The following is a 72,089-nucleotide window of genomic DNA, read 5'->3' as shown; positions in this document are numbered from 1 at the left end:
ATTGAATCTTGTGATTGTTGGGTGGGTTTAAATATTTTGAAATCAATCCTTGGCAGGAAGACACTTTTGGCCAACAAGAACCCTTGAGGAATGAAAATTGTATTTGTAATTGCTTATGTGTACTTGATGTGTATGTGTATATTACTTCCACATTGTTATCTTATGTTGTGTAAACTTTTTTTTAAAATATTTAGTAAAACATTGTAATATAGTAGGTTAATTTCTCTTGAGTTTTTGAGTGGGGCATTACAAATTAAACAACTGACTTAGCTCAAATTGATGCTTATGCACTAAGACCTACATCTTTACTCTCTAAAGGCTCTAAACTCACTAAAGGACAAAAAAACAAATGATTTGAAAATGATCCTTTTGGACCCTTTATATAATATTTTGACCTAATTTTCAAAAGTCTCAGATTTTCATGAAAATTGCACCCTAACCTAATTTTGATGTCCTAATTTCATTTTTGCGATTAGAATTGAAATCAAGATTCATCTTGACCATCAAAATTATAATTCAAATTTTCTTTCTTCTCTACATAGTTGAATGACCCTTTTGATGAAAAAATTTCACATCTTTCGAGATAGACATCATTTCCACCTCTTCATCCTCTCCTCTTTATCATTTCATCAAATTTATTATTTATTTGACCCAATTCTCTTATTTCATCACCTTAGTCAAACTAGGGCACATTCTCAATCACTTGGTGGTCAAACTTGGTTCTATGCTTTCTGAATTGCTTATCAATTATCTTGAATTGCATCTCCTCTTGATTTGTCCAAATCTAGCTTGTTTTTTCATCTCCTCTATAGCATTTCAATTTTGGTCATGAGGGGGTAGGAATAATATATCATAGATATTTCAATGATGCAAATTGATTTTTCTATGCTATCAGTTGCTAGGGGCATCTTAACTTCATCACTCTACATGAAGTTGAGACCCTTTAATCTTTCCTGCTTCGTAGACACTTGATTTGATCTAATCACTCTTGGACATATTAGTTCTCATCACATCATATTAGTTCTGGTATTGTCTTATCAACCTTGTCCAAATATTTGGTTTCATCAGTTTACAACAATTTGTGCATTCAGGACTATCTATCTTACTAAACTTCATTTGATCAAGTTCAGAGTTAGATCTCTTATTAGTGAGCATGATATCATCATTCTTTGACTCAATGTCCTTACTCATGTTTCTTGCACATTGACTCAAAGAGAAGCAAATGTAATCACCCAAAATTGGTATAGTAAACTATAAGCCCCTTTCAACATGTTAAATCTATATACTAGACCACATCTTATGCTTAATCATTTTGCATGATTATCCTTGATAAAATCATCAATTAATTATTTATTTGACTTTATCCTATAGTTTGACCACTTTATCCTAAGTTTTATTGAAAGAACATGCTCCCTTCTAATTAAATAAAAAATCCCCTTTATCTTATGTATGCATATGAAAAAGGAATTCACTAATTTAAAAATAAAAATAAAAGCAAGTTATATACAACTTTAATGCACACTTTTTAAGTTGAGTGAAGTCTTGACTTTTCAAAAGACTTTTGCCTCTTTATCTCCACCACTTATCTTTTGCCTCTTAATCATATCCATCCTTATTGCCTCTTGAGAATCTATTACACATGGATCAACTAAATAACAAGTCCCCACCATTGCTTTTACCTCTTAATCTCTAACCATCCAATTCTCTTTAACAAATGTAGTGGAAATGTTTTCTACTCTACATAGACATATGCATTTATTTGATCCTTCAATCTGTACATGTCTGTATAATCAAAACAAATGCAAGACAACACAAAATTCTCTGAATAGTCAAATCAATTTTATTCAAAATTTCATTAAATCTCAATGGCTCAACCTTTATAAGGCATTTAACAATATCTTAAGGTAGCTAGAACTATTTTCAACCACCTTTTGAACTTATGTAATTGTTATGAGCAAAGTTGCATTGCAACATTTTGACATTTTTTTACATTTCTATCTCTTACTTGCCAAATTACATCAATTGTTGGCCAAACATATCTCTTAGCATGATTAAAACTCAAATTTATCATTTTCCTACTCTATTTAGATCTTTGATCAAGTTTTCCCACTTTGACCATGATGCACTTATTTAGGATCTGGTGGCTTATAGCCTTACAATTTTCTCTCAAGACCTTACAAAATGAAATAAAATGGTCCAAGGGATCTTGTCACATCACAAGCAATCAAAAACCAAAATTCAGTCTTCATGGATCTCTTTGTGCTTCATGGGGCTTCTATACCAAACATTCCATAAAATTTGCCTTGAAGTTAAATCTCCAAGTCAAAAAGACTATCACCATTACTCTTATTCAAGTGATACTATAAGAAAATCAAAGTTATGTTAATGATAGGAAAAATGAAAAGCATTAGTTGTAACTATTGTCTCAAAGTTGATCCTCAAAGAAAACATTCAATACACATGTTTGTAATTGCACACAAGTTGTGCCAACTAAGCATTGTGTTATTGAAGTAATGCATTCATCTTGGTACTTAAATTAAGGTTTCCCTTTCCGTCATGTACTCATGTGCACATAATTATAGCCATGTACAAAAATTCTATTAATATGATATACATAACATGATTTCTTGTAAGCTACACTAATGACATCGCACATTTTTTTCCTTATTAGTCCTTAATGTTTTTATTTGCACCCCCCCCCCCCGTTCCTATTTCTTTTTTCAGTAATTTATTAGGCGATCATGGTCTTCCATCAGTGTTGCATAATTTATTTGGAGAATGGAAGGAGGAGCAGGTGAAGGACGTGCAAACATGGCTCTAGTGGAGCAAGCAGAGTGGAGTCTCAAGGAGGCTGTTGAATTCACCTACATTGCCACTCTCAAGCAATGGCATGGATGGATTTCCATGGCCGCCTCCAATGCGAGACTTTCTCTCTTTCATTTCTCATTACTTTTTTCTCACCCCTACCACAATAACTTTGCCAACCCACAAGTGGGTTTGAAATTGATCCCTGAAAAGAAAAATTTCATTAATGTTTTGGGTGATTCCTCAAACTTTAAAGAGGGCGTTGACAAGTTGTCTACATCTTTGTCTCCTATTCTTGAGGCAAATCATGTGTTTCTAGTAAGTCTCTACTCTTTATTGAGTGGAAATATTATTAGTGATGCTAATCCTTTAATTAGAGCCCCATTTTCGATCTCGATAGTAATTTAATTTACACAAATAAAGTAATTTATAAAAAAATTGTTTTGTTTGTAGAAAGGCCTCCGCTTGGATAGGATGGAATCATCTTAGGGTTTTTAGTTTCACCCCAATTCAGTTTTTCACACAACAAGTTGACTATAACTGAGAAATGTTCACAAGTTTTAATTGCATGTATATAGGTGTAATCTGTGATGAGGAAAATCAAAATGGACATTATTGTTTATATCTATAAATATTAATTATACACATCTTCATGCAAATTTCAATTTTGTAAGAAATCTGGTTGAATTGTGGAAGGCGTGTATTTGGATCATCTTTCATTAAAAGTTTTGTAGAAATGATACTCTATTTAGTGAAAGTCTTAGATATAATATTAACTAATATCAACAATTTAATATAATCAATCTATACATTGACTTGTATAATTATAGAGATCATTTATAAATTGACAAATAATTTATCAATATATTATTAGAATAGAACGAAATAGACTTAATAGTTCAAATTTAAACTTCAAATTAAGAGAAAGTAAAAAATAAATATAATTACATTGATAGTTCCATTTTAACTTTCGAAATTTATTGATTTCCTTTTTTAAATAAATAAATAAATAAACTCAATTAAACATTAATTAAATTAATTGCAATAATTCTGTCAAAATTAGACGAAGTTTTATAACTTAATTGCTTTTGTAATTTTATTTTTAATTCAATATATATATATATATATATATTTTAAGACTGCGGGAATTGGTGCAACACAGCCCCCCTATAAACTGCAGTGCGCTTGATAAACTTTTTAACGTGACCGGTAGCGCTGGCGCGACACGCCCACTGGTACCACGAGGACGGGGGAGACTAGAACCCGTGACCAACCCCCTGCAACAGGGAAGATTCAAAATTCAAAATAACATGTAAACATAAATATTAATTTATTTTCTCTACAAATCATTTATGTTTATTATTGATGTCTTCAATTTTTCATCATTATATTATCAAAATCAAATTAATCAATACACTTATTAATTAATTCACATTACATTTTTAACTTTGTTAATTCATTAGTGTTACCTTAATTTCCTCAAAATTACTTAATACCAAATAATTTATCTCTTCTTGCAATTATTTAATACTTTATACTATCAAAAAATTGTAATATATTCCACCTATAACATAAGGCAGGGACACAAGCTCTCCTAGAATTCTTGTTATAATATGTGTTGTGCTTATTTTAAAAATAATTTTGTTGACATTTTTGTAGCTAATGTTTTAATTCTTAGCACAAGATATTACAATATCTATATATAAATAGATTGTGATCACAAATGATAAATGCATATTTAAATTGTATTTGGAAAAATGAATACTATTAATAAAGTATTTATTAAAAAATGATAATTCTATTATTCTTTTATATTTTAAAAAATCAATACATTCTTTAGTGTGCGACTTTTAATATAACGTACTTATTATTTTGAACATCTCTAATACTAGTTAGATAAAATTTAAAAAAAAAAAAAAACAAATGCCACATAGTGGCAAGTATTTGCCTAATAGTTATAATATTTAATATAATTCAATTAAGAATAAATTTAATAAAATTAATAAATTAATATTGAAATAAATTATTTTTATATATAATAATTTTAGTAATACATAATATTAATTATAATATTATCAAATATTGTAATAATTAAACTATTAAATAAAATTGGTATAAGATTTTACAGTCAAATATTATATAAAATATTAAATAGTATAAATATTAGTTATTTACTTTATATAAGCAAGACTTTGTAAATTTTATTAACAAAATGAAATGTAAAAAAAATGAGTTTGGTAACTTTTATATTTTTGAGTTTTATTTTTAATTTTAACAAATTTTTTTTTTTAAATAACATATATAATATGGTTGAAAAAATAAATAATAAATAAAAACTTAAAAACATAAAACATACATGAGACATATTACAAATAAATCAAACACCACTTGTAAATAGGTAAAATAATTAAAAGGCTAAAACACAATTGAAGGATTTAGGATTTTTTTTGTGTAAGGTAATGTTCATAAATCTTTTTCAACTATCAATTTAATAAATTGTAAACTACAAAGGAGTGGTTGGTTAAAAATAGGTTGTGGACATGATAAAAATGAAAAATGAAAAATATTCGTATCAATGTAAAAGACAAAGCAATTTTTAGGTTCAAATTAATTAAGAATAATTTCTATAAATACATAATGCATCGAAAATAAATTTGTGTATAAATCTCAAATCTATTAGCCAATTATTGTTAGATAAATATTAAATTGTAATTGTGTAACGCCCCGCTAAGGGATCCAAAAGAATTAACCTAAAGTTTTACTAAGTTTGCTAAACATTTTTTTTTTAAAAACAAGAAAGATAATCATACACATCAAACACCTAGTAGCAGAAGCAATAACATGTAATCATTACCAAACATACACAATAGGTTACATTCCTTAAGGATCCCAAGATGTTGAGTCACATTTAAATTTAATTAATTCTAAGTCTATCAACTACCATATCCACATGAAAGAATAATTAGAAAGTCCAAAGTCCATTTAATATACATTTGTTCCAAATGCCTCTTGGCAAATTAATTCAGAATGCTCATTCATCCACTTTACATGTCACAGGGTATGAAAGGCTTAAAAGAATATACACATGTAAAAATAGAAATACATCATCCTCTTCGGATCCATGATGCAAATGCAATACAGTAAAATAAATGAAATTATTCACCATACATGATACATCCATACATCAAAAAGATATAACATCCATCATAAAATATAACCATCCATCATAATGATCCATGAATAGAATGAAGGTAAATGCCCACAAAGACTGCTCCGGCCACGGTGACTATGGACGAATCTTAATGGTAAGAGTGAAAAAGCACTACCACCCGACCACGTGGAACCTAAATGGTCCACTCCCACCATGCTAAGGAGATAGTCTCAAGTCCCAAATAGGATATCAAATCACATGATAGAAATACTCTCTAAGTCCAAGATTCTTAAAAAGTATACTAACTCAAAGGTTCCAACACATAGATCGACATCTAGACCTAGAGGCACACAAAGACATGTAGGAAACCTACTATGTAAGCGAGAAAGTGTTATCACACGAATCACGTTGGAAGTTACCCGAGCAATCCCTTAGGAATCTCGAGTCCCTAGTGATCCTGTGGCCACTAGTATCCTCTTGTACTAACAAGGCATACTATGGAATGCTAGGTCATAACCAAGCATTCTCTCAACTCCCATCCTAGTATGTACTAACACTCGAGGCATGGGTGAGAACATACAATTAATCTTATTAGGTTCATTTGAGTCAGTATTTAGTGTAATGCTATCACTTATTAAAAATAACTTACAATGAGTCATCCCAAGAGCCACTTAGGGTCTCCCGTCCCCCATTGCAAGCCACTTCCCAACACTACACATAGATAACCTACCCTAGGCTCATGAAATCACAAATCACAAAGTCACCTTGGTCTTATACAAGTGACTGGAAAGCATCAAAAGATAAGCCACAATAATCACATCAGTTCTCCACAGGAACTGGAAAGCATCAAATGATAGTCATAATGATCACAACTATTCTATATTAGCAACTGAAGACATCAATGATAAGTCACAATATCCAATGGTTCTCAACAAGCAAACAGAAAATATCCCAAAAATAAATCACAATACTGATCGAAGACTCCAAAATGGTCAAGTCAAAATATGTCACAACATGACATCATCAAAAAATATATCATGCAAAGCATCTCAGTCCTCTCAAAGCGACTAGAAAGCAAATCAAATTATATAACTAATCAATGACTCAAAAATAGTTAAGTTAGGTATCTCATAAACATACACCTTAGCTTAACACGAGGAAACTAGAAACAATAACAATCAATAATCCATACACATCATAGAGCATATCAACACATCACCATGGTTGGGTTTAGAAAGATAAAAAACAAATCATTATAACATCACACTCACACAACCCTCGAGCCTCTGGTAACAACTTAAATTGGTCAAACTAAAACAACCCCCAACACCCCAAAGCATGAACAACAAATAAATAAACAAAGTGTAGGTTTCATAGTTAGATTTGATTTGAAATACACAATATGGTTAAAAGTAAAGTTTTAGTTTGTATTTCAATGTACGTTTCAAGTATATAGGATTCTCAGTATTACCCTTATAATTTAACTCGATCATTTATACAACCCATAAATATAAAGTTACTCTCATGTTTAAAAATCAAATTTCCTAACAAAATAATCTAGGATAACCTTTTGTTTTATTCAGTTATAAAAAATAACCCTTAATGATTTTAAATAAAATAATTATGATTTTATTAAAATCATTAATTTTTAAACATCAATAATCAAATTTATAATCTCATTAATAACTTTCATTACAAAATCTAATTTAAATCTTATTCAATTAGATCAATTAATAATTTATTTATATATATTACATTCATTATTATTTTATCAAATTATAAAAATATTAATATAATTTAATAATAGAATCATTAATTTAAATGATAACATAAATTTAATATAATTAAAATTTTAATAAAGTTTGAATGCATATTATATGACATCAAACTTTAAAACCAAAATCGAATTTCAAATATTTTAAGGGGCACATGATAAAGTTTTAAAAAAATATATATATTACAAAACATATGCAATTTTATATAATTGCAACCCTTTTATGGCAAAGCGCTGCTGTCGCAGTCGTACTGCGACGACAGTCACAGGTACGACTACGTATAGCAGTCGCCTGCATACGTAGCAAGGAGGTAAGTGTTTATTATTATTATTATTATTTTAAATAAAACTTTATTAATATGTTTTGTTTAATTTACATTTTATTAATTATACTTTAAATTAAATTCTCCTCTCCAACAATTTTTTTGATATATATATTTTTTTATAATTTATTTTTAAAATCCTTTTAAAATCAATTCCATCTCTTTATTATTATTTTTTAAAATAAAATTTAAATTCAACAATATTTATATTTATATTTATTATATATTTATTTTTAACAATATTTACAATATTAGCCTGATAGAAAAATTACATTTAACCATTCAAATTTTCAATTTTAAAATTTTCTTTTTAATACTCAAAACCCTCCCCAGTTTAAATAATAAATTCTTTACTCTACAAAACGAGGATCTTGATTTCTTCTCTAATCTTCATGCATACATAAGGTATTGACATACATTTAATAATTCACAATATTAGAATGTTTAAGCTTTCATCACAGAGAATTTGAATTTACAATCCACAGACACGAAGAAGACAGTAAAGGATAATTGTGAAATTAATCAATGATCAAAACACAAGACCCTATTTGAGCTTGATGCTAATTCACAATCTCCAAAAACTGTGAGAGAATTCGCCCCTCTTCAAGAATTTTTCTCTGAAAATCTTTCCTACAATTCTCCTTTTGAAATCCGCTTCCAAAATTCGTCTCCAAAATTTGTCTCCCAAGATTCTTTTCCAAAGATTCATCTCTCAAAATTCACGGTCCCTCAAAAATGAACTCCAAAGTTGTGATAAGGAGTTTTCTCCTCAAATCGGAGCACTAATTGTGCGTTCACCTGAGAGGACTCCTTGCTCACAAGACTCAAACTCTAAATTAACTTTTATTAATCTTTGCTTTATCTTTTCATGCACATTAACTGAATTATTAAATAACTTTATTTAATTTTCCACTTGACTTCTATTTTTAATTAATTAATTAATTTTAATCCCATGTGCACTTTATGAAATTAAAATAATATTATTATTTTCACTTATTTTATCTTTTAATTAATTTCTCATATTTTAAACTCATGCTTAGATCATGCGATCTTAAACTTTTTTATAATTAAATATCTTTTTCACTTTTAATTTATTTTAGAAACTTAATTGATAAAATATCTATTAACTTAAATAACAATAATATTTAGCATTTATTTAAAAATGAACTCTAAATATACTATTATTAAATTAAATAAATATTATCATGTTCTAAAATTTAAACTTAGAACTTTATCTCCAAATTTAATTCTTTTTATTTAATTAATTTTTCAATTAAGTAAATATTAAAGATATCATATTAATTTTTCATTAAATTAAATAATTAATTTAATCTTTTAATTAGACTTAATTAATAGAAAATACACCAAAGACTCATAAAGACAACATACAAAAACCCATCATAGAAGAACACATACAAAATCAATCTAAAGGGTTATAATCATGAATTAACGTCATTTGACACATTCAGAGGGTACTCAACTTGGATACTTGTCCTAATTACCAATTAGGACAAATGGCTAAAGGGTTTAGGACTTGGACTTAAGATTTATCTCCCCTCTCTTACTATTGAGATAATGCGATAGGGTACGCTCATCCTGGCAATTCAAGGAAGTCAATACCTAGTACCTGCAACCTGCATAAAATCCATGCATGTACATACATAATATTCTAAGCTAAACAAGCAATGGCAAGAAGTGGTGCATCGTGTAGATCCCAACTAGTAGGTGACTACAACTCCCTTCCTTAACCACATCAGAAATGCCATACATAAAGAAAGTAAACACACACCATACACATGCAGTATGGGGTAAGTATCCATAAGAAAACACATGTGATAATAAACCATCTAACTAATCATCATCAATAACTAAAAACACTGAATAATCATCATACATACATGAAATATAGAGTACCAAGTAATCTCATCATATAATAAACTGAGTATAAAACAATATCTGATAATCTCCAAAATAATAGCACTAATCATCAAACATAAAACTGGCCTAAAAGAGTTTGGCAAAGATAGCAAAAAATGTAACTTTGGGGCAGACACTACAAATTGATAGAGTAGAAGTCTTTTAATAACAATTTAATGAAAACTATTAAATATGTACAAATACTAATAATTCTTAATATAATTTATGCTTCTACTCATATCACACATATTAAAACAAGTGCCACTTAGTGGCTAAGCACTTACCTCTTCAATTATGGTAGAAACTAAAGTAGAGCAGAAATTAGATTAAAAGTAATAAATTATTATATTATTTCTAATTATTATAAAATTAATAACTTTGTTATAATCTTATCTTTAATTAAATGTATTTTAAGTAATAAATAAATTAAATAATTATATATATTTTTAATAATAATCTCATTTTTATTTAAATGTATTCTAGGTAATAAATATATTACATACATAGATACATAGATACATAGATATAATAATGGTAACAATAAATCATTTTAATTTAATTATAAATATTTGGACAATTACAACTTATAATTAATTTAAATGCTTATTTTATTTTTATTTGTATTATCCTTAAATCTTCATTTTATTTTGTTAATCTATTTATATTATATATGATTAATAACTTATTATGTTTAACCATGAAAATGTAAAAAAATAAAATTACAATTTTAAATTTAGATGACGAAAAAGTAGAATGACACACTACAAAATTGCAGAGAATAATGTCAAATGTAAATAAAATTGTTATGTTCCGCAAATTTCATATATAAGAGGTAAGCCAATCTAAGCCAATCACATTAGTAATAAATAATTTGTATAACTTTAAAACTTAAAATATTTGCATTTATACTATAAAAGTATAGAATTTATTATAAAGTAAGAAAAATAAAAAAATTATATTTGGATGATACAAAAAAAATCACTAGTTAACATCAAAGAAACAAAATGTATTCTCCTAGATTTAATGAGTGCTAAGTGTTCCATTTATTCTCATGACAGATGGATTCATGTTGAATAACTACTCATGAAACATGGGTCAATGGGTTTGACTCAAAATCACACAATTAAATCCTAATGACAATATCACAATTTGACTTACTGTGGAAATAATCTCCTACTTATCAATTGATGGGCTTAAGGGGCTTTCGAATGAATGGGTAATCAGACACAACACTTGGTGAAGGTGCAAATGGGGTTGCAAGCTTTGGGTTGAACCCTGGAGGAAACTCCATAGTTAAGCGCGCTCAGACTGGAGTAATATTGGGATGGGTGACCTCCAGGGAAGTCTCAGTGCTTCACCCCTGTGAGCATCACCTAGATCCAATGAGTGCTAAGTGTTCCATTTATCCTAATGAGAGATGGCTTCATGTTGAATCACTACTCATGAAACATGGGTCAATGACTTTGACTCAAAATCATACAGGTTAAATCCTGATAACAATGTCACAAATATCACAATTTGACTTGCTGTGGAAATTATCTCCTACTTATCAACAAAATGTATTACAATAGTACTTATTAACAACTACTAATAATCATTAAAATCTATAATGCCCCGCCAAGGGACCCAAAAAAAAATGTCCTAAAGTTTTACTAAGTTTGCCAACATTTTTTTTTTGAAACAAGAAAGAGTAACATACACATCAAACACATAGTAGCTCCCAAGAAGCTCCAGCCACAGTGACCATGAACGGATCTCAATAGTAAGAGTGAAAAAGCACTACCACCTGATCGCGTGGAACCTAAATGGCCCACTCCCACCGCGTTGAGAAGATAGTCTCAAGTCCCAAATATGATATCAAATCACATAACACAAGTACTCTTTAAGTCCAAGAATTCCTAAAAGCAATCTAACTCAAAAGTTCTAAGATAGGTTGACATCTAATTCCCAGAGGCACACAAGACACATAGGAAACCTACTATGTAAGCGGACAAGTGTCATTGCATGAATCATGCTTGGAGTTACCTAAGCAGTCCCTTAAGACTCCCGAGTCCCTAGTGATCCCAATACAACCACTAGTATCCTCTCGTACTGACAAGGCATACTACGGAATGCAAGGTCACAACCAAGTGTTCTCTCTACTCCCATCCTAGTCTGTACTAGCACTCAAGACATGGGCGAGAACATACAATTAACTCTTGTTAGGTTCATTTTACTCTCATTTAGTGTAATGTTATCACTTAATTAAACAACTTACAATGAGTTACCTTGGTAGCCACTTAGGGCCCCAACCCCCATTGCAAGCCACTTCCCGACACTACAAGTAAATAACCTACCCTAGGCTCATAAAATCACAAATCAATAATCATATAGAAATCACCTCAGTCCTATACAAGCAACTAGAAAGCATCATAAATATAATCACAATAATCACATTAGTTCTCTGCAAGCAACTGGAAAGCATCAAAGATAAATCACAATATCCATCGGTTTTCAATGAGTAACCAGAAAGTAATACCCATCGGTTCTCAATCAGCAACCAGAAAGTATCATAGAATAATACTGATCAAAGACTTCAAAATGGTCAAGTCAAACATGTCACAACATGACATCATCAAGAACAAATCAATCATAACACCTCAGTCCTCTCAAAGCGACTAGGAAGCAAATCAAATATAATTGATTGATGACTCAAAAATGGTTAAGTCAAATATCTCATAGCATAAAATCTCGCCATCCCACATAAGCACTAAAACAATAATCAACAATATAATCACACTCAACATAGAGCCTACCATCACATACCATGGTTGGGTTTAAAAGGATCGAAATCAAAGCATCATAACATCGCAAACTCATAACCCCCGAGCCTCTGGTAACACCCTAAACTAGTCAAAATCTAATCATCCCCAAACCCCCAACTACAAACAACATATAGAAAATAAGATGCAAGTACACGTTTTGGTTCATTTTGGTTCACTTAGTTGGGCTAAATACAAGGTTTCCATTTTGGTTCGAGAGTAAGTTTCAAGTTATGAAGATTCCCTATTTGCCTTATAGTTAACCCATAAATTTGTTTAAATAAAAAAAAGATTAACCCCCCCAAATATTTGAAGTCAATTTTCTAAAATTTATTGAGGGTAAATATTATATTTGTTTGAGTTTACTTATCGTTTTCCAATAGAACAATAGTAATTTCTACTAAAGTTGAATTTACAAATTTAAAAAGTACTCTCATCTTACTAACTAACACTCATAGTAATTTGAATTACATTTTATTTTAAATAAACTAATATCTATTATTAATATTCAATTAATTTTTATAAATTTATTTTAATAATTTAATACTTATTAAATATCATTGATTAATTAAGTTTTATATTAATTAAAAACTTTAAGTAAACTTTATTAATAATATAATATTTAAAAATTATAATAAATATTATTTAAAACTTAATTAAATTAATTTTTAATAAAATTTAAAAAAATGTATTACATGCATTTTAAGCCCGCCGGCTTTAAGCTGGCCGCGACCCTTTTGAACCTGCGACAGTGCTGCCATAGTAGGCTGTTGCGGCAGCGACTTAGGCCGCCATATAAGGAGGTAAGGGGGTAGGGGGTGGGTAAAACCCACCCCTCCCCAATATATATATTTTAAATTTTTTTAAAAAAATTACTTTGTTATAAAACAAAACAGTGAAACCCCCCCCCTCCTCTTAGTAATTTAAAAAAAAAATATATATATTTTTAATAAAAAATTTAGAACTACCTTGATAGGGAAAGTACGACCAACTGGTCGAATTTTTTAATTAAATCTTAATTTCAAAGCAAAACCCTTTCCCTGTTTAATTCTTAATTTTAAATCTGTTAAAGAAAGATCTTATTTATCGATTAAGAACGTTCAAGCTTTGAATAAGATCTTCAATTTTATCGCACAACCCTATCCTGTTCTTTTTCCAAATTCAAGATCCATGAAAAGAAACATTATATTAAACATTTAAAACTTCCCATACATAGAAGATTTAATCCACACACTAGAGAATCAAAATATGGTAGATTTCCTCATAAGATTATCTAAGCATCCACTAAACAGACATGATGAAGACATGAAAGAAAAGTGCGTATTAAGATATGCGAAAATCACAAACATCTACCTAGACACTGATGCTAATCGCTACGCCTAAGAAGATTGAAGAGAATCCCTCCTCTCAGAACCCTTTCCTCTTCAAAAATTCCTTCCTCTTCCAAAATTTCGATCTCCAAATTCGCGTCTTTCAAAAATGAACCCCCAAGTTGTGATATGGAGTTCTCTCCCAAAATCGGGGCACTAATTGTGTGTTCACCCCAGAGAACTCCTTGCTCACAACTCTTAACTCGTTATTACCTTTTATTTATCTTTCTTTTTATCTTCTCTATACACATTAATTAATTAATTAAATTACTTTATTTTAATTTCCACTGGACTCTTTTTAGATTAATTTATTAAATTTAATCTCATGCACGTATCATGCGATCATGAAATTTTTAATAAACTAATTTCTTTTCCCACTTCTAAATTTATTTTCGAACACTAAATTTGATAACTATTTATTATCTTAAATAATAATATTATTTAACATTTATTTGAAAATGAACTCTAAATATATATTATTATTAAATTAAATAAATATTATCACGTTCCAAATTATACTTATGACTTTTATCTTCAAATTTAATTCTTTTATTTAATTAATTTCTCAATTAACCAAATATAGTTAAATATTAAAATATCATAATAATTTTTCATTAAATTAAATCATTAATTTTAATATTTTAATTAGACTTAATTAATAGAAAATTCACCAAAGACTCATAAAACAAAATATGGAAACCATCATAGCAAAACACACACAAAATCAAACTAAAGGGTTATGATCACGAATTAATGTCATCCAACGCATTCAGAGGGTACACAACTTAGATACTTGTCCTAATTATCAATTAGGACAAATGGCTTAAGAGTTTAGGATTTGGACTTAATAATTTATCTCCCATTTCTTACCATTGAAATAGTGTGATAGGATACGCTCATCTTGACAATTCAAGGAAGTTGATACTCGATACTTGCAACTTGCATAAAATTCACACATGTACAAACACAATATTCTAAGCTAAACAGACAATGGCAGAAAGTGGTGCATTGTGTAGATCCCGACTAGCAGGTGACTACTACTCCCTTAACCACATTAGAAACACCATACACAAAGAGAACAAACATGCACACCATACACATGCAGTATGAGGTCATTATCTATAAAAAAACACATATGATAATAAACCATCTAACTAATCATTGTCAATAATTGAAAGCACTGTAATAATCATCATGCATACATGAAATATAGAGTACCAAGTAATCTCATCATTTAATCAACTGAAAGTAAAACAATATCTAATAATCTCAAGATAATGTTACTAATCATCAAACATAAAACTAACCTTAAAGAGTTCGACAGTAATATCAAAATGTAACTTGACAAACACTACAAAATCTTTTTCATTATCATTACCTTCATAATTTTTTAAATAAAAAAATATTAACACAAATTTGATTCATAGGCATATAATATTCCGATCAACTAAAAAAAACTTTCAAAACATATGGTCGTTGTTTTTTCGTTTTATTATGAAATACACAATAAATAAAAAATAATAAAAATGAGACCGCCTTGAATCAGAACACCTAAATATGAAAAAAATAAATTGCGATACTAGCTTTTTCGAAGACGGCAAAACTATTTTTTATGAAAAAACATGAATGCCATAGTTATCCGTTTCCTTTCATGAACTCAAAATATCAACCGTGCAATGAAACTAGTGTGGCAGTATATCAGGCGTTATAAACCAGTCCTATAAACCCTAATTCGATTCATACTTGGAGCCTACTAACAGCGCACACTCTCCAAGGTATTGCAACCATCACCATAAACTAAAATTGGAATCCATGCTGTTATATTTACAACAGGTATGAAATTTGTGAAAAATTCTCAGTCCGAATGGATCTCAATTTAAGACCCCAATTGGGCATTTGCCTTGTCTACTTCAGAAATTTTTATTGTGTTAAATTTCTTGCGCCGTTTTAAAAATTATTAACGCTCTAGTTTACGAGTCGGAGAAGTGCACTGTTAGATGGATTATATTCGCGAAATATGCTGTTTAAAGTCCTTTGCCTCTCGATGGTTAATGGTTAATGTTAAGTAATCCGACAAACAGCGAAAACCAAGGGCATACCAAGTTATTTTTACTATTTTCTTAAAGCATGTTTTATCTCTTTAATTTGCAAATATTAGGGGACTTTTTTTCCAGAGATCTTGAGCGTATATACACAAGAGTACCCACATAATTGCTGTTTTCAATAAATATCTATCTCATAAGGAATCAAGGTTATTGAAGGTTTTAAAATTTCAGTATTTTACCAGATAACCGAGTTGACTTAAAAGACTATAAATGTGGCAAAAGCCGCCATTTGTTCTCTACAATAACAGACGTTTCAGACCTTTAAATCTTCTGTCTCGAAAAGATCCATTCCCATCCGAACAGAAATTTTGTAATTTAAAAAAAATAAAAAATAATCTTCTTCTGCATTCCATTCAAGGACATTGCTATGACTAAACTCAGAAGGGCATAAAGATGGGTATGTTCATACATTTGTTATCTTATTTCCTTATTTTGTGCGAGTCTTACAAAAGAATAAAATTTAGTCATTTGTTGTTATGTTGTGCATGTTGAGCTCATGTCTAAGTAGTTTTTTCTACTTTGGAAGCTACACCCATTCTCCATGAATCTGTTTTGGAAAAGTCTTAAAAGTTCAAACTAAATAAGTAGCAGATGAGCAAGCTAGCTTGAAGAGTTTTTCTCATAGTTTCATAAGTTATGTACCCCGACAAATGGTTCATGCCTCCTGTATCTGAAACCTGTCATTGTAAACATCGAATATTCACATTTCAATTAAATATGTTATATCATCACAGCATCATATATAATCAAACCCAGAACATGCTCAATTGTGAAAATTTCACATTTTGATAAACGTAGCATATAGAATTTCTGGAATAAATGGAGTCTCATAAATATATCCAATTCATGACCACATAGTTGGTATCTGTGGCATTATCATTATAGTACTCGACTATATTAAAATAGCTAACCTTGTGAAAATGGAGGAGAAAAATGATGGTGACATAATCCAGAGATGCTTTATGGAGGTTTTAAATGAGGGTGACACATAGTTGGGTATCACAAATCATGAGATGGGTGTATGGCTACAAGGATGAGCTCCCATTTTTAAATTCCGAATTTTGAGGTGACACTGTAATAAGGACCCCTTTTGTTACAAGCTTATAGATGTTATTCTTAAGAGCTATGTGTCTAAATCTGAACCAACAGAGCTGGTTGTGAGTGGAAGAATTTTAATTTGGTATAAATATAACGGAATAGTACTTGACTTCTGAGAAGTTAACAGATACAACTTGATGGGTTAAGTATAATAATGCTGCATGTGGAACAACTCATAAATATGTATGCCATAACATCCAAAGTGATGGCATTGTTTAGGGCAGTAATTTTAGATAATATATGTTTATCAATTCAGAGGCACTAGTACGTACTCGAGCTACAGAGTTCTCATTTTAATAGATGTTGCCAGTTCAATTGTATTAGGTGTGTAGTGCCCTACTCGAAGATCCTTGGAAACAAGGATAAATATAAGTGAAGATTTTTTTTTTTGAACAAGTATGGATGCACACGACATACAACATACGAGGATCACAACGGAAGACTAACCAAACATCCCGACACCAACGGATCTCCAAACGCCACTACTGACCAAAACAACTGACGGCAGAAGACGCATAACTGAATTTGAATCAAAACATTCCGAATTCAAAGTGCAACACCACAGGATTGATGAGCACCTAAGAGGGTAGCCAAAACACTTCTCAAAAAGTTCAGGTCAAACTGAAAAGTGCCCACTGTCCGCTTGGACAGGTTTTTGCAAATACCAAGCGATACTTTAAATCAGCACTGAACGATATATTCCAGTATTGTACGACCTTTCTCAAGAAGGGGTGCGACACTTTCAGGGTTTGGGCGACACTTCTCAAGAGGGCGTGCGATACTTTATTAGTATTGTACAACACTTTTGTAAGGAAACGTGGCAATAAAGAATATAATCGTTTCCACATAACCCATAATAGATCTGAAATAAATATGGAATTAAAATCCACATGCAAGAGAATAGACAATATACCCACAAAATTGTGACACAAGATATACTTTGGGAAACCCTCATTGAGGAAAAAACTCAGCCTCCAAAAGCATCCATCACATTGTATTATTCAGCAAAAATACCATTGCAATACAACCGTGAAAGCCTTCATGGCCATAGCCACAACCGAGCAAACTATGTGAACAAGCATGAATTCACACATCCCATTCCATGCTTCCAACCTTCACAAATGCTCCCTTGGCTAACCTGTCAAGCCTTGTCCCACTCGACTCTTGCCTTTCTCACTCTTATTCTACAACAATTACCCTTGTGGCTGCTTATATAGTAGCAAGTCCCACAAAACCACTAAGTGGTATTACATAAACCATGTGCTACCTAACCCATTGACTCCACATTTAATATTGGGCATTTAATTCGTTTCTTCAATATTAAATAATTACATGAAATATTTTCACAATGTTACAATACAACTCATCAAGAATATTCCATGGAAATCTTTACATGTTGCACGTCCATCTAGGTGCAACATTACATAATAAAATAAAATAATAAAATATAACAATATTATGCAATGTGTGCAACACCCATTATCTCAACAATCTTTCACTTGTTGTATACATTGCATAGAGTCAATCTGTAGCCACACAAATGAACAAGGGAACAATCCCTCCCAGCACATCCACCGTCATGGATCAAAATACACCAAGTGCTCCATCTTGGTACCTGCAACAAAATAAAAGTATCCAGCATCTCGAATATGAATGATCTCACCTCCTATTATGCCACTACCACTGGACATACATAAAAGCCATCCAAAGAGAAAACCACCCAACCTGTTGCATTAGAAGATCATAAAATCTTGTACCAACTGAAATGCCAAGCACAAATAACCTGATCCAAAGGTAATCACATGTATCCGTAGTTGTCAAAATATATCCATAGCTGAAATAACACCCACAGCAAGTGCCAAACCCATCCAACTATCCATACCTCAAAAGTATATACCAATTGAATCTCATATCACTGACATATCCAATCTATAACCTGCAATCACAAGCCTCAAGAGCAATACCGACCACATATATACCAAGAAACTCCCACTGCAAAAGATAATGTCAAATCTATAACCAATCCATTCACAACATCTCAAAGAAGGGAATCCATGTAGTATCAAGGACATCCACAATACATAAACTAATATTCTGCAAGAACAACTCTCATAACAAGTCTCCAATAGTCTCCCAAATTCTCCACAACCAACAGAAGAAAGAGATAAATGAATAATCATGTCATCTCACATGACATACATGAGCACAAACTAGTGATCACAATCTCTAACCAATCTCAAATCCAATGTAGGCAAAACTGAACATGTAAGAAGATAACCAAGACCAAGAGAAACTATGCAAATCGTAACCTATATCATGTCCTTCTACACACACCTCTACATGTAAACTGTGCAAGTATGATCTCCTCCATAAAACCCCAACAAGAAGCCTTAACAACACCCAAACCATACCATATAACTAATCATGGATGTAAGCCTCTCACAAGAAGATCAAACTCAATAAAACCATTCCTAATCCAAGGAATATTCCTAATATAAAACCATCTTCCAAACTCAACCAGCATAACAACATATGCATATGGAGATAACCAATGCTTAACCATCTCTCAAATGAACCCTCTAGAACTAACTCATGTACCATAGCTCAAGATCCATATTCATGAAAGACAAGCATAAATATAATGCAATTGAGAGAAACAATGGGCTATACCTCTCAAGTAGCAAACCGCCGAGTAGACCAAGAGTGGGGAATGAGAATGCTCATCAAGATACCCAAGTCTCCAACCAAGACTCATCTAAAAACAATCTCCTCTCAAGTCCATAGCAGGTGACTACCCCTCAGACTTCCTGCTGAAACCATCAACCGTCCCAATAAATAGATCTCTAATCTAAGAGAAATCAGCATCACCATCGTCTCTAAGTATCCATGAGCACTTGTAAACAATCAATCCATGCCAACTTCAAATGCAACATAGCAATATCATGAAGTATCCAGCTTATGATCTGTGTACTCAATACCAAAAAACTAAATCAAGATCAATGTCAAAGTTCCAACCATGGCCTCAGGAACATAAACATGACAACATGATCTAAACCATCTCAACCAAAGAGATAACATGCTCCACATGAACATGCTATAACATGTCACAACTCCAAACGCGTATCAAGAGTATACCATGACATAATAATGAAACCATCCTCACACCAAGGATAACATGTCAAATAAAAGCATAAACTGTACCTTTACCGAGAACCTCGTGAGTCCTCAAAATGTAACCATCTCCACACACCATGAAGAAAACCATCTCCACACAACAGGAAGAACCATCTCCACATACCATGAAGATAACCAAGAACTCCATGAGTCTTCAAGATCTAACCATCTTCACACACCATGAAGATATCAAATGCACCATACAAATGTCAAAGACGCTTCTGCAGCAACAGGATCAAAGACAAACCTCCAACATTTGCAAACACTCAATAAATATATCAATGCCAACAACTCCCACTCAACTATGGTACCAAGTCACCGATGGCATCATAAAATCCATTTCCTACATGAAGATCCAAATCAAACCAGAAACTAATCCTGCACTATCACCCCATCACTGTCACAAGCTCCCACTAAACCATGTATCCAAGCTATCCATGACATTATGATGAAAAATATCTTCTAAGCATGAGAATCAACCAATGCATTAAACCATCAAATAACTCAAAGTGCACATCATGAGCTCCTCAAAAGAAACCAAATAACCATGATCCTCAACCAAAAAGATATACCACCATAACTGAATCAAAAATTCAAGCTAATGAATATCAAGGATGTACCTGTATATCCAATCATGTCATGTCAAAATCCATGACACCATGATCATATCCATGAACCGAGCATCTGTCTCTCAAAGTGTCCAACCTGTCAGCATAAAATAGTCAACCCTCAATCCTCCACTATGACTATACTTGGTAACAACATCTCATCCCTTTTATAAGAAGAATAAAATCAGCAAATCATGTGATTTAGGGCATAAACAATCCAAATCCAAGCCACCAATCTGAATGTGCATCAATAATGAAAGATCAATGGGCAAAGACAACCCATAACCAAGCCATAAATGCAACCTGTAAGTATAGACATCTTACAACACTGCACAACTTGTAAATCCAACAAGTCATCACACATATCCAAAACAAACACTGATAACCATATCATCATGAGACCAATTTGAATAATGAACTGAGTGTACAATGACATCAAATCTTAAATCTCCAATGCCATAAACTTACAATGTTACCATAGTCAAAATATACCATAAATTGTTCAGATCAATATATCACCAAATAAATTATGCCAAACTTGCACCAAATCTGAACCAATGTGTATACCTCTCAAAGAGCTTTCCGTTGACTACTCGAAGTTCAAAATCCGACTCCGCATGCCCAAGTTATGCTCTAATCCGTGCTCAAAATAAATAACATCTGACTTTAGGGCTCTTAAAACTTGACAAAATATCAAAATCATAGAACCAAACCTATACCATGTTGTAGTGCTCTGAATTAACTTTCCAACGCCTATAAGAACTCTGAAATTTGATATCCTGAGAGAAAGTTATGGCCGTTTTACTAAGACAGTCTTTTTACCATTTTCACTGTGATTTTTCACTTTTTTTGTGACGAAAATTTCGACGAGATTAAATTTGACGGCCATCACGGGCCAAAACTGAAAAATTCTTTCATTTCCTCTAAACATGGCCAAACTAGGGCATATTATATATCAAAATTTATGGAGACGTCAATCCGAATCCAATGGCGAGGTCTGTTTTTACCCAGAAGGTCATTTCTGCAAGCTCTCCCCCAAAACCTTCATTTAAATGAAATATCCGAAAAATCCTTTTGTCCAAAAAATTTCACATGCCCAAATCTTTTAACATCCCATCATAACAGCAAATCCAAAGCCCTCAGATCTGCAATAAATCACTCATATATCTTGCCCTTTCTTTTATCCTCTCATGCATTCTCATGGATTCAATCTAGGGTTACAAACAATAAAACCATAGCTTTGATACCACTTGTAAGAAAACTTGGCAATAAAGAATATAATCGTTTTTACATAATCCATAATAGATTTGAAATAAATATGGAATTAAAATCCACATGCAAGAGAATAGACAACATACTCACAAAATTGTGACACAAGATATACCCTGGGAAACCCTCATCGAGGGAAAAACCCAGCCTCCAAAAGCATCCATCACATTGTATTATTCAGCAAAAATACCATTGCAATACAACCATGGAAGCCTTCATGACCATAGCCACAACCGAGCAAACTATGTGAACAAGCATGAATCCACACATTCCATGCCATGCTTCCAACTTTCACAAATGCTCCCTTGGCTAACCTGTCAAGCCTTGTCCCACTCGACTTTTGCCTTTCTCACTCTTATTTTACAACAACTACCCTTGTGGCTACTTATATAGTAGCAAGTCCTACAAAACCACTAAGTGGTATTACATAAACCATGTGCTACCTAACCCGTTGACCCCACATTTAATATTGAGCATTTAATTCTTTTCCCCAATATTAAATAATTATATGAAATATTTTCACAATGTTAGAATACAACTCATCAAGAATATTCCATGGAAATCTTTACATGTTGCATATCCATTTAGGTGCAACATTACATAATAAAATATAACAATATTATGCAATGTGTGCAACACCCATTATCTCAACTTCTTCAAAGGTGGTGCAATACTTTCCAATATTGCACGACATTTCACTAAGAGATGTGCGATACAATCAGGGATTGCATGACAAATCTCTATTGGGCGTGTGACACTATATTGTATCACCCCATGCTGACACATGATCGCTTAGGAATGCAAGAAACAAACTCTAAAGATGAACTAAAGAGAAAACTAGAGTTCAAGACCTCCACACTAGGGAGTATCGGATCCACAATTCGAGGCGTAAACACTTGAATACAATACTGAAAGACGAAAACACAATCTAACCATCTAACAATCAGTGAAGGGAAAGTATAGAAGGAAACATCGCAGTGTACTAAAACAACATCGCAATAACTGAAATGACATCGCAATGAATGGAACAACCAAACTAGGTACGCGGTTCCTCCCAAACATAATAGCATCATAAGACCATCGTGGGCCCTAGCCATCCCTTGCACGTAACATCCCAAGCTATCGATTAGATCGTTGGTACTATCATATAAGGATGTCACTATTGAAACGTGCTACAACATAAGCATAAGGAAATCTAACATGCTAGAAGTAAAGCATAAGATAATCTTACAAAACAGATAACATCATCTATTATATGCTAATCATCATAATAAGGAAATGCGTCAAAAAATGACATCATCTAAACATGATATACAAGCATTCCAATGAAAGCATAATTCACAAGAAAGCATACTCCGAAACTTGAAGTACTAAGTGAAAACATCTAGCAACAGTCGCACTAGGACAATAGATTGTCTCTGTACACCGGTCCCCAGCAGTTGTATAGGTAGCTATGCCTCCCAACCACGTGGAACCCGTAGGCTCACTCCCATCGTGCTGATGGAGATAATGATCCAACCACAAACACACGTAAAGCACGTCCATGGCTAACCCACACGCTAGACAATATGATGACTAAAACCAAGAACATGGACAATGCATAAACTACAGGTCCTGGTTAGACACTCAATGAGCTACTAAGTAGGGGTTGACATCATGGAGAGTCATTTGGCATTGACAAGCCCAAGCTGGTACTAAAAGCTCTACACTTCCCAACGGAAGGAGTACATTTTGAATCCTTTCTATTATCTTTAAGTTTTATTACCACCTAGTGTTTTATTTAGTTATCGCTTGTTTACAAAGCTTTTGCACGTGAACCCTTGAGAAATACACACGAGGTTGCGGAGATAGAAGCCCCCTCCATATGCTACTCTACCCTACCCATGCTCATTTAATGATGAGTGCTCGTAGGCATGCAAATTCCCAACCCAACCCCAATGGTCATAACTTCTGGAAGTACCACGGAAGATTATGCCTTGCAAGTCGCTCGACAAATGTACGCGCACGTACTTGTGTGTGGCACACCACCATAACAAAGATCATAACACAAGGACTGGATGAGAACACAATGCAAAAATACACTCTACCGAAAATAGATTCGAGAGGAAATTTGTGACACGCATCCCAATGCAACATAAAAGTGCAACAATGGTCTGACTGACATCCAAATGGATGATCCAGGTCCACGACCAAACTCATGCTAAGAAAACTTGAGAAAATAGGGTGGCACACAAAACGAGGTAAAAAACTCCAAAAACTAGAAAACTTCAAAATTAAAACCCATTTGACCTTTGGGTACAAAAACCTCGAAAATCCAATAATATTTGGGTTTAGACACCATATGCAAAAACGGCCAGCATAACGGTGTGAAACCCCAAATCCACATCCCAAAAACAGGGAAAATGTTCATACCCGACCAACCGAGCAGAACTAGCAAACATAAACGGAGGGAACACTAGTTCTCAACCTCTTAACAAACTGCTACCAGAAATAGAAGCTGAAGCGAAGCAAAAACAAGAAAACGAGAAGGCCTTACTTGACATCAAAAGGGTTGAAACTAAAAACAACAGAATAAGATAAATCGCTAGTTGAAACTGTTGGAAATCACGGCAAAGCAAGGTCTACCTGAGCCGGATCCAATGAGACTGACCTCGCAAAGATCCCATGCTCACAACTCCCACAACGAACAGAAACGAGATCCTTCAGAAGAGGATTCTCAAAAAGCTCTCAAATTTGTATTTTCAAAAAGTGAGAAGTGAGAAAATAAATCCCTTTTTCAATACTTATTCACTTTTTGAGTGAATAGTCAATTAGGGCAAATAGTTAGTTAGATTAGTTAGACTTCGAATCAACCCAAATGAAAACAAGTTATTTGTCGTAACAGGAATTTACCTAAGGCAAAGCTGCTAGAAATTAAATTCAATAAGATTTAAAACCCAAAAACCTAAAATCACGGAAAATCACTTAACAACTTACGCGACAATGCGAACCTCTAAATGCATAGACACGCTTATTGGTCTAATCACATAATGTAGATGAGTTTGGATTTAATAATCATCGAAAGGTTTAATTTAAACAATTAAAATAAGGATACGCCAACCATACAGGGACGACATTAGTAAAATATGAATAGCTGAATCACTAACTCCATGTGCCATTGCCAGGGATATAAATCCTACACACTAAAATACACGATCAAGTGCAATTGCATATAATAACATAGCCGGAACAATAAATGCATTAAATAACATATTTAACTATTTATTTAGTTATACCGAAAATTGCATTTACATCACTCATGTTCGCATAAAGCATAAAGAGACAAGAATGAAGTAGATAATCATAGCATAAAATCCATCACATGACATAATTAGAAAATGTGTCCAAATACCAGATGATCAAATACCATCATAGACCTTCTGTCATCTCAAAATGGCATCAACATGCAAAAATGATAAACTGAACAGCATAGTAGTATAGCATCTATGGTACTGAATCAAAGCATAACATTCGACCCTCAGGTCATCTCAAAGTACATAATAATAAGAGTATCAAGTATCTCTCGAATCAAAAATAGACAAGGTACAAACTGCAAACACGAGAGGCACTACAAGGTGTACTTGGTATGTGCAAAGGTTTTCTGCATTTGATTTAAATAGGCTCTCGATAGAAGCATGCCATAGAATGTGTCTGTTATTGAAAAACTTGCAAATTGCGATAACAAGAGAGAATTCAGTTCCAGAAGTTCTACCAGAAACAAAATTTTATTGTGAGTGTGTTTTCTTATGTTCTTGAGCTATGATTTTCTTGGATTTTTGCATCTTTTAAACCCTCCAGTCTCAACTCATAGAACTTTTGCATGTTGTCTTTTTGAGGAAATAAATTGACTTATAAGCACAAAAGAGTAAATTCTGAAGAGAATATTCAATATGGTTTTTAGATTGAATAATGAGAGTTCTATTGGAGACCTCACCTTTAAAATACAAATTTTTACAACATAGTTACAAAAAGGTGCCATGTCCAAAACAACTATAGGGTTAAACCCACAGAAGCTTGATAACAAGCATAACGATATTCAGCAATTTTACAAAATGAAGGAAAAGAAAGGTCCAATAACCAGAGAGCTTATTAACTTGCAACCTGATGGTGCCCAATTTTGTATTGCCAAATTCTGCTTGGTCTAGGTCCCTTTGTGCATAGGGCCTCACTATGCCCATCATATATTACCAACTTGAGAAAGTCCTAAATGGTTCTTCTTTGGTCAAATTCACATGTAAGTGATTCCTTATCATTCTCCATATCCCTATTAGTTGCTGGAAGTTGCAAAAATCCAATAAGTTTTAAGTCAAGGGTGTCTCAGGTCATCTTGTAGGAACTAGGTGGAGATTTGGGATTTGAGAGTTTCTCATCCCACCATACCTTTTCTTTGACCCCCACCTTTTCTCTTTTTCCTTGTTGGGATTTTTGAATTTTTACCCTGGCATCTTGACACCTATTTCCTTAGACTCTGTACGTTGATGTTTTCACTATGTTATCTTTTGGAGATGTGGCTCTTGGTCATTCTTTTGCCCACATGCCTTTTGGGCCTTTTGGCATGAGTTATATTCTATGCTTCCTAACCCTCACATTTCAGATTGTGTCACCTTTCCGGGTTTGTGATTTCATCCCTATTCTCACTTAAATGATTTGGGTACAGGTTCTATGGTGTTCCCAATCCTTGGGTCCTAATATTTTCCTTCACATATCTTTTGAGTTGGTGATTCAAAGGTACCTCTATTTGTTTTCTTTTTGCATGAGTCATGGAGTAATTTGTATCCTCAACAAGTTGTCCTTTCACTTGTTGCACTTTTAAAAGTTTTAAAACTTCTTAAGGTTCTGACAAACAAGCATTAGAGATTTGTAAGTTCACAAACCTTTGAAATTGTTGAGAAGATTCTGTTCATGACCAAATTTTCAATTGAAGGCTCAACAAGATCCAATTTTGGTGAGTTAACAAAATCGCCGAAATGTTGACAAGGTTCCAGGAGGATGATGCGACATTGAGTTTGCTAGTTTGTGAACTTATTGATATGTTGACAACTTGACATGGGTTTTAGTTTGGCCAAAACTTTTGACAAGCTTTGGAAAATGTTCAGTAATTATTAAGGATTCATTGTTGATGAGTTTGCAAGCTTAGGAACTTGCCAAAATGTGCCAACAAGTTTGCACAAGGCTCCAAGTTAAGTTGGGAAAGATTCAAACATCAGCTAGTTTGTGAGTTTTGTGATGTCAGATTCTGCATTTCAAAAGGTATCCAAATTGTTTGAAGCAATGATTGGATGTGGCTCTATTTAAAGTTGTAATATTGTTTTGCTGGTTCACTTCTATCTCCCTACAAGGTTCAAGATGCTGCAACAACTACAGTTAATTTTGGTAGATTTCTCAATGGTCGTTGCTCATGTTATAGGACACCTTTCACTGATTATGTGATATTTACCATGCCTTACATACCTAAACTAAAGAACACCATTATTGTTCTTGGTATGCTAGCAATTAGGAAGAAGAATATTTCCACACACCTTTGTGTATTTATGGATGGCTCCGAGGCAAGATTTTGTGTACAACAGCATGGGTTTGATGATGTGTGCAAGCACGGGCAACCTCTGCAATTGTACATGACCTTGCCCCTTTGCCAAAGGTCACTTTGGTGAGAGGTCTTATTTGTAAACATTTGCAAAAGGGATGGAAATCCAAGTTGTAGAGTTAAAAATAAGAGGAAGAGGTTTCCAGGCTATTAGGGCTTATCTCTGGCAAAGGGTTCAAGGCATCTTTTTATCGTAATGATCCGGGTTTCATCGCAAAGGTGTAATGAATTACTGTGATCCTAGAAGAAATAGCTGGACATGCAAATTTAATAGCTTGCAAATGTCTGAATGAGTATTGTGTATGATCTTGAAGATTTCATGATCGAGTCTTCTTAGTTATACTCTGGTAATTCAAGCGTTGATCCTGATTAGTTTGACATTTAGACAGCAGTACAATCCTTCTAAATCTTTAGAAGGAATCCTTTTAGATTAAGCCTAGGAAAATATCAGTTTATTCATGGATTATCAAGTTTGCTCATTTTGATATTTTGCAATTTTATGTATTTGCTTACTTGCATGCATAGAGCCTAGCTTCTGCTAAAATAACTATATTTCTGAACAGTATCTTTAAATTTTCTGCTAAATTAAAATAACTAGCTTCTGCTTATGCTATATTTCGCCTTTAAATTTCCCCTTATGAATGTAGGGGTGGGTTTTCATCCCAGTGTTCCACAAACTCTAGCAGAACCATGGAGAGATTCTAATTGCAGATGACTACTTGTAGTACAAAGTGTCAAGCTTGGATATGAGATCTGTCACAATGGCATACTGTGTCCTTAGTGCGCCATTGTTTGCCGGCCATCCAGACCCAATAACCTTTGATCATCTATAGGGTTGATTGGGATGGCAGAGGAAAATTTAACTACATGCAGCAGACCAAAATTGCACCATCTCAATGGGATCCCTCCTTCCACGTGTCATCTCAGGCACAAACTCTAAAGAGAATGGATATGAAGACAATAATCACCAATGAATGACATTAATTGTGTTGAAGTATAGCTTTGGTTGGATCTGATAAAGTTGATATCAGTATATGAAACATGTTCAACATACATATACATATGTATATGTATATAATATACATATACATAAATATATGCATGTGTTTGGTTTCCTTCACATACTGACATCACAAGCTATTTGATACTTTGTGATCATGCCCAGATCGGGGTGCATATTTACATATATGCTGTGATTATTTTCTCATACATCAAGCATCGATACATGGCAATAATGACATCAAATGGCATCCATTGTATTGCCCAGATCAACAGCAAATTTTTGTTACCATGATTGCCCAGAATATCATCAGGCTTGTATCAAATATAAGCGCTCAAGTTGTTATTGGGCCTGCCTTTAATATCGCCCAGTTAGGTTCGGGTGATAGCAAACTTTGTGTTAATCATGTTTTGTTATGAAGAATAACATGTCCCATAGAGTCATGTCTCTATGGTGACATGACTATTCAAACTTATATAATAGTGATTCGGAGAACATATCATTCACAAGGCAATATTACTATCCATTGCATCTGCAATCATTAGTGTTCTCCTCTATATCTGCAGCCATCACAATTGAAGATTGTTAGTATTATTATAGAGTGGAATTTCAGAGAAATACAAACATCACATATACATTCTTGCAGTCATATGATTACAGAACTGTAGAATTCATTAGTACTCCATTTAGTGAATCTCTGATAACTGATTTATAAATAAAACTAAAACTCTATCTCAGATCCTAAGTTCCTTAACAAATTGTATGCCGAAGGGCATATATAGGCAGTGAACTGAATCAGCTGCTGCAATTTGCCTGTACAGAGGGATGTTGAAGTTATAACTTATAGTGCAAGCAGTTATCTTTCCCTCCTAAATTTGAAATAAATAAAGAATCTGTATTTTATTGAAGCTGACTCAACACATAATGTCACCTCACTTTGTAATGCCATCTTCTTTGTGACGTCTAGGCAATGAAGGGTGAAGACATCAAAGGGTCTTCACTTTGTAATGTCTAAGACAGTGAAGGGTCAAGACAATTTCATATATTCTTCCAGGAGGAGTTTGCATATATACCACAGATTGATATCTTTTGTTTTAGGAGATTGATAGTAAGGAATTTTATTATTGTCTGCATATTGATAGGTGCTATCCTCATTGCTTCAGTTCGGCCTAGTGTTGGCCAAATTGTAAATCATTCTTCTGCTCTTCCATTAAGTATAAGTGATATATATGTAGCTGGGTTTGTCTCCCTCAAGTTGGAGTGTTTTCCCAGGATAATTCGTTGTGTCCATTGTGCATCTTTTATTTCTGCTTTGTATCTGTTATCTCTGTGTGTGCAGAGGGATGGCATTGCCAACCCTTCATAATGAACTTGATAAAGGCAAAAATCATTTGGAATCATAGCAAATCCTGCAAAACGTAAACAAAAAATATTAGAGAAAAATGATCTCTATGGTTTTAAGGCAAAGTAGCTGGATACAATTAGATCCTGCATCCCATCCGAAGCATCTTCTCAATCTCTTACTTTTGTGGAGGGGTGTGAGATCAGTCCTTTTGTTTGCAATGTAAGTCCATAGGCTTATTGATTTTGTGGAAGCAGTGAGTAAAGAAGATATTCTTCATGACTGCATATACCTAAGCCCTATTCTTGGAAAGCCTTAAGTTTCCAGCACCTTGCAAACTATTTGTCCAAACCTGAAGCAAACAACACTTAATCCACCTAGATAGTTGGTTTTTGATTGACATTGCCAATTTCAACCTTTCTACCACTACTTTTCATTATATATCATTATCGATTTGTCGCAAATTGAAATCTGTTTGAGTTGCAATGATTCCTGCTGCCAACATGGCTGAATATAGTTATCTGTTTAGCAACGTGAATGTCCAGAACAAACCTTCCCTTCACTATATGGACATTAGCACTCAGGGTGCACTCAGTCTAGCTATTTGTGTTTTGCAATTATAACCTTATGGAATTTGTAGTTTGTATACCTGCCTTCCAGTATGGCATAGATCAAATATGCTCAGGTTAGCTATTTCAAGAAAAGCAAGGTGCCACAAACCAGCCAGTGAGTTTTAAAGAGCTTCGTAATGTCACTTAAAAAAATATCTGCTCCATTTCCACCATAATAATAGGCCACTTGGAAGGTCCATATGTTGTGTAATATCTTAAAGGTTCAAAATGCTGTCTGGACTTTTGGAGCTTTTAATACAAGTTATAGTGTTTCACTTAAATTATTTTCTCTAGTTATCACATTATAAGCTATAGACCTTTTTTTCTCACTAGGCAGGTTTGCGACTGAAGAAACTTCCTCTCTTTAGGCTGAAATATGTTTTTTCCAACTTCCAAAAACATTGTTATTCAATGATAAGAGATTTCCACAATCCATGATATCAAGATATCGAAATTTCTGAATTAAGATTTTAATATCAATGTTTTGAATCACACTTCGTAATCCATCATCAGGATGAAGAGAGCATTATTATTGTCCTTACGAAAACAATTATGACTTAAGCACAGGGCTTAAAGATCCTCTAGTCCTCGGTGCAAAATAAAACTAATGGTTCACCAAGCTTTTTGAAGCTCAAGTTACCTTAGCAATGAAGGTACTGAATTTTTGAGCCTTCAGAGAAACTCCAAGATGGAGACACTAGAGAGAGCAGGGCTGGATGAAGGACAAGATCACCAAGGTAGTTTAGCTGAAAATCTCATGTTTTTCTGAAGCAAATATACGGATAATCTCATAATATAGCATATTTCTACTGAAATCGTCAATACTGCTTGCCAACATTTCTCAGCCGCCTACCACGAAGAAGGGTGGTCATTGTTTAATAGCATTTTGGGAATCTATTTCAGAATGGTCAAGAATTTCTGGACCTGCACCAAGCTGTTGTCTATCTACTATAATAGAAAAACACACAATTCTGAAAAAATTGAATGGAACATTCATGCTTATCAAGCTTAGCTCATAAAATTACCAGAGTTGTGCCCTAAATGGTTTTGGACAACAATTATCAGTCTTTACCAAGCTGATAAGTTGATAACCATAGGCAGAAAAGAAACTCATATAGGATTCTTGAAGAGTTACTGATTTGATTTGCTGTGAAAGTACAAGAGATCCATTGAAATCTGCTCTCTATTTGCCTTGAGATGGTTTTTCTTGCACTGTTTTCATTCTTTTGAAATGTGAGGAAGTAGCAGTAGAGAGGGGTGGCCCCATTACCATGCTCTCTTTGAATTTATGATGAGTTTGTCTTCCTGCCACATTGGAATTTGTGTGCACTGTGACCTAAATATTACCATTAGTCATGAAGAATTAACACATCCTCAACTGGCTCAAATCCCTTCCTTCAAGGCTTTAGCATATATCTTTTTACTTTCTTAGCTCCATTGCTCACTTTGCCATGAAATTGGCCACCTGTTCTTCCTTTCCCCTGATGCCATTAAATCTTCCACAAAGGGAGATAAATTCAGTGATGGTAGTGTTCAGCATTCTACTGTGACCTTGAATTGCCAGTTATCACCACTGGTATGCTTTGATGACTTTTTCTATCCGTTCGTCTTAGATAGCTCTCGGTGTAAAATTCACATAAATAAAGATGCATAAGATGTTATGATAAATCAGATAAATTCAGTTATAAAGATTGATATATTTATTGCAGGTCAAAAAAGAAAGTGACAATGCCAGATCTACAGTCAGCTGTTAATGACTTTGTAGTCAAGCTTAAGCGGCGGTAATTTTCTGATCATCTTCCTTCAACAGAATTTTTTTATGAGCACTAATTATGGTTTCAAAAGATTGAAATTAATTAAGAAGTCTTTATCTTCATCTGATCATGGGTGTTCTTTTGTTCTCTGGGATTTCATAAATCACTCAGGCAGGTTGAGGGTTCACAGGCCACTGCAAGAGAAACTGTAGTTCTACTTAGGTCGGTTATTTCTCAACAACGTGTGCCACATTCAAATCAGGCTGCATCACTTATCCAAGCTGTAAAGTCAGTGGGTGTGCAACTCATTGCTGCAAATCCTGTTGGTTCGTATATGTTTCTCCTAATCAATTTTGAATAAGCAGTTAACGTCTAATTCACATTTTAGCAAGCTTTTGGGGCATACAGTTAAAAAAGCATTTATGATTTAGCTCAGATGTGGCTTTATTCGCAAATAAGAAGTTTAGTTGTTTCTAATATCTGTCTAAATTGTCCTAAGAAGTTCTGTATTTGGAAAATATGACAACAGAGCTAGCTGTTGGGAACATTGTGAGACGTGTACTACATCTTATTCGTGAAGAGGATGTAGCTTTGGCAACAACAGATGTTGCAGGCCTTAATGTCTCTATAGACAGTGATGATGAAGCTGACACTCAACATGAAAACACGTCACAGCTATCTGCAGCTGCCCTTGCTGCAGCAAATAGAAATACATTACGAGCACCCTCCTTGCACAATCTTCTTGAATCTATACCCTTACCAGCAGTTGCTTCTTGTACAGCTTCTTCAGGAGGTGATTCTGAAGGAAAAAGCAAATGTGAGTTTCATAAGTTTCGGAATTTCGTCATTAGAAGATGTTCTAGCAAAGAAAACTTGTTGATAAAGGAGGAGGACTGATTCCTGTTGATTTTGCAAGTTCACATCAGTGAAGTGGTTTATTTGACCAATTCTTTTTAGTCTTCTAGATCTTGCATATTACTTAAATCAATGGTAATTCTGTTGCAGCCGCTGACAAAAACTCAAAAAGTTGGAAGCTTAAACATGGTGTAATTGAGGCCATTAATGAATTGCTCGAAGAAATTGAGAACTGCCATTCTCAGATTGCAGAGCAAGCTTTGGAACATATTCATCAGAAGTATGGGCATTATTTTTGTTTTTTACAATGGTTATATCAGATGGTTATCAATGGATAAAGAATTTGGTCTAAGGACTTGTTAAGTTTTATCATGTGTTTGATTTCTAGGACTCAATCTAACCTGAAATTTTCTTAAGAAGGTTTAGATTCACAGAAACAATAGATCTAAAGAAATAATTGATAATATTATAATTAACAATAATTCAATTCTATGGTAAGTCATGTGCCATTTGATGATTATCTTTATGAGATCCAGGAAGGTTTAAATAAACTGTGTTTTAAATCATTTGACTTTTGTTATTTTTTGATGTATTTTTAAAATTTGATTGTTACAACTTACAGTATTATTGCTATTTACTGCAATTAATTTTTCTGTGGTTTCTTAATTAAATAAACTATTTTATTATATTTTATTGAGTAAATTTCTTTCATTACTGATCATTGAAATATTATTGGGGCATTTAGTGAGGTGATATTAACACTAGCACACTCAAAGACGGTTATGAAGTTCCTTTGTGAGGCCAAGAAAAAAAGATCTTTCCAAGTATTTGTTGCAGAAGGTGCTCCAAGGTACGCACTTGATATATCCAGGATTTAACTTCTACTTCTTATTCCAACATTCCCTTGGGATCCATCCTTCAGTCTGGACTAATGTCTCAGACAACCAAAATGCCATAGGAATGGGAGGATTGCGATGTTCATCCCTTAGCCACTATCCCCAACCTCAATATTTTTAAATTTAATTCAGCAATGGATCATGTATGTTATTTTGTTTCAGCTTTTTTTGCTTCATTTACAATATGTAGTTTATTAAGTGTAATTCTAATTTAATTTTTAACTATTATATAGCCATCCCTCTCCTGTGCATAGACCTGGAAAACTTACATCAACTTACATTTGTGAAAATGTGCCCGTCTTAGAGTATTATGTATTTGCATATTTTATTTATTCATTACAAAAACTGATATTGTAAATAACATTCTACTGAGTGCCACAGATATCAAGGGCATGCACTTGCCAAAGAGCTAGTTGCAAAAAATTTACAAACAACTGTGATTACAGATTCGGCTGTCTTTGCTATGATTTCACGTGTGAATATGGTTAGTACTAAATATAAGTACTTTTAATATTTTTTTATGGATGGAGTTACGATTTACTATTAGTATTTACTGCATCAATTTTAATGTGAAGGTGATAGTAGGTGCTCATGCAGTCTTGGCCAATGGGGGAGTCATTGCACCAGTAGGACTGTATATGGTTGCACTTGCAGCACATAGACATGCCGTTCCATTTGTTGTACTAGCTGGCACACATAAGGTGAGGCTGTGGTTTAGAAGCATGAATAGTCTGATCACATGGGCATGTAGGCTACATTGTTTGAGATGTCATTTGGCTGCTTACTCCGAGACATTTTTTCTTTAACCTCTGGAAAAAAGAGAGTATATCTGAAGGTTGACATATCGCAAAAATGGGGCAATATAACCAAAAATGTCTTTGAAAATATCAATTGTTCAATATTTCAATAGCAAGTGAGACAAATAATTCTATGAGTTTGGATAGTATAAAAAACTAGCAGTTGCATGCTTTTATGCTTGCAACAATAAGTCGATAGTTGTTCGATAATAAAATTATTTAAAAAAAAAAAAATCTTATGTGAACAAATTAGATTATTAATAGTTTTCAATTTAAATAACATAATATTTACTAAAATCTTTTAAATAGATTAATAAATATTATTTATTTAAATTCAATTTATTAAATATGAAAAAAAAATCTTTCAAAAAAACACCATCAAAAAATCTATTATGAAAAATTAATAAGAAATACAAAAAAATAATATCAAGAAATAATGACGTCTCTAACAAATATTCTATTGACTAAATAAATTATAGAAACAAAAAAATAGTATTTAAAGAAAAAACTAAACTAATATAAAAAATAAATTAAAAACTACAATCTAAATCAATTCTAAAAATCAAAAGTTAAATAAATAGAGATCACAATATGAGCTAATGTGGAGATCACAAGTAATTAAAAACAATAGTTAAAAGTGGAGAAAACAACTAATAAATTTCAAAACAAGAGTTAAAAGTGGAGTGAAATAAAACTGGCCGGTAAATAATTAACAGGAAGGATTTACAATTTTCCAGCCAAACTGACAACTTTTGAGTAAAAAATTCAATTTCTGAGAATAAAGTTCCCACAAATAGCCTATCGGTTAAATTACAACCATCCCATAGGACGAAGCTGATTAAAAATTATTAATTTTTTATACAATGAATAGCAGGATAAGAAGTTTCATTTTGCTGTGCATTGGGAAATATTTGCGTATTTTGCTTTGTGTCAATCATAAAATCCACAATTTTGGATCATTGTAGACTTTGATATAAGAAAGTAGAAAAAGCATTAAGCATGGATGACATGTTTGACAAATTTTGGAAATGATTATATTCTCCATAGTAGTACTTAAAACCAATTTTAGAAAACAGTGATATATGTTTTTAGTAGTTTCGTCAAATACTTCATGGCATTACCCAACTAGCCGCATACCTCTATAATTTTGTTTTAATTTCAAATTTCAGTTACGTTTTTTTTCACATAGAAGCCAATTTGAGGCTTTATCTAGCTCTACAATGCCAAAGTTGATAGGAGATAACTTCGTAATTTTTTAGCTGATGAGCTATAATGCTGGTCACCCACATCCTTATTAAGATAAAACTGTGAATGTTAGTGGCAGCATTTGCCTGTATTCTTTTTGAATTTGTTTATCGATCACTGTCTTGCAGAAAAGCATTTCACAGAATCATTAAATTGGAAAAAATTGTGAGTAATCTATTTGATAAATATATTTTGAATTGGTTAATTGTGGGTTGTATAGGGACCTATTACCAAAGATAGTAGTGAAGCAATCACAATCAAGCAACCAATAAAAGCCTGAGAGGTAGTTTGAAAACTACAACATAAACTGAAAAACCCCTGATAAACTGGGATCTGAAAACAAAAATTAGCAGCTGATAGAAAAATGATGGCCTGGAGCTGAGCTATTCGGTCCTTCGGCTTTTCGGCTCAACCTTTACCTTGTTTCCAAACTATAGCAATGAGTAGTTTGTCAGACACCATTTTTAGAGATACCTGCCAAGTTGAAAAGGCTAGAAATCTCCAAGCTGCCATTTTGGAGGATATAGTGTAGTTTATCAACACACAACATCAGGTCTTGGTAGTTAAGTGGCCAGATCAGCATGCCTTTCTCCAAATAGGGAAACAAACACTGTGCCAACCAATCCCTCGTGATTTTTTTTTCTTCCCCTCCTCCAATTCCAAAGTCCTTCATCAGGGCTCTCACCAAGGAGAAAACTTCATTCACTTGTAGAATGATGCTGAAAATCAAATCTTTAGACATCATTTTAGAACTGTTGAAGACTAGTAGCTGTGATAGAAATCCTTTACCTCTTATGATTGCTGAGAACTTATCTGGATGATATCTGGACAGCGTAGTTGCTCCTTGTTCATATTTGAACCTATTTGAATGCTCATCTTCACTGAAATATTTCTGAATTTATTGTCGGTGCTATATGTGACAAAATGGAATTGTACACGACTATGACTAGCTGGTGGAGGTTATCAGAAATTAATGGAATAATAATAGTGACAGTCCTTTCTCTGGAATCACTGTTTATGTCTTGGCCACTGTGTGCAATGATTTGGCATCGTGAGCTTGCAATATTCTTAAGAAGGCAGTTTACAATATTCTTCATGTGTGTCGGTTTCTATGGAGGCATCAATCCATCCTCCTAATTCCCACGGAGGTCTCTTAACTCCTGAGGGTTGAGTCTTGTACATTGGCAAACCTTTTGCATTCTAACCGTTTTCATTCTCAGATGGATGATAGTGTTGCTGGTGTTTTATGTTCTCTGGTTTCGAGCATTGAAGAAAGTAATCATTCTTTTTTCTATTTTTGTAAAGGGTCATATCTGATATTAGCCTTGTTTTGGTATTGTGCTTCAGCACTGAGACTGCCATTCTCTATTTTAGCTTTTATAGTTTTGTCTTAGTAAAAATTCTCAGAAGAATAAAATACACTTCCGTCAGGAGTCTGGGTTTTATATAATTGTTTTTGATCTCTAGTTGTGAGAGATATTGATCTGGCTATGATCTTTGACCTGATTGTGTGAGTCTTGCTGAGAGTTTGATACAATAAGAACAGGCTAATTGAAAGTGTCGAAGACTTCAATCATAAGGAAGAACTGTTGTATTCATTTTGATGTCTAAACAAAAAGAAAATTTTCTGGGTGTGGCTGGGTTTTTCTCTTTAGTAAGAGGGTTTTCCCAGGATATATTACGTGTCTCTGTGTTCATTATTCAGTCATGTTTTGCTGCTTATTTTAATCACTGGTAATAACATTAACATGGTATCAGAGATAGGTTTAAGCTTGCATTTCATGGCATCCTTAAAAAAGAAGAGAAAGGAGATCGTTGGAGTTCTCTACAAGTATCAAAGTTTCAGAACTTATGAAGTTTTTGAGTTGCACTGAAAACATTGATGGGTTGGTTGTTCAATCTGCAAATACTATGGCATCACATGAGGATCAAGTAAGATCATAAGTTCTGAGACATCTCTTGGAGTCATTTGTTAGATGTTGAAGTGGCAGATTTCATATGTGCTGCACTTGCAAAGAAGTCCTATCTGATTTTGTTTCTAATCTGAATTGGCTTTGCTAATTTGATCAACAATAAAGTGATAAGTATTTTAGGATTATACCTTTGATTATTTATCGTGAATTCTATGTAGTTAATGATTTTGGGTATGGTGAATCATGTATGTTTTAGCATTTGTTTGTATGGTTATCTTCAAGATAGTTTGATTCTATTAACTGTTATGAATTTCTCGAAAATGCTTTTAGGATGGATCGAGAAGGAATGGGATTGATGAGAGATTACATGCAAAGCCATGCAGGCTATAGAAATGAAAACAGGGACATTGCTTGCAGCCATGGGACTAAATTGAAGAGGAAGAACTTATATAGTTTGTCATTCAGAGGGAGGTTATTTAGCAGCAGAAATAAGATTCAGAGGGAGCTTGTGTGGCAGAGGGAGAGTGCCAAGTCCTTTGCAGAGGATCAACAAACTCATTGGACTAAATTGAAGAGGAAGAACTTATAAAGTTTGTCATTCAGAGGGAGGTTATTTAGCAGCAGAAATAAGATTCAGAGGGAGCTTGTGTGGCAGAGGGAGAGTGCCAAGTCCTTTGCAGAGGATCAACAAACTCATGTAGTAGTGTGACTGCAAAAGCTCATTATTGGATTGGAGCCAATTTCTTGGTATTGTGATAATTAAAGTTGTATGTTGTCCCTGTTGAGAGGTAGTCTCAACATTTAGATGATCTTTTATGTACTTTAATGAGTTTTTCTTTGTGAGGGAGAAGTTCGAGGTGAATCCCTTGTTAATGAGTTCTTCTCTTTGAGAGAAATTCAAGGTGAATCCCTTGTTAGTCAGTTCTTTTCTTTGAGAGAAGTTCGAGGTGAAATCCCTTTAAATGACTTCTTCTTTGTGAGAAAAGTTCGAGGTGAAATTCCTTGTAACACCCTTAGGGAGCAGCTATGGTGGATCCACACTCTAGGGGTAGCCATGGTGGAAGTCATATGTGTGACTCCATGAACTCATTTGCCATTTTTTTTTTGATTCACCCTCTAGGAGTAGCTACTGAGAATATTGTTATAATGAGATAACAATATTTATTGAGAAAAATCTGTGATGAGAATTTTTTCACTGACATTTTTATTGTAGCTTCTTATGTTCATCACGTTCGGATGACAAAATTAGGTTGAGAGAATTTGTGATAAAGGTTGCTGATATGTCATGTCCCCTCCCTAGTCTGACTAGCAGAGTCATGAGAGTTGGGCCTATTATTGGAGTCTCGTAGGCTAGTAGTGGTGGATAGAGACTCATACAGGATCCTTAGTGACCTGAGTTGGTTCTACAATTAGTTTGAGAACCAATTAGGGTAGTTCCTTAATTTTAGGGATTTTCCTAAAATTTAGGAGGTTGTGGCAGTGATCATATTTGAGGCTCCTTGGGACAACTATACAGTCTCAGTTTCAAGGTGATAGGGTATATTCCCTAGCTTCTAGGAGCATCTCTAGTTTTTAGGGATGGGATTGCTAGTTGGCCCACATTGCTCGACATCAGTCACAGGTAGGTGATAGGACATGTTCATTGATTATTTGGTTGGTTTGGCTTTCTAGTTGAATTTGGCTTTCCAATTGAATAAAAGTTCCTAAGTTTGTGTTTAAATAAATTAAAATAAAATAATTTATATAGCTAATTGGAGTAATAAGGGGATTTTGGCTTCATCTGGTCAGGCAGGCCTATGTGTTATAGTTCGTTGGAAAGATCTTGAATTATTATAACTTATTTTCATCATCCAGAGACCTTCGGGCACCTAGAGTTATGTTATTTGAGGAAAGGGGTGTTTTTCCTATACATAAAGGCCTTTTAATTGAGAAGATGCCATTTTATAATAAAGGGAGACATTCTCCCTTTAGGGTTCATTTGGCTTTGAGAGGGAGATAAAATGAGATGTTGGCTCATTGTTTGATTATCTTTTACATCTTCATTCTTGATATTTGCGATTTTTCTCTGAGGAGCGATTCATGAGGATTGGGACGCAAACCCTAGAGCCTGGCTATTGGGACGCAAACCTCAATAGATGGTTTCGGCAGCATTCTACAATATTGTTTCAGCAGTTGACAAAGATTGTTAAGTTCAGTGTTTGAGGGTGCTTGTGTATTGCATGTTGATTGTTTGGCATGTTTGGATCTTCTTGTTGCCTTGGTGTGACTATAGTAGTTGTATGACTGCCCTTCAACTGGCATGTCATATGTTGGTTCCAGCTTATGTCAGTCATCTCTGCCCTTTTGGTGCGTGGTTGGTCCATTCTTTTAGCTAGCATCATCATTCTTTATTTGCAGACACCTTTGCTGGCATACTGATTACATATCTTGCCTGGTGCGGTTTGTAGTTGCAATAGAGATCTTTATATCTGGAAATATGAACGTTATTACTGTTATTGTTATGTTCAGTTGAAAAGGACACTTAAGTTTAATTTGTAATTATAAATATAAATGACATGTGTCATTCTCATGCATTGAGGCATGAATATTCGAAGAGTCATAATTAATTATAGGAGTTATAGGAATCTCAAGACCTTTCGGTTATCATATGAAGAGTCCTATTGTTATATATTTGCATCATGCAAAGGATATCGTACACTTGAACATTTCATTATCAATAAAGATATTTTTGTGTTGTGTAGCTGGGTTTTTCCCTTCATTCTCAAAGGGTTTTCCCAGGGTAATTCTGATGTTCTCTTTTTCTTATTGCTAGTTATCTTCATGAATTTCTGGGTTCTAGTTTCAACAGTAGCTATTTTGGTTGATTGAATATTATATTATTTGCTGCTGTTGTTAATTATTGTTTTACTTATATCTGGAAAATACAAAAAAGAAGAAACAATCTTTATGCAACTTTTGTCTAATCCTCTAAGACCACAAGGAAAGCACAGGAAAATCTATTATTTTAGTTAAAATTTACAGAAGTTCAGTGAAAGGATCCTTTTGGGATCTTTCAGTGGTATCAGAGCCTGAATCTTGCCAGCCTGTAGGGTTTCAGTGAAATTATCACAATAGGTTACAAAAAAGGGTTTAATAATTCATTTCTGCATTTGGCATCTATTTTTATCCATCTATGCATCCTGTTGGAGAAATACATACGTTTGACGAGCGCAAGAGAAATTAGTGGCGAGCAGAGCCGTCAGAGAGGCAGAGGCACTAGCTATGGGTGAGGCACAAGGTGCTATTGGTGATGACATGCCTACAGAGGGAGAGCAGAGAGAATTCACGAGAACTCTAATTGTTTCATAGCCCAGGATAGTCTAGACACTGGACAGATTACAAAATACCCTGGAGCAAATGGAATTGGATAGGCGTGGAGGTAGACTAAAAAGACAGTGAAGGAGCGGGTCCGTTTCTGTTGCGGGAAGCCAACGTAGTCATCGATCCCATGTCTTAGTAGAGAGCTCCGTTCATTCCCATAGGCAGGAACATCCACATATTCCTGCTTTGGATAGACCATTAATGCCTCAGTTTGGGCAAGTTGAGCAACCGACATAGGTGGAGCCACTTGAGGTTGGATTCCAGGATTCAGTCATGGCAGCTACAGTTGAGTGGAGAGCCCTACCCCTAGAGGTTAGGGATGTGTTTCCTTTTTCACAGTATTGTGCATAGCGTAGGGATAACACCAGGTTCAGAGGAGATAGGGGCTACAGACCACAACAGAACAATGACCTTAGTAAAGCCATTGGGAAGATCACACTAGCTACCCATGATGGCATGGGTGATATGAGTGGATGAGCTTGGGTGCACAAGTTGGATATCTATTTATCATTGAGACTTGTGCTTGAGACAGAGGCTATACAGTTTGCGGTTTTGCATTTAGATGAGGTTGCCTATGATTGGTGGCACCATGGATTGGTCACCCAAGATCATGCCATGGTTCACTCCTATGCTGAATTCAACGAGCGGCTCATTGCTAGGTTTGATCGTAAAGACACAGAGCTTTACTACAGGGAGTTGGCACATATTAGGCAAACAGGGAATGTGGAGTCTTTTGTGAATGAGTTCTAGCATATTGCAGTCATGGTCCTGGACATGTCTCATAGTCGTTGTGTGATGCTATTCGTAGAGGGTTTGCAGGACATGCTGATGGGACTAGTACAAGCATTCAAGCTAGCCACCGTCAAGGAGGCCATTGATGTTACATTTAGACTAGAGACCCCTCCTATTCCTTATCAGGCAGATAAGAAACCTTTCAGGGATTCTTGGCCTCCCTAGAAGGCCAACACTTCCCAAGGCAGACGGGGACTACCTTCTAGACCACCCAGGATGGACCAGGGGACGAGGAATGAGTTGAGGAAGAAACTACGCTTCTCCTTTTTAAGGAGCCATGGGAGTTTGGACATCGTTGACTTGGTAAAGGCAAGGTTCATTTGATAGAGGTGACATTTGTGATAGGCGATGAGGAGATATCTAATACTAATATTGAGGATAGTTCGGAGGAGGTTGAGTAAGAACACCCACAATTAGAGCTAGACATTCAGGAGCCTTTGGCGTTAGCTAAAGTGACTATGGCTACTCTCTCTAGTTATCCCAAATTTCATGCCTTTCGTTTGAAAGGTATATTGAGAAGCCAACGGGTTATGAGTTTAGTAGACATAGGTGCCACGCACAACTTTATTGATGAGAAGCTAGTTGACAAGCGTGGGTTCCAGTCCGAGGAGTTTGTTGGTTTTGGAGTGAAGGTTGTAGATGGTACCGTTTTGAGCTGTACTAACTTAGAATCCAGATGGGGGACTATACTTTTACAGATGATTTTTATGTGCTACTGTTGGAGGATTATGATGTAGTTTTGGGCATGTAGTGGTTACAAGGTATTGGGCGATACATCATTGATCACCACCGCATGTAGATGGAGTTTCTTTTTGGAAGGAAGAAGACTCTCTTGAGGGTGGCTTTAGGCAATGGTCCTAAGGAGGTAACTTCTCGTAGAATGGAGACTATTATTCGTCATGACATACTTTGTGCTACACATTTTGTGAAGTACAAAATACCTACACCTTAGGACGACATGGCCTTTCATGTAGACATACAGTCAGTGATGGACCAACATGGTTGTGTCTTTGGTGACATACCTTTTGGTGTACCTCCTGATAGAGGTTTCGAGCATGGGATAGAGATGGAGGATGGGGCTAAGCCCGTGATTATTACCCCATATCATTATCCTCATATCATTATCCTAGAGCATGCAAGGATGAGATTGAGAGGACCATCCATGAGTTACTAGATATGGGATTCATTCGTCCATGCTCTAGCCCTTTTGCTTCTTTTGTGGTGCTTGTTAAGAAGGATGGGACTTTGCGGAAGCGTATTGATTACAAAGCCTTGAGCAAAAAGACAATCAAGAATAGATACCCATTCCGCACATTGATGAGTTGTTAGATGAGTTACATGGAGCTATCTACTTCTCGAAGACTCATTTTCGTTCAGGCTATCATTAGATTCGTGTGTGGGATGAGGACGTGCACAAGACTGCTTTCAGTTGTCACTATGGGCACTATGAGTTTCTAGTGATGCCTTTTGGCCTCACTAATGCACTTGCCACCTTCTAGTCCCGTATGAACCACATCTTCAACAAGTAGTTGAGGAAATCGGTTCTGGTATTTTTTGATGACATATTGATTTACAGCCAGACATGGGAGGATCATCTCAGACACATTGAGGAGGTGCTTGGCATCATGGAGAGTCAATCTCTATTTGCTAAGTTGTCCAAATGTGAATTTGGAATCAGAGAGATTTTATTCTAAGGTCATGTGATCAGTGTAGAGGGAGTGAAAGTGCATGAGGAGAAGATTCAGGTGATTTGCAATTGGCCCTCTCCTAGGAACATTATTGAGTTGCATGCGTTCCTTGGTTTATGTGCCTATTATAGGAGGTTCGTAAGGAGATTCTCTCAGTTAGCAACACCTTTAACAAATCTCACGAAGAAGGGAGCCTTCAGATGGACAGAGCCGACACAGGGAGTCTTTGAGAGACTCAAGGAGGTTATGAGCACTTGTCCAGTTTTGGCACTCCTTGATTTCTCGCAGCCATTTGCACTTGAGTGTGATGCTTTAGATGAAGGCATAAGGGTGGTGTTGATGCAAAACAGACACCCCATTGCCTATGAGTGTAGGAAGTTGCGAGATAATGAGAGGTTGTATTCCACATATGACAAGGAAATATTGGCTATCATGCATGTATTAGCTAAATTCAAACAGTGTCTTGTTGGCAGCAAATTTGTGGTGAGGACATACCATAATAGTCTGAAATATTTCCTTGATTAGACGAAGTTTAATGATAGGCAACGAAAGTGGGTTAGCAAGGTGCAGGTGTATGATTTTGACATAGAGTTCATCAAGGGGAAGAACAATATTGTTGCTGATGCACTTTCCAGGAAGCCATCACTTGCTGCCCTATGTTCATTGGGCGAGATATTGGCAGATTGGAAGGCTCAACTTTTAGTTGAGTATTCCAAAAATCAGCGTGCTTGTGAGATCATGGATGGGTTGATACAAGATGACGGATGAAGTGTAGTGGATGATGTCATCTACTACAAGGGCAGGGTCTACCTTGTTCCTGAATCACAGTTGAAGGAGTATGTTTTGCATGCTTACCATGATACTTCCACAATAGGACATCTAGGTTATGGTAAGACCTATAGGGCGGTACAGGAGAGATTCTCTTGGAAGGGTCTCAAGGATGCTGTCTTACGCCATGTTCGTGAATGCATGACTTGTCGGCAGAACAAGTTAGAGCGTACTTTTCCGGCTGGATTGTTGTAGCCTCTGCCTATACCGGAGCAAAAGTGGACAGGGATATCTATGGACTTCATTACAGGTCTTCCTCGAGTTCAAGGGAAGGATTGTATTTATATTGTGGTGGATAGGTTGATTAAGTATGCCCACTTCTTTCCTATTGTAGCGGACTTCACAGCTTCACAGGTTGTCAAGTTATTTTTCAGAGAGATATTTAGACTCCACGGTCTCCCCGAGACCATAGTGAGTGACAAGGACAACAGGTTCATGAGTTCCTTCTAGCAGGAACTTTTCAGGCTAGCAGGCATAGAGTTGATCCCCAACACTAGCTACCATCCTCAGATGGATGGATAGATTGAGGTAGTTAATAAGTGGGTGGAGGGGTATTTGCGTAACTACGTGTTAGGGCAGTAGAAGGCATAGGTGCGTTGGCTGTATTTGGGCGAATATTGTTATAATATTACGCACCACATGTCTATTGACATGACTCCCTTCAGAGCTCTTTATGGCTACGAGGCATTATCTTTTGTTAATTTGGCTTTTAGTGACAACAGAGTTCCCTTGGCACAAGATTGGTTGTAGAAGAACCAAGATATCATGAGATCTCTCATGGAGAACTTGCAACATGCTTAGAATCAACAGAAGATGTACGCTGATCAACACAAGACGGAGAGAGCATTTGAGGTGCGTGACACGATTTTTCTTTGTCTATAGCCTTATAGATAGAGCACCCTTAAATGGGGAGGAGCTGAAAAGCTCAAGCCTCATTTTTATCGACTTTACAGAGTACTCAGTGAGTTGGAGAGGTGGCCTATGAGATTGAGTTACCGCTAGATAGTAGGGTTTATAATGTGTTTCACATGTCATGCCTGAAGAAGGCACTGGGGCAGCATATTACAACATCACGCGATTTACCTCCTTTAGATGATGAGGGTAAATTGACTTTGGTCCTTGAGGAGATTTTGGAGATCATGGAGAGATGATTGAGGAGTAGGCTGATTCGGGAGTACTTGGTGCGCTGGAGAGGTCTACCCATAAAGGACACCACCTAGGAGGGTGAGTCTATTTTGCAGCATCCAGTGTTGTAGTTGCTTGTGGGCAAGCATCTCTGAGAGAGGACTGTCATGTCTCCTCTCTAGTCTGACTAGCAGAGTCATGAGAGTTGGCCTATTATTGGAGTCTTGTAGGCTAGTAGGGTGGATAGAGACTCATACTAGATGCTTAGTGACCTGAGTTGGTTCCATAGTTAGTCTGATAGCCAGTCAGGGCAGTTCCTTAATTTTAGGGACTTTCCTAAAATTTAGGAGGTGGTGGCAGTGATCAGATTTGAGGCTCCTCGGGACCAATATCCGGTTTTAGTTTTAGAGTGACAGCGTATATTCCCTAGTTTCTAGGAGCATCCCTAGTTCTTAGGGATGGGACTGCCAGTTGGTCCACATTGCTCGACATTAGTCACAGGTAGGTGACTGAACGCATTCTCTGATTATTTGGTTGGTTTGGCTTTCCAGTTGAATAAAAGAAAATATTTCCTAAGTTTGCATTTATATAAATTAAAATAAAGCTATTTATATCGCTAATTGGAGTAATAAGGGGATTTTGGCTTCATTTGGTCAGGCAGGCCTATGCATTATAGCTTGTTGGAAAGGTTTTGAATTATTATAGCTTATTTTCATCATCCGGAGACCTTTGGGCACCTAGAGTTATGTTATTTGAGGAAAGGGGTGTTCTTATACATAAAGGCCTTTTAATTGAGAAGATGCCATTTTATAATAAAGGGAAAGGCATATTCTTTTTTAGGGTTCGATTGGCTTTGAGAGGGAGATAGAAGATGTTGGCTCATTCTTTGATTATCTTTTACATCTTCATTCTTGATATTTGCAATTTTGCTTTGAGGAGCGATTCTAGAGGATTGGAACACAAACCCTAGAGCCTGGCTATTGGGACGCAAACCTCAATAGATGGTTTCAGCAGCATTCTACAGTATTGTTTCAGCAGTTGACAAAGATTGTTAAGTTCAACATTTGGAGGTGCTTGTGCATTGCACGTTGATTGTTTTATTTGGCACGTTTGGATCTTCTTACTGCCATGGTGTGACTACAACAGCTGTACGGCTGCCCATGTTGGTTGGCTTACTTCATCTGCCCTTTTAGTACGTGTCTGGTCCATTCATGCAGCTGGCGTCATCATTCTTTGTTTGTAAACACCTTTTCTGGCATGCTGATTACATATCTCGCCTGGTACGATTTGTAGCTATTCTGGTTGACTGAATATTATATTATTTGCTGCTGCTGTTAATTATTGTTTTACTTATATCTGGAAAATCCAAAAAGGAAGAAACAATCTTTCTGCAACTTCTGTCTAATTCTCTAAGACCACAAGGAAAGAACGGGAAAATCTAGTATTTAATTAAAATTTACAGAAGTTCAGTGAAAGGATTCTTTTGGGATCTTTCATGATACTGACATTTTTGCTGTAGCTTCTTATGTTCATCATGTTGAGAGAATTTGTGATAAAGGTTGCTGATGACACATATGGGTGTAGTCATCATACTTGTAAGTTTGAGACTCTTTATGTCATATGAATGATTTTTGTCTTGCAAAGAGGGAGTGTTGAAGATTAGTAGCTGCGATAGAAGTCGTTTACATTTCTGGAAAGAACTCCAAACCCCAAATAACCCCAAACGTTTTTGGAAAGAACTCCAATCAAGGAGGAAGCAAACTGAAAATAATATTACTGCCACCCAATGGTTTGATTATGCTAAGAAACTTTATGAACAAGAGGGTGGAGTGGGACAGCCACCTTTGGTCACTGATACCACAAATATTTTTACTGTGCAAGAGATAGAGACAGGGATTAAGAAGTTGGGTGGAGGCAAAGCAAAAGACCTTGTTGCGCTTCAAGCTGAATACTTGAAGTGGGGTATGAAAACTCTTGCACCGCACATCACTGAAATCTTCAACAAAATCTGCCAGGAAGGGTTTCCGAAAGATTGGACAATCAGCCTTGCAATACCACTTTTTAAGAGTGGTGATGTTAACAATCCCTCCAACTACAGGACTATAATGATCAATCCCCTCTTTGCTAAACTTTTTGGCAGTATGATAGAAACTAGGATCAGCAAATGGGCAGAAGAAAATCATAAACGTGCTAAAGGGCAAGCTGGTTTTAGGCCAAAGCACTCGATAGTGGATCACTGTGTCAATCTGAGACACATTATTGAAAAAGAGTGGGAGAAAAAGGAAGAGGTTTTTTGTTGCTTTGTTGACTTCAAAAAGGCTTTTGATACCGTTCCGAGAGACAAGCTTTGGTTGAGGATGGAAGAATTGGGGATTCCTAGGCATCTCAGAGCTGTTGCTCATAGGATGTACGAAGAGGTGAAAGTCAAAATCAGAACTTCAGATGGTATTTCAGAATGTTTTAGGAGCGATATCGGGGTCAAACAGGGCTGCCCTTTATCTCTTACTTTATTTGGTTTATATATTGACAAACTGGAAGAGTGGTTAAACACGCAAAAGCGTGAAGGCATTCAGCTAGGGGAATTTGTTATAAAGCTACTCCTATATGCGGACGACCTCATTTTAATTGCCAAATTTGCTTGTGGTTTGCAAGACCATCTATCTTCTCTTGAGCGCTTTTGTAGAATGGTGGGGATGCAGGTCAATATCAGCAAAACCAAGGTTATGATTTTCTCTAATAATAAAAAAAGCATCAACATGAATTTTATTACAATGGAAGTGTTCTTGAAGAAGTTGCGGAATATAAATACCTTGGCATCGATTTCAACAAAAAACTAAGCTGGTCTAGCTACAGGTATAAAAGGACATTAGGTGGATGGAAGGCTTTCTACGCTCTTCAGAATAGGTGCCGTGAAGCGGAGTTGCGGGATTGGAAAACTATTCAAACCTTGTTCGGTCTTCTTGTGCTGCCAGTTGTTCTTTATGGGTGTGAATTATGGGCCAGCAGCACTACTATAGCACAATGGAAACAAATCGAAGGAATCCAAAAGCGCTTGATTACAAGCAAGTTTAAAATTAAAAGCACTGTTCCATATGACATCATGCTAAGTGAAATGGGGGTTGCGCCTATCGAGGCACTTGCTATGGTTCGCCTTTTAAGCTATCTAAAAAGAATCGAAAAAATGGAAGAGGATAGATGGCCGAAAGTCGTCTTTAGGGACACACAATGTAAGCGAAAAAGGACATGGATGCAACAAAACATCAAGTGGATGAGTAAATGGAATATTCATTTCAATATGTGCCCCACAAATAATAAAGAAATAAAGGTCTTTGTTATGGAGAAATTCTACAAGAGAAATTGGGGAAGCGAGATTGGCAGGAAGAAACTATATTATATAAATGAGTTCAACCCCACTTGTGATCAACTCGAAAAAGCGTACATAGGAGCCAACATTTCTTGGAGAGCTAAAATTCTTATTGCTCAGCTGAGAACCAACTCTTACCAACTTCGTTGTGAGACCGGGCGTTGGAAGAAGCCAAAGGAGGTTTGGGAAGAGAGAATTTGCAGATTTTGCAATTCTGGGAAAGTGGAAACTGAACAGCACTTTATTCTAGAATGTGAGGCCTACAAGGATAGCAGGGATAAGTTTGCGGATACTATATGTGACAGTTCTTGGCATAACCTGTTCAACGAAGAGTACATTGAGCAATTGGGGGGGCTCATCATTAGTCTACACAAGAGGCGAACAGCGCTACTTAAGTCTGCTTGAGTTGTCTTGCTGTCCCATCGGCTATTTTTAGCCTCGTGGACGTTAAATTTTTTATCTATCTATCTTTCTGATGATATGCTGAGAACTTATCTGGAAGATATCTGGACAGCATAGTTGCTTCTTGTTCATATTTGAATCTGTTTGAATGTTCATGTGCACTTTAATTTTTCTGAATTTATTGTTGATGCTATATGTGATGAAATGGCATCGCATATGACTATGACTAGTTCGATTCCTTTTCTGGAATTGCTGTTTATGTCTTGGCCACTGTGTGTGATGACTTGGCATTGTGAACTTAAAAATATTCTTAAGACAACAGTTTATCAATACTCTTCATGTGCGTTGGTTTCTATGGAGGCATTGATTCCTCCTAATTGCCATGGAGGCTTCTTAACTCCGATGGTTGAGTTGTCAGGCTCTCTTGTTCATAGGCAAACCTTTAACAGACCATTTTCATTCTTGGATGGATGATAGTGCTACTGGTGTCTTATGTTATATGGTTCTGAGCATTGAGGAAAGTAATCATTCTTTGTTCTGTTTTTGTGAAGGGTTGTATCTGATATTTTAGCCTTGTTTTGTGTAATGTCCCCATTTTAGCAGTTGACCAAGTGCGTGTGCGTTAGCCTTGTTCTACATGGTCCCGAGGGCTAACGAAGGGTTTAATGGGATCTTGGAGTGTTTTGGCCTAGTCATTTCCAGTTTGGGCCAAAACGAAGTTGATTTACTCAATTTCAGGCATACTTACTATTTTTAGTAAGTCGGCAGGACACAGTGCAGGTCAATTTTGGTGATTGGATTCAATACTCCTCAATGAGAGCTTTCTGATGAGCTATCACTTGCATTATTCGGAGTCCGATTGCTAATACATTTTAATGCCTGAAGTTTTATTAAAGTAACGTCTAATTTAATTGTAAAATATTAAAGTGTTACTTTAATATTTATTTTATGGTGATGTGTACCCAAGGGAGACATAAGGGGTATTTTAATATATGTTTTATATTACACATCTTTATCCCACATTGCCCATATGAGTTGAGCGGACCCGTGGGAATAGAATAAAAGGAAGCATTTGTAGCTTCATTAGACAGGTTGAATATGAGAAGAAATTGGTGTGTGAGTTGCAGCTTTGTTCTTGGCATTTGAGGATGTCTATCCTCTCTTGTAACATTCTAGACGTCATTCCCTTGGGGTTTGGCCTTTGGAATTTTTTCTTATTGGCTTCATTAACAGGCAGTTTAGTTGCATTTCCGGCTACAGGCAGATTTGATATTTTGCTCATATCTTCTTCACTACTTGTCCGACACTTATGCCGCTTGGAGGGAATGGTATTATGAAAGTAGTGGACTGATTGGAGGACAAAGTATTGTAGTAGCAAGTTCGTAAGCATGGGCTGGAGTATTATGACAATATGGCTGAAGTAATTAGTGAGTTGATAAATCTGCCATGTATTTGGTTTTATGAATTCTGAAAATAACATTTTATTAGCAGCAGTTCATTTCCACTTTGCATATTATTGTAGTTTCTTTCTTGTTTATGTTGTATGATACCAATTCCATGCATGAAACACAACAAACAAATAAACGTTTGATTTCCGGAGTTATAAGGGGTTTTAAGAAGTTGAATGCAAACTGTTTGACATAATTCTTTTCAACAATTTGGTTTAGTTAGTTGGGACATCCAAGGGTGTCCATTACAGTGGTATCAGAGCTATAAGTCCTGCCATCCTGTGGAGGTCTTATAGGGAATTTGGAACAGCCGGATAGAGGGAAAAAGTAAGTAAAAAACACAGGCTAAGCATTTATGTTTGAGCATGCGACAGGGGTCTTATAATTTTCGCGATACCAGAGCAAGACAAAATAGGATTTCAGACTTGCAAAGCAAACAGTCTAGTACATCCGTGCAGGGGGACATTGAATTCAACCATACAGACACAGAGGAGATATTCTGTGATCAGGACAATAATATGGGTGATCGAGATGACAGGAATACAGGATTAGGCGGAGGCAGAAATGCTGGTCCAGATCAGGGGGAGGTACTGTTCCGACAGTTACTGGATACATTAGAGCAGGGGCAGCGTATGCAGCAGGAGCAGAATAGGCGAATGGACATGATGTTGCAGCTCATGGCTAGACAAATGGGTGTCAATATTAATCCAGGTGATGCCAACAACAGAAACAATAACAACGAGAGAAACAATAACAACGGGGGAAACAATAACCATGAAGGCCAAGGCAACAACAATGGTCCTGAGAATAACATTAATGGTAATAATGGACACGGGCAACAATGGGAATGAGGCTGATAACTTTAGACACGTTGCACGCCCAGCACGGACTGCGAGCTCGAGACCTCTTCTACCCACTTTTCCACCCAGAGATCCGGTTCATCCAGTAAACGAACCGCAGATTACCGAGTTACAGGATCAGTTCAGGAGGGACTGGGAGGCTAGTGGACCAGAGTTTCAGGCGGATATTTCTCTTAGAAATTATATGGACTTGAGGATGAGACACATGCCTAAAGCAGGAGGGAGGAATCAAAACTTTGAGCTGAGGAAGAAAGTTGGAAAACTTTCTTTACCTTATTATGATGCTTCAGGGAAGATGACTGCACGAGCTTGGGTGCAGAAGGTAGATACATACTTGCAGCTAAATCCTATGCCTGAGGAGGAGGCTATCAAGTATGCGGCTATGCACTTGGATGGCGTTGCACATGAATGGTGGCATCATGGCATGGTGACTTTGGGGCATAATCAGATTACATCCTATGAGGAATTCACCGAAACATTGATTGGGAGATTTGACACTAAGGATCCCGAGTTACATTTCAAGGAGCTAGCACAGTTAAAACAGTCAGGTTCTATGGATGCTTACATTGCCGAGTTTCAACGCTTGTCTGTACTTGTTACTGATATCTCTCCTAGGAGATTGGTGGTGTTATTTTGTGATGGTCTTGCTGATCCATTACGAGGTTGGGTGAAGGGACATGATCCACTCACGTTAGCTGAAGCAACTAAAAAGGCACGAGATTTAGCCCCTTCGCTATACAAAGGAAAAAACCATTCAACAGATTCTTCCTACCGCAAGGACAAAGACAAAAAATCATTTCAGAAAGAGTATAGCAAACCCAAAGAAGGATCAAAAGGACTAGACAATAAAACCTTGAATGAACTTCGAAAGAAGAAGCTGTGCTTCCATTGTAGAGAGCCTTGGGACTTATCTCATAAATGTTCTCTCAAGGCTAAGGCAAATCAAATGGAGTATTTTTCAGCAGAAGAGTCAGAGTCAGAAGGGGAGGATCAGCACTCCGATTCAGATGAGGGTAACACTATAGAGGAGAGCAACATTCCTAAGGATGATAGATCGTTGGCACGCTTGACAGGGGCCCAAAAGGCAATCACATTTAAGGTCAGGGGTACTATCCAGGGGCAGAAAGTGATATCTCTTATTGACACTGGGGCTACACATAAATTCATAGATGCACAGTTGGTAGCCAGGAGAGGGTTACAGACAGAGGAGCATGATGGGTTTAGAGTCATGGTGGCTAACGGTGATAAGTTATTATGCACTCGGAAGATATCTAATCTTTGCATCAGGTTTGGAGATGGCTACGAGTTGGAGGATGAGTTCTATGTTGTGGACATGGGAGATTATGATGTCATCCTCGGCATGACATGGATGGCTTCACTAGTTGAGTTCACACTCAATCTAGCGAAATTGGAGATGAGATTCCAGCATGAGGGCAGAACTGTGGTACTTAGAGGGCTTTCAGATGGAGGTTGCAGAGTAGTGTCCTTGAGGAGAATGCAGAGACTTTTTCGTCATGATGACATAGAGTGGGCGGCAGAGTGCCACATTATGCCAACTTCACCAGAGCCACAAGAAAAGAGTCATCCACTAGATGTCCAGAAGATACTTGATAGACATGCTAAAGTATTTAGCGATATTCCTCATGGGGTTCCTCCTGACAGAGGGATGGAACATGTTATTGAGCTCGAGGAGGGAGCCAAACCAGTTATGATTACTCCCTATCGTCATCCTAAGAAACACAAGGATGAGATAGAGAAGGCGATTAAGGATTTGTTGGAGATGGGGCATATCAGGCTCAGTAAGAGCCCTTTTGCTTCAGTAGTAGTATTGGTAAAGAAGAAGGATGGGACGATGCGCATGTGCATCGATTACAGGGCACTGAATAAGAAAACAATTAAAAACAAGTATCCCATTCCTAGGATTGATGAGCTGATTGATGAGTTGTATGGGGCATGCTTCTTCACCAAAATTGATTTGCGATCCGGATACCACCAGATTAGGATGAGAGCAAAGGACATTGAGAAAACAGCCTTCCGATGTCACTATGGCCACTTTGAGTTCATGGTTATGCCATTTGCTCTAACCGATGCACCTGCTACATTTCAAAGTTGTATGAACCAGGTATTCAGGAAGCAGCTGAGGAGATTTGTCTTGATCTTCTTTGATGACATCTTGGTCTTCAGTAAGACCTGGGAGGAGCACTTACATCATCTAGAGGAGGTGTTATCTATTTTGGAGAGAGAGTCATTGTATGCCAAGGAATCTAAATGTGAGTTTGGCATGACTGAGCTCCTTTACCTGGGACATATCATTAGTGCAGATGGTGTTCGGGTTGATCCCGAAAAGATTAGAGCTATTGTAGAATGGCCTACTCCCACAAACCTTACACAACTTAAGGGATTCTTTGGTTTATGTGGTTTTTATAGGAGGTTTGTTAAGGGATTCTCACAGATTGCTACACCCTTGACAGATCTTACCAAGAAAGGAGCCTTCGTGTGGACAGGGGCAGCATAGAGGTGTTTTGAGCATTTCAAGCAGGTAATGTCTTCATGTCCAGTTCTAGCTCTACCGGATTTCACGAAGCCTTTTGAGCTTCATTGTGATGCATCAGGTGATGGGATTGGAGCAATATTGATGCAGGAGAAGCATCCCATTGCATTCGAGAGTAGGAAGCTCCGAGGAGTTGAGAAAAGTTATTCTGTCTATGACCGGGAGATGTTGGCCATAATGCATGCATTGGCCAAATTTCGATCATATTTGGTAGGTGGACGTTTTGTGATCAAGACTGATCACAACAGTATTAAATACTTCATGAGCCAGCGTGATCTTAATGACCGGCAACAAAAATGGGTGACTAAATTGCAGGCTTATGACTTTGACATAGAGTTTGTCAAAGGTAAGAAAAATGTGGTGGCTGATGCCTTATCTCGGAGACCTCACTTATGTGCTCTGGCAGAGATTTCAGGAGATTGGAGAGATTGGATTATAGAAGAGTATGTCGGAGATGCTTGGGCTTTTGGATTGATTTCAGGTACCATACAAGATGATCGCTTCGAGGTGATAGATGGATTGATCAGAGTTCAGGACAGGGTTTATTTGATTCCGTCATCACATTTGAGAGAGGCGATACTGAAGGCATTTCATGATGCACCCACAGCTGGACATCCGGGGGTCTTCAAGACCTACAGGCAGATCCAAGAGCGGTTTTCATGGAAAGGGCTCAAGGATGATGTTCAAAGGTATGTTAGGGAGTGTGTGGTTTGTCAACAGAATAAGGGAGAACACACATTTCCTGCAGGTTTATTACAGCCCTTGCCCATTCTTGATAGGAAATGGGAAAGTATTTCGATGGACTTCATCACTGGTTTACCACGAGTGCAGGGAAGGGATTGCATCTATGTGGTGGTGGACTGCTTGACGACGTTTGCTCACTTCATTGCTATTCCGTCCACTTACACAGCAGCACAGGTGGCAGATCTTTTCTTTAAAGAGATATTCAGGTTACATGGGTTGCCCAGATTCATTGTCAGCGACCGGGATAGTAAGTTTATGAGTGTTTTTTGGCAAGAGTTGTTTAGGTTGTGTGGTACAGATCTTACACCTAGCACTAGTTATCATCCGCAAACAGATGGGCAAACAGAGATTGTGAATAAATGGGTGGAAGGATATTTGAGGAACTATGTAACTACACAACAAAAGGCTTGGATCAGATGGTTGCATATGGGAGAGTATTGTTATAACACCACTTATCATATATCCATCAAGATGACTCCTTTCATGGCACTCTATGGTTATGAAGCACCTAGCTTCATGGATTTAGTTTTGGGGGACAGTAGAGTGCCCAAAGCCAAAAACTTATTGCAGGATAGTCAGGACATCCTGAAAGTGCTCAAAGAGAATATACAACAGGCCCAGAATCAACAGAAATTGTATGCTGATCAGCACCGAATAGAGCGCAGTTTCGAGGTAGGGGATATGGTTTACTTGAGGCTACAACCATATAGATAGTCATCGCTCAAGAAGAGCGGAGCTGAAAAGTTGAAACCTAGATTTTATGGTCCCTACAGGGTGATTCGCAAAGTGGGCAAAGTCGCCTATGAGCTTGAGCTTCCAGAGGGCAATCGAGTGCACAATGTGTTTCATGTGTCTAGGCTTAAGAAAGCCATTGGTCAGAGTGTAGTGCCTTCTGCAGATTTACCCCCTTTGGATGAGGAGGGGAAGCTTGTGTTAGTACCTGAGGCTATTCTGGATACCAGAGAGAGGAAGCTTAGAAATAGGATAGTGAAGGAGTATTTGGTCAGATGGAAAGATTTGCCGGAGGAAGATTCTACATGGGAGAGTGAGCAGGTTATTCAGCAGGCTGGACTGAGATTGCTTGAGGACAAGCAATTTCAAGGGGGGCGGACTGTAATGTCCCCATTTTAGCAGTTGACCAAGTGTGTGTGCGTTAGCCTTGTTCTACATGGTCTCGAGGGCTAACGAAGGGTTTAATGGGATCTTGGAGTGTTTTGGCCTAGTCATTTCCAGTTTGGGCCAAAATGAAGTTGATTTACTCAGTTTCAGGCATACTTACTATTTTTAGTAAGTCGGCAGGACACAGTGCAGGTCAATTTTGGTGATTGGATTCGATACTCCTCGATGAGAGCTTTCCGATGAGCTATCACTCGCATTATTCGGAGTCCGATTGCTAATACATTTTAATGCCTGAAGTTTTATTAAAGTAACGTCTAATTTAATTGTAAAATATTAAAGTGTTACTTTAATATTTATTTTATGGTGATGTGTACCCAAGGGAGACATAAGGGGTATTTTAATATATGTTTTATATTACACATCTTTATCCCACATTGCCCATATGAGTTGAGCGGACCCGTGGGAATAGAATAAAAGGAAGCATTTGTAGCTTCATTAGACAGGTTGAATATGAGAAGAAATTGGTGTGTGAGTTGCAGCTTTGTTCTTGGCATTTGAGGACGTCTATCCTCTCTTGTAACATTCTAGACGTCATTCCCTTGGGGTTTGGCCTTTGGAATTTTTTCTTATTGGCTTCATTAACAGGCAGTTTAGTTGCATTTCCGGCTACAGGCAGATTTGATATTTTGCTCATATCTTCTTCACTACTTGTCCGACACTTATGCCGCTTGGAGGGAATGGTATTATGAAGGTAGTGGACTGATTGGAGGACAAAGTATTGTAGCAGCAAGTTCGTAAGCATGGGCTGGAGTATTATGACAATATTGCTGAAATAATTAGTGAGTTGATAAATCTGCCATGTATTTGGTTTTATGAATTCTGAAAATAACATTTTATTAGCAGCAGTTCATTTCCACTTTGCATATTATTGTAGTTTCTTTCTTGTTTATGTTGTATGATACCAATTCCATGCATGAAACACAACAAACAAATAAACGTTTGATTTCCGGAGTTATAAGGGGTTTTAAGAAGTTGAATGCAAACTGTTTGACATAATTCCTTTCAGCAATTTGGTTTAGTTAGTTGGGACATCCAAGGGTGTCCATTACATTTTGCAGCACTGAAAAGTGTTGTATCTGATATAAGTTTTGTTCTGCATCATGCTTCAGCACTGAGAGTGCCATTCTCTATTTTATAGCTTTGATAGTTATCTCTTGGTAAAAATTCTGAGAAGAATAAAATACAGTTCTCTAAGGATTCTAGGTTTTATAAAATAGTTTTCGACTACTAGGTGTGAGAGACATTGATGTGCGTATAATCTTTGAACTGATTCTGTGAATCTTGCTGAGAGTTTGATACAATAAGAACAGGCTTATTGATTGAAAGTGTTGAAAACTTCAATTTTGAGGAAGAGCTGTTGTATTGATTTTGATATCTAAATAAATAGAATCTTTTCTGGCTGTGGCTGGGTTTTTCCCTCAAGTAGGAGCGTTTTCCTAGGATAATTATGTGTCTTTGTGCTCATTATTCTGTCATGTGTTGCTGCTTATTGCGATCACTCGTAATAAAATTAACAAGAATGTGGACCCCAAGCTTGTTGACAAAATCTTCTGCTATTGATGTTGTAGTCCTCTGCTTCTCAAGATTTTTGAGATCATCTGTCCCCAAATTTGCTTTGACAGTGGCAGCATCAGGGACCCTAAAAGTTTAGTTGAGCCATGAGTCCAAGACAGGACCACTGTATGGCAAGTCCCAGGTGAGGCATCCACTCTTCATTGCAAACCTTTGCATGATAAGATTTACAACTTCTAGTTTTTATTAAAAGAAAATAAAATTTTCTCTCTAGGTGTGATCTATATTAAATAATACAGATTAATGCAGGTATTCAAAATAGGAACTGATCTAATCCGATTCAAATACAGAAATACACTGCGCTGGACCAGAAACTATAAACTAAGCTACGAAAATACACTAACCTGGGACAGAAACTAGAAATGATTTAAGCTACAAAAAAGACTGAGAACAGGGCACATAAAACACGTATGATTTAGAAACAGACACTGAAATTTCGTTCAAGAGACCTGGAGGAACATTCCTATTATTTCACATTCATCATTCTGAGGTGTAGTTTGGGGGCACTTGTTTCTATCCTGGGATGCTCGAATCTACTATCAGGTGTTGTATTTGATCTTGAGTTTTCTTAATTGTTTTCTCCTAGGTGCTTGTGTTTTTAATTCTGACAGGCTCCAAATTTTTTGTAGATGCTTACCTAAATATTTTGACTACTCGTGCTTGCAGAATGTTCATGTCAACCTCTAGAAAGGAGATTTTGTCAGCTGAAGTTTAGGGGGAAAGGAAATATTTGTCTGTCACTCACCTTTTTTTTAATTACCCGTGTTTGCAAAATGTTGGCATTGGCCGCTAGAAAGGAGATTTTCTCTGCTGAAGTTGGTTTGAGCATTTAGGAGATTACCTCAGTTAGTCCTCTATTCAGGATATTTCTGTCTCTGCAACACATGGGAAGTTGGTGGTGTGTCATATTGTGTTGAAAATGATGGTATGCATATGGTTCTAGTGCTTAAGAAACGAAATGCTAGATAGCTCTCTATGCTTAAGTGGTGTGTGCAAGTGATGGGAAGCAAGAGAAGAGTATCACATGAATTCCATTGAAGAGAGGTTGAGTACAGGGTGTAAATTTCAATCTCCAACATGATGGGAGTGAAGAATGTTTTTGGAAACTATGGTAACAAAGAAAGAAGTCTATGGCATAGAGGTGAAGAGGAGTTCTATGGGGAGGGAATTATATGAGAGAAAGAATTAAAGGGAAATCTATTGGATAAACACTACGAAAGCTTCAACTATTAGGTGTTCACTTAAAAGTTTGCTTCCTTACAAATAAGTGAGCTTTATTGTCATGCCCCTACCAATCTAATGGAAGTCACAGCTATGTAAATACAAGTTGCAGGAAAGATAACTGTAGCAAGTACAAGCGATCCAGCTTGCCTGAAATTGGTGCCATCTAAATTAGCCCTTGTGTGGGCCAACCTCACATTTTTGTTGCATCTAAATTGATTTCAAAAAGAAATTTAAAATTGCTTGGGCTGTCAATCATTCAAGTATCAAACATCAATAAAGAAATCAAATACAAACAGTGGATAATAACAATCAAGCAATCAAACATACTCGGCAGATCATTATATCTACAAAGACCAACATCTTGAAACTCAGCAGCAAGTCAGCCAAGCACTCAAGGACTAAAGCGATTGACAAGATTGTTCAGCACCTATACACAAAGATTTCATGGGCAGATTGGTAGACCGGCATTACATCAGATCTGCCTATTTACAAGTAGTGGTGATATACCTATATACATGTATTCATGAATAATGGAAAATGTGGAGATGAATACTAATAGTAATAATAGAATTTGCAGGTAGTCAAGAGGTTAACTAAGGGCACTTGCACAGGCGAGGATGCCAAAACTCAAAAGAGCACTAGCAAGGTTTAAGGAGGTCAAATAAGGGCATTTGCATCATGGAAGGAGCTTGGAGAAGCACTTATATCATGTGCAGCATGTTAGGAGGCTAAACAGGCACTTACATAGGACTAGGAAACTTACAGCCTCAGCCTGAATTCCGCAAGGTGGCATGTGTTTGTTAGGAGGAAGTGACATTGACAGGGAAAGCAGGTACAAGCAAACCTGTCATGTCCCCAATTTTTGCCCTTCCTTAGTGACAACATTTCTAGCAGGGTTGGTCTATTATCTGGTTCCCATAGGCCAGCAGAGCGTAGAGGGAACCAACCCAGGGACTTTGAGAGTCATGCATGAGCTTCCCAAGTAGTTCGGAGCAGTAGACAACAATTTCCTACAATTTAGGAGGGACTCCTAATTTGTAGGGATTGACTAGGAGTGGTCTAGGAGGCATTTGGAGACCTCGGCGAACGTTTTGGAGACTTAGAGTGCATCTCTTATTTTTTAGGAGGCATTTCTTATTTTTTAGGAGGAACTCCTAGTTCAGTGATAGTTCTCTTAGAGGTGCACATAGCAGGGGAGTCATTGGGACTCAATTTTGGTTGATTGGGGCTGTCTCCTACTTTTTAGGAGCATCCCTAGATTTTAGGGATGGACTACTAGTTGACACATCTTGTCCGGCATCAGTCACAAACAGGTGACAAGGTTAGATTCATGTTTGATTGGTCATTTTGGGCCTTTTGGGACCATTTGGGAAATATTTTAATATATTTAAATATTTCCTAAGTTGGTGATTAAATAAATTAAAATAAGGTTAATAATATAACCATTTTGGAGTAATAAGGGGATTTTGGCTTCAGTTGATCAGGTACACCTATGTGTTATAGCTCGTTGGAAAAGTTTCGAATTATTATACATGATTTTTACTATTTGTAAACTTTTTGGTGCCTTCAGCTATGGAATTTTAATAAAGTAATGTTTTTCCTATAGCATGGATGACTTTAATTGGGAAAATGTTATTTTATTATATTTTATTTAAAGGGCAAAGTGTAATTTCCCTTTAGGGTTCGATTTACAGTTGGAAGGGGATATGAGGAGATGGAAACCTAATTTCTTATTATCTTTTGCATATTAAAAAACTTGTTTTTGTGAATTGGCTTTGAGAGAGCAATTCTTCATCTAGGACGCAAACCCTAGGTTCTGGATTCGCTGGGACGTAGCCCTCAGCAGTTATTGGCATTGGATTCTTCAGACAGTGTGCGTTGCTATCAGGGATAGAGTACACCATTCTTTATTGTGGATTCAAGTTGCAGATTTATGGTTTCAGCGTTACAGATTGATTCTTTCAGCTGGGACATGATTCCTTGCAGTCTTACGGCTGCCATTTGCAACAGTTTGGCATCATTGTTGGATGTAAGCTCCTTGGAATTGCATTGGATTTATTATTTGGCTTTATAAATCATAAATCTGCCTGGTACAATTTATAGCAATTCTGATTTGGTTCTATGTTCTTATTTATTTTTAGTCTTCTCTCATGTTTATTGTTCATTATTCATTACTATTGTGAAAACTATCAAAAAACACACAACAAAAACAAAACCTTTTGCAACTTCTATCTATTCTCAAAGACCATCAAAGAAATCACAGGAAAATATAGTTTATTAATTTAAAAACTACAGCAGATCAGCAAGGGCATCTATCAGGGATCTTTTAGTGGTATCAGAGCCTACATCCTGCCAGCCTGTAGGGTTTGTGAGAAATTGTCACAACAAATTTTGGCATCTGGGTATTGGATAAAAAGTTTTCATAATTCATTTCAGCATTTGGGTACTAGCTAAAAAGTTTTGATAATTCATTTTGGCATCTGGGTATTGGATAAAAGGTTTTGATAATTCATTTCAGCATTTGGGTACTGGTTAAAATTTTTTGATAATTCATTTTGGCATCTAGGTACTGGATCAAAAGTTTTGATAATTCATATTAGCAGTACAGAGTCGATTTTTGCTCTGGAATGTTAGTTTCAGTTGGTCAGCGTGGTAGTTCATTATGGAAAAATTGTTAAGAGATATAACCTTGTGGAAAGAATGGGAATAGTTACAACAAAAATTCAAGCTTCAATTGCAGGAGTTCAATGATTCTATGTCAAGGAAATTTGGACATGCTAGTGGATCATCATCTTCTTCTAGAAAGGATCCATTGCCATTAGACAGGAAAACGAAAGTAATTAGCATACTTGAGGAGTATAATACTCTTCCTCAATATGTTAGGGAGAACTTTTATTTCAAAGATTACATTGACATGCATCCAAAAATTTGTCATAAGGTTAAGCTTGCAGAAAAGGAATACCATGCCATAGTTGATGATATGTTTTCATGTGAGAAAGAAGATTTTTGTCAACCTATCCATGTTCATGATAAAAACACCATAATGGATCAGTCACTTGCAGGGTATGCAGAAGAAAGGCATGAAGATGTGTTATCATTTGAGTTGCAGCCTATGAAAAACAAAAATCAGTCATCATGTGGGATTCCTAAAGAAGAAATAACTCTAGATCAGGAGGAGACACATAACAGACCATTGATTCATCAAGTTGATCACAAAATGGAAGAGATTACAATCATGGATCAGTCCATTAGGGATGCTGAAAGCATGTCTCCAAGGTCTGATACCTATTCTAATTTTTGCAACAATAGCTCTAGTCATGTGGTATCATCCATTTCACATGAAGGTAATGAGGTTGTTGAGTCTTCCTATGATGGTACTCAGGTTAAGTGTGTTGCACATGAGATTTATATTGTGGATTCAAACCACAAAGGTTTTGATTGTGTTTACCCCACCTTGGAAGATGTGAAAAAGGCTCAAGAGACGTGCAATGGATGGTCACATAGAGCTAAGAAGGCCAAGATGCTTGCTGCTTAAGCAAGACAACACTTACAAGAGGTCAAGGAAAGATGCAATCCGCTTGATAATGCAAGAAGACAAAGAGAGTCATACATTAGATCCTTATTTCTTCCAAGGGAAGAAAGTGAGGATGTTGAGCATACAAGGGAAGAGCTTCTTGAGGTAAGGCCACAAGAAGAGCATGTTGAGATGTGTGAAGAGGAAAAGAGTTATGATTCGGAAAACTCAGTTTGGTCTAGTTTGCATCAGGAAGTTTGACGTTCCTCTTTTAAAGAGCCCCTTAAAGGCTCCAAACAATGATGATATTAGTTTCACACTTGATGGACCAGTCACAAGTGTTATTTTCATTTGTGTGGAATGGAACATTATTGATTCTGATTTGGTTAGTCATGCATCATCTACAATGGAAGGACAATTGTTAAGATCATATGAAGCATCTTGTCTTAAAGAGATGATTAGGGAGACTAAGAGGTTGCTTACTAAGAAGATATTGCATTTTGATAATGTTTGGTTTGTTTGGCATACTACACCTTAGAGTTTGTTAGTAATGGAAAACATATCAGTTATGGAGATAGAGGTATGGATCAGATTTTGGGCAGCTAAGGCAGTTAATGGGACATGTTATATTCGTTTGAACACACCCCATGGACCAGCACCTTTAGAGGAGTCGCCTACCTTGGAAGGAGAGGCAAGAGAAGACCTGAAAGTATCAACATACTTCTGATTTTCTGACTTTGAACAGCAATTCTCTTTCATCTCATAAGTCAAACTTTGAACTTTGGGTTGGTTACATTCAAGTTGGGGTGTTCAAGTGTGAAGTTGATCCTTCCCTACCATCTTCCCTACCAAGAGTTGATGACATATTAAGTTGCATACCTAGTGGACCAGCCACAAAGAGCCTGTGTTTGTTGAGAATTAGAAACATCTCTCAATCATCAATGGCCTTATCACCTCTTCCATATGATAGGGCAACGATGTACCTTTTGATTGAAGATTCAGACTTTTTAAATATTACATTGGACTTTCAAGATCAGAATATAAGGGACTTCGTTGGTTACATGGTTAAACAAAACATTTACTTAACAACCTTTAATGAAGGCACACTAATTTGTGGAAATATAGGTAAAGTTGCAGCAGCTGTTTGGAAGAGTTGGAAAAGTATTCAACAAACTTTCCTTGCCGATGATTGGTTCATTTGTGAATTCTTAACAGCATTGGTTGTTGGTAGTAATTGTGGCTTCATTTGGAGTGAAGTTCTTGGTTGGATGAGGTACAGTTTCACAACAACAACATAATGAGTATCAACATGCTGGAGGGATGTGTCAGTGCAAAGATTTGAGATCTTGGTATCAACATGTGTTGGACATTTCTTCAATGGATTCATATTGAGTTGCTTCACTTTTGGTATATAGATGTTTACATCAGAGTAGCGCAGTGGTTGGGTGGAGCAACATTTCTCAGATCGATATGGGATTCAGGAATTGATAATTCTACAATGTTGGGTACAAATGACAAATGCTTTGGTTTTTCTCATGATGGCATACATACTTCATCTTCGAGTTTGTCATCTACATCCATTGATATGGTAGTGATATCCAGGTTGTTGATTGGTGATTCCATAGTCTTCGATTCCTTATGGACTAGTGGCTGTCCAAGCTGGAATCATTTACTACTTGACTTGGCATTGACTACATTCATGATTCAGTATGAGGGCATTGAGGAGTGTTTTTTTGGGACATTTGTTGTTTGGCATTGGTATGATGACGTCTATGATATCATTCGAGTTGCTGGTCAGAATTATAGCAGCATTGTTAGGTGGTCATGTGGGTTGGAATATTGGGTTATGGGAGTTCACTTTCACACCTTGCTGGTCTGCTTCATTGTATAGATGTTTCATGGAGTGTGGTTGAGATACTTCTTCATCTCATTTAGTACATTTGGTATTTTGGTTTGGGATCCGGGCCCTGGTCTCATTGATACATTGGTGCTTCAGGGTCCTAATGAATTGTTTCACAACTTGTGGCTCACTAATATTTATATCAGAGTGATGAAGCGTCAGCATGGTGGTTCCCTTTTGAGGCGGATTTGGAATCTTGGAATCACTTGGATTTGCAGTTCAATAGTTGAGGATGTGGAAGCCAATGTAGGCTTACTAGAGTTTCCGCCTTTAGTGTTCCAGTTTGGTTCTTTCAGAGAGCAGTTCATTGAGGAGTTGACAAAGTTGGTACAGTATTTGATTGCTCTTCCTTCAGGGGGTTTTTAGGAGGTTACTTGTTTGGGTGCAGTGCAGGACAATGTTTCTAGAAGATGGAACTACAAACCTTCCAGGATGGCTTGGGACCTTGGGATCATTCTTGGTTATGGTATGGACTTGCCTGATGTTTGTGGAGTTGGATTGACATTGCTTGAGGACAAGCAATGTTTGGGAAGGGAGGACTGTCATGTCCCCAATTTCTGCCCTTCTTTAGTGACAACATTTCTAGCAGGGTTGGTCTATTATCTGGTTCCCATAGGCCAGTAGAGCGTAGAGTGAACCAACCTAGGGACTTTGAGAGTCATGCATGAGCTTCCCAAGTAGTTTGGAGCAGTAGACAACAGTTTCCAACAATTTAGGAGGGATTCTTAATTTGTAGGGATTGACTAGGAGTGGTCTAGGAGGCATTTGGAGACCTCGGCGAACGTTTTGGAGACTTAGAGTGCATCTCCTATTTTTTACGAGGAACTCCCAGTTCAGTGATAGTTCTCTCAGAGGTGCACACAACAGGGGAGTCACTGGGACTCAATTTTGGTTGATTGGGGTTGTCTCCTACTTTTTAGGAGCATCCCTAGATTTTAGGGATGAACTACTAGTTGACATATCTTGTCCGACATCAGTCACAGACAGGTGACAAGGTCAGATTCATGTTTGATTGGTCATTTTGGGCCTTTTGGGACCATTTGGGAAATATTTTAATATATTTAAATATTTCCTGAGTTGGTGATTAAATAAATTAAAATAAGGTTAATAATATAACCATTTTCGAGTAATAAGGGGATTTTGGCTTCAGTTGATCAAGTACACCTATGTGTTATAGCTCGTTGGAAAGGTCTCGAATTATTATACATGATTTTTACTATCTGTAGACTTTTTGGTGCCTTCAGCTATGGAATTTAATAAAGTAATGTTTTTCCTATAGCATGGACGACTTTAATTGGAAAAATGTTATTTTATTATATTTTATTTAAAGGGCATAGTGTAATTTCCCTTTAGGGTTCGATTTACAGTTGGAAGGGGATATAAGGAGATGGAGACCTAATTTCTTATTATCTTTTGCATATTGGAAAACTTGTTTTTGTGAATTGGCTCTGAGAGAGCAATTCTTCATCTGGGACGCAAACCCCAGGTTCTGGATTGGTTGGGACGTAGCCCTCAGCAGTTATTGGCATTGGATTCTTCAGACAGTGTGTGTTGCTATTAGGGATAGAGTACACCATTCTTTATTGTGGATTCAAGTTGCAGATTTATGGTTTCAGTGTTACAGATTGATTCTTTCAGCTGGGACGTGATTCCTTGCAGTCTTACGGCTGCCATTTGCAACAGTTTGGCATCATTGTTGGATTTAAGCTCTTTGGAACTGCATTGAATTTTTATTATTTGGCTTTATAAATCAGAAATCTGCCTGGTACGATTTATAGCAATTCTGATTTGGTTATATGTTCTTATTTATTTTCAGTCTCCTCTCATGTTTATTGTTCATTATTCATTACTATTGTGAAAACTATCAAAAAACACAAAACAAAAACAAAACCTTCTGCTACTTCTGTCTATTCTCAAAGACCATCAAAGAAATCACAGGAAAATATAGTTTATTAATTTAAAAACTACAGCAGATCAGCAAAGGCATCTATCAGGGATCTTTCAAAACCACTAAGCAAGAAAGAGAAAGGCTCTGGTATACATCCCCACTCATGGGCTTAGTGTATAAATGGATTTGAATGGACCTGTCTTGTCTTTCCACTAATCTTTAATATGCTTACATAATGTTATTGATAATTTATGATTTTGATGTAATCTAACCATAATCATTGAATGGCTATACGTATAGTTGAATATGTTGTTTATAACCTTATATTATAATTGCAGGATTCAAATCTAGAATCACAACATTTAAAGGAATATGTATATGGTAAGATGCAACCCTAACACTTTCTATTAACCAAGAATGCGAGCTTGAGATAACACTTGTGAGAGGAATCCAACAGTAGGGCCTTCAAAATAAGATTTATTGATGAATCTGGGCAGAGGACAATTAGGAAATGTAGAAGGAATCAGGATTTTAAATTTCTAATAGTTAAGAGTGGAAAATTAAAGTTCGAGTTGTGACACCAACATCTGGGAGTGCTTGTGTCCTGCTTGAACCAGGACTTCAAATTTTAAGAATAAGCAGGGGATTAGGTCTCAAGGCCTTTTTTCCACTTTACACAAATCCATGATACATAGAAAGGCTGGAGAATGGGCCAAATGATGCCCAAGTAGAAGTAACATAATGGATGCTCTACTATTTGTTGCTGAAGTAAAAAAAAAAAAGGAACTACCTCTCACAAAAAGACCTTGGGATGAGCAAACTACAAAGCCTGCACTCATCGGACCAGGATTACCCTTGGAAGCTACATCAAGATTCAGTTTGTAGGAGCCTACATTCGGCAATTTCCAAGTTCCAATATGAGTTTGTTCTTCTCAATTAGACTCTAAATTTAGGGTGATCTGTTTGATATATTAACATTCAGTTTTTATATATGTATTACAATTTTTTCCATTTTTTTGCAGCTATGCCCTTTATATCCACACAATCCTGAAGTTTTGCTGAATGACCTTAAATCACCATCAGATTTGCTGGACTATGGAGATTTCTCTGACTGCATGGATGGCGGAACTGGGAACTCAAGACTGCATGTAGTCAACCCGGCATTTGATTATGTTCCACCACAGCTTGTGAGCCTTTTCATCACTGATACGTAAGTTGTGACCTTTTTCGGTTAGGGTCTTAGAATGATGAATTCCTCCTTTCAGTGAATTGTCAACCTGAAGTGGGACCTGATCTAAAGAAATAGTAAATAAAATTTCTGAGCTCTTTTGTTGTTTTTTTCTCCTCGTTGCATAAAAAAATAATATCTATTGTTCAAAGCTAAGTTTTCTGATATATTTCAAACTCTCTGCTCATGTTTTGCAGTGGAGGACACAACCCTTCATACATGTATCGCTTGATAGCAGATTATTACACTCCTGATGACTTTGCTCTCCAAGAGCCTTTAGAGATTAGATAGTGATACAATGTATCTTTACATTATTTTGATGGTTCTCATTTTGCATGGGACCATATTCGGCTTGATTGAACCTATTCTTTGAGTAGTTTCCGAGTTGTCCCAGAAATGTATAGTCTACTGTAGTCACATGCATTTTGATTTTGCAAACATTTATCATTTCTGGCAACCTAAAAGGGTTTCTGTGCACAATTTTGATCTTCTAATTTGTAGCCATGGGGCAATGACAACTCTTCATCGCAAAAAGCCCACAATTTTCTCGTGTATGAGCAAACTAAATAACTTACTTATTGAGTATAATCTGAATGTATATGAAACAAAAGTGAGATTTTCATTGTAGCTGTGATGTTTCCTGTCTAAAATCATTCACCCATAATGTTTTCACAGTACTATTATCTAGTCAAAATTATTGCATGAGTATTGAGAGCATGCCTTCAACTGAAAAACTCATTCAAATAATAGTGGTTATATCTGCCAGACCTTTCTGAACTCCAAGCATTTTCGGACTTAAAAGCTTTCTATGAAAGAAGCTGGAACACACTACTAGACTTTTTAAAAACATGGTATTTCCACAGTCCAAGGCTTTTGGCAATAAATTGTGAATTTTTTGTTTAATTTTTTGGATCAGAGTTGATGAGCCATTATTATGATGAGGAAAGAGTGATGTGTATTTCAAATCCATGTTCGAAAAGGATGGGGGGAAGTGATATGTAATATGAGGGGGGCCTTAGAGGCAGAAGAAAACACAAAATAACAGCTTAAGATAAAATTACTAAAATAATTATAAAAAGGAAGAAAAGGAAGATGTAAAGAAATGCTGATAGATATCAATTATAAAATACTTCAATTTTTATTTAGTACATCCAAAACATTTATATTTCATTATATCCATATTTGTTTTTTTGGACTGACTTAAGTTTTTATTTTTATTTTTCTAAAAATTGATTATTTATTTCTTCAAAACTTATAATCTTAAAAAAACTTATTTTTATTTTTATTTTATATGTGGTGTTTATTAATTTTTTTAAAAAAGTATATTATATTTATAATAAATATTAAAATTTTGACATTCAAATGGTTGTCAAATTTAAGATAAAATATAATTGTTAACATTAACATGCCTGCCATAAATTATAAAATTTAAAGCAATTATTATAACTCGCCAAGTATAAAAGTTTGGAAACTATGTAAATATTAATTGTTTTAGATTAAGGTAAAAACAAGTTTTGAAAGGATTCGAAACTCTTAACATAAAAACAAAAGATATTCAAATAAGCACATCCAGGTTTTACGAGGACTTGAAATTTGCAGTATGAAAGTTACAAAACTAAGTTTTACAAAGACTTGAAACTTACAGTATGAAATGTACAAAACTAGGTTTTACAAGGACTTAAAACCACAAAAAAGGACCAACAAATAAAACTAGGTTTTATAAGGACTTGAAATTTAGAGTTTGAACAAAAGGAACAAAAATTAGTTAAGAAATTCAGATCAGAGACTAGTTATTAGAACCACCACTAGACCAGATACCAGTTACTAGAACCACCAATAGCTACTATCGCAACTCCTTGATCATTTTCACTACCTCCTTGCCCACCTTCGCTGTGTTTTGGATAATGTCAGCAATAGATCCCCTAATTGCCTCAGCCGCCTTCTTCCTTGAACTCTGTCTTGTTCTTTTGCTTGGCCCACCAGGAGACATGATTTTCTCATTATTTATCTTACTTAAGCTAGTAGCAGCCACACAGATGCTTGAAGTGACATGTTCCATCTTGTTACCACTCTCTTTGATTAAAAGACGGAGCTCATGTTCATATTCCTTTAACTTCTTTGAGATATTGCCAACCTGAACTTCCAGTTGAATGATCTTAGCCCGGTCAATTTCCTGGTCCTGCTGCATCTTTCCCATTCTTTTTTTTTCAGATTCATTAACTCATTGTACATTTAGGAATCACTTTGGAGAGAGGAGTTTGCCTTGAGCTTGGCAGTGTGAAGGAAAGAAAGTGTTGCATCCTTACCAGTTGAGTCATCCTTCTCCTTCCCCGTATCTTCCTCCACACTTGTAGCGCCCTTACTAGTGAGGTTATCCTTCTCCTTCCTCGTATCTTCCTCCAAATTTTCCCCGTATCTTCCTCCACACTCGTAGCGCCCTTACTAGTGAGGTCATCCTTCTCCTTCCTCTTATCTTCCTCCAAATTTTCCTCCCTAGCTTTTTGGGGTTACTCTAATTTTTATCCTCTTATCCAACATTTTGCGACCTTATATTTTGGTCATAACTTTCCTCAGCTTCGTCCTTTCTAGTCTCACCTTTGCTGCTAGGGTAACCCTTCAGATTTGAACTAAAGTCCCAATATCCATATTCTCCTCATTCTCCATATTCATTTCATCATTTTTGTCTGAATTCTCAAACTCAGTAATTTCCTCAGCATTTTTCTGAGGTGTGTCCTGCTTCAGACTCTTCTTTTTCACACTTACACCTTCATCTCCCTTACTCTTCCTTGAATAGGTTTCACTAACATAACCTCTCTTTTTCTTAGAAGGCGGGGAAGATACAATAGCCTTACTCTTATAGTAATTCTCAATTAAAGGGATTAGCCCTTCATGTAAAACCGGATGAGAATATTTTTTCTTATGGGCTTGAAGGCTTTGAAGCAAGGAGAACCTCAGATAAAACGGAAAAGAGATCCTATCCTTATACCGAAAATGACTCAGAAACACGAAATGAAATTTATGAACTCTTTTCGCCCTACCATCTAAAATGAAGTACTCATGTATACAAGAGAGGACGTCTCACCAAATAACTTTTATTTGACTCAGCTCGTAAACGCTGCCATTTTTCTCCAAATTTGTTTCCTCTTCTGTCTTCGAAAATTTCTTGAATATAGCATTACAGATACTGGTTTCCTTGCTGAACTTTATGCCCTCCTTAGGAAGCCTTGTGACTTAGACAATGAAATCTTCAGTCAAGTGAACTGTAACCCCATGCATGGAAACCCTACCTTTGAACCAATTTTAAAAAAAGGCCTCTGTGATATGTGGTTTGTAGCCATGAAGGCGCTCCAGGTAAGTAGTAACATTACCCTTCTCCAGAATCTGCCAAACAGAGACTTTGGCCTTCCATGCTTTACAATTCTTTGGTTCCTATTTTCTCAGTTACCTTCCCATTTTTGAAAATTTCATTTCTCTGTGAAATGCCAAAGTCGAGCAGACTAGGAGATATAAAGATTTGAGAAAAGTTGAGGTGCTCATTAAAACAACCAAGGCGCTCATTAAAACACTTACATGCCAAGTAGAGGTAATAATCACTTTTAGGTACTTCCTAGGGAATATAACACTGTCCTCCATAACCCCACCTCCACTTATCATTAAATTGCCAATCTTAGAAAATTTTGGCTTCCGTTGCGTGAGTTCTATCATAATTAATTAGAGCTTTCAAATCCACGCTCCTACTTAGGTCATCATGCCAACTCATCTTACGTTCCTGTTGGACAACTTAGTTAGCAATCCAGTCAACCACAACATTTCCTTTATGAAAGGAATGAGAGAAAATGACTATCAAATTTATCCATTAAGGTTTTAATTTCTGTTACACTAGCTTCAATAGACCATGTAATCAAACTTTTACCGTTAAGCATATTTATGATATTCAACGAGTCTCCTTCCATCTAGAGGTACCAAAAACTAGTTTCCATTGCCAACCTCA

The 72,089-nt window shown here is 36.0% G+C and overlaps 1 protein-coding gene across 3 annotated transcripts; it reads left to right on the top strand.

The window, feature by feature from the left end:
* Positions 1-15,694: 15,694 nt before the first annotated feature.
* LOC149543211 (uncharacterized) lies at positions 15,695-68,725 on the top strand. Of its 3 annotated transcripts, none has more exons than XM_089798076.1 (10): positions 15,695-15,916; positions 32,681-32,752; positions 32,897-33,051; positions 33,255-33,542; positions 33,731-33,860; positions 34,326-34,430; positions 34,858-34,960; positions 35,052-35,177; positions 67,893-68,080; positions 68,296-68,725. In XM_089798076.1, exons 2-10 carry the CDS (start codon positions 32,700-32,702, stop codon positions 68,387-68,389), a joined length of 1,242 nt encoding a protein of 413 aa, XP_089654202.1. In that variant the 5' UTR covers positions 15,695-15,916; positions 32,681-32,699; the 3' UTR covers positions 68,390-68,725. The 3 variants fall into 3 exon arrangements, 2 of the variants coding, with proteins under 2 accessions (XP_089654202.1, XP_089654203.1); XR_016355606.1 differs by having other exon boundaries at positions 15,738-15,916; positions 67,954-68,080; XM_089798077.1 differs by having other exon boundaries at positions 15,889-15,974.
* Positions 68,726-72,089: the final 3,364 nt, after the last annotated feature.

Source organism: Cupressus sempervirens, chromosome 8 (assembly GCF_028749045.1).
Source record: "Cupressus sempervirens isolate cs-2001-9-10 chromosome 8, ASM2874904v1, whole genome shotgun sequence".
NCBI classification, from domain to species: Eukaryota; Viridiplantae; Streptophyta; class Pinopsida; order Cupressales; family Cupressaceae; genus Cupressus; species Cupressus sempervirens.
Note: the sequence above shows the minus strand (reverse complement) of the source record. Positions and strands in the feature narration are given on the sequence as shown.

What these genes read in the sequence shown, in the direction of transcription:
- LOC149543211 (XM_089798076.1), top strand. Translation starts at nt 32,700, where the DNA reads ATGCCAGATCTACAGTCAGCTGTTAATGACTTTGTAGTCAAGCTTAAG. An exon ending in GTAGTCAAGCTTAAGCGGCG is followed by an intron (nt 32,753 to 32,896) that starts GTAATTTTCTGA and finishes TAAATCACTCAG; the next exon opens with GCAGGTTGAGGGTTCACAGG. An exon ending in TTGGAACATATTCATCAGAA is followed by an intron (nt 33,861 to 34,325) that starts GTATGGGCATTA and finishes TGGGGCATTTAG; the next exon opens with TGAGGTGATATTAACACTAG.